Source organism: Mobula birostris, chromosome 10 (genome assembly GCF_030028105.1).
Source record: "Mobula birostris isolate sMobBir1 chromosome 10, sMobBir1.hap1, whole genome shotgun sequence".
NCBI classification, from domain to species: Eukaryota; Metazoa; Chordata; class Chondrichthyes; order Myliobatiformes; family Myliobatidae; genus Mobula; species Mobula birostris.
Window position 1 is genome coordinate 32,519,795 of NC_092379.1, and position 72,089 is coordinate 32,591,883.

General features: G+C 44.9%; 1 protein-coding gene across 1 annotated transcript; it reads left to right on the forward strand.

The window, feature by feature from the left end:
- Positions 1 to 8,919: 8,919 nt before the first annotated feature.
- On the forward strand, positions 8,920 to 54,616 carry LOC140203563 (serine/threonine-protein kinase MRCK beta). Its single transcript, XM_072269607.1, has 9 exons — positions 8,920 to 9,079; positions 30,768 to 30,859; positions 32,988 to 33,071; positions 33,804 to 33,899; positions 39,725 to 39,873; positions 44,949 to 45,042; positions 46,455 to 46,655; positions 52,427 to 52,675; positions 54,533 to 54,616. The coding sequence occupies exons 1-9, from the start codon at positions 8,920 to 8,922 to the stop codon at positions 54,614 to 54,616; spliced, it is 1,209 nt and encodes a 402-aa protein (XP_072125708.1).
- Positions 54,617 to 72,089: the final 17,473 nt, after the last annotated feature.

The window sequence follows — 72,089 nt, forward strand, 5'->3', positions numbered from 1 at the left end:
CAATGTATTTCAATATATGTTTAGATGTACATGTGACAGATAAAGCTCATCTTTATCTTCATAGCACAGAACACAGAACAGTAAACATAGAAGAGTGCAGCACAGATCTGTGCTGAGTGTGATGGGAGTGCCTGCACTTGATCTGGATCCCTCCATTCCCGGCATCTTCATGTGCCCATATAACCATATAACAATTACAGCACAGAAGCAGGCCACATCGGCCCTTCTAGTCCATGCCAAACTCTTACTGTCACCTAGTCCCACCGACCTGCACTCAGCCCATAACCGTCGATTTCTTTCCTGTCCATATAGCTGTCCAGTTTAACTTTAAATGACAACATCAACCCTGCCTCAACCACTTCTGCTGGAAGCTCGTTCCACACAGCTACCACTCTCTGAGTAAAGAAGTTCCCCCTCAAGTTACCCATAAACTTTTGCCCTTTAACTCTCAACTCATGTCCTCTTGTTTGAATCTCCCCCACTCTCAATGGAAAAAGCCTATCAACGTCAACTCTAACTATCCCTCTCATAATTTTAAATACCTCTGTCAAGTCTCACCTCAACCTTCTACGTTCCAAAGAATAAAGACCCAACTTGTTCAACCTATCTCTGTAACTTAGGTGATGAAACCCTGGTAACATTCTAGTAAATCTTCTCTGTACTCTCTCTATTTTGTTGACATCTTTCCTATAATTCGGTGATCAAAACTGTACACAATACTCCAAATTTGGCCTCACTAATGCCTTGTACAATTTCAACATTACATCCCAACTCCTATACTCAATGCTCTGATTTATAAAGGCCAGCATACCAAAAGCTTTCTTCACCACCCTATCCACATGAGATTCCACCTTCAGGGGATATGCACCATTATTCTCTGTTCCACTGCATTCTTCAATGCCCTACCATTTACCATGTATGTCCTATTTTGATTAGTCCTACCAAAATGTAGCACCTCACATTAATCAGCATTAAACTCCATCTGCCATCTTTCAGCCCACTGGTCTAAGTCTCTCTGCAAGCTTTGAAAACCCACTTCATTATCCATAATGCCACCTATCTTAGTATCATCTACATGTTTACTAATCTAATTTACCACCCCCTCATCCAGATCATTAATGTATATGGCAAATAACATTGGACCCAGTACTAGTGGTATCCCTGAGGCACACCACTAGTCACCGGCCTCCAATCTGACAAACAGTTATCCACCACTACTCTCTGGCATCGTCCATCCAGCCACTCCTGAATCCATTTTACTACTTCAATATTTATACCTAACGATTGAACCTTCTTAACCAACCTTCCGTGTGGGAGCTTGTCAAAGGCCTTACTGAAGTCCATATAGACAACATCCACCACTTTACCCTCATCAACATTCCTAGTAACCTCTTCAAAAAATTCAATAAGATTTGTCAAACATGACCTTCCCCACACAAATCCATGTTGACTGTTCCCAATCAGACCCCGTCTATCCAGATAATTATATATACCATCTCTAAGAATATCTTCCATCAATTTGCCCACCACTGACGTCAAGCTTACGTCAGTTGCTAGGTTTACTCTTAGACCCCTTTTTAAACAATGGAACAACATGAGCAATACGCCAATCCTCCGGCACCATCCTCATTTCTAATGACATTTGAAATATTTCTGTCAGAGCTCCTGCTATTTCCACACTAACTTCCCTCAAGGTTCTAGGGAATATCCTGTCAGGACCCGGAGACTCAGCCACTTCTATATTCCTTAAAAGCTCCAGTACTTCCTCTTCTTTAATCATCATAGTTTCCATAAATTCCCTACCTGTTTCCCTTGTCTTACACAATTCAATATCCTTCTCCTTAGTTAATACCGAAGAGAAGAAATTGTTCAGAATCTCCCTCATCTCTTTTGGCTCCACATATAGCTGTCCACTCTGATTCTCTAAGGGACCAATTTTATCCCTCACTGTCCTTTTGCTATTAATATAACGGCAGAAATCCTTGGGATTTATTTTCACCTTGCTTGCCAAAGCAACCTCATATCTTCTTTTAGCTTTTCTAATTTCTTTCTTAAGATTCTTTTTACATTCTTTATATTCCTCGAGCACGTCATTTACTCCATGCTGCCTATATTTATTGTAGATATCTCTCTTTTTCTGAACCAAGTTTCCAATATCCCTTGAAAACCATGGCTCTCTCAAACTTTTAACCTTTCCTTTCAACCTAACAGGAACATAAAGATTCTGTACTCTCAATATTTCACCTTTAAATGACCTCCATTTCTCTATTACATTCTTGCCATCTGAAAGCCTCAGTCATATCTGCTTCCACTCCAGTCTCCCAGCACTCTCTGTGTAAAAGCCTGACCCTGAACACCTCCTTTATACCTTCCCCTCACCTTAAATGCACCCCCTTTAGTATTTGACATTTCTACCCTAGGGAAAAGGTGTCACATGCAATTTTATAAACTTCTATCAGGTCTCTCCTCAGCTTCTAATGCGTTGGAGAAAAGAATGCAAATTTGTCCATCCTAAAGTTAAATTAAACAAGAGCAGTGAGATGGAATCACAGAGAGGTTTATGAGCGAGGAGAAGGAAGGAAAGCAAGATCATAATGAAAGGGGGAGGTAGAGGTAGGTATGGACTAGACAGGCAGATTAGCCTGTTTCTGTGCTATTCTGCTGTATGACACTGAGATAAAAAGAAGAAATATTTAAAAGTGGAGGATGGAGCTAAGTCAAACAGAGGAAGAATGAGAAATAGAAATAATGTACAGATTAGTGAGGGTATGGGCTAAAGAGATAGGAGGATTGCGAAGGCTTCCCCTGCTGTAAGCAGACTGAAGAACGAGAACATGAACAGGAGCGGCTTCACTTACCTCACACCATGTCCGCCTGCACGTTGTTGAGCTCTGTGCCTGTCTCCTGCCTCACCTGCGACACGCTGCCCGGGGGCTAGCACCCAGCGGGTATCTGGTGTAGACCAGCAGGGGCTCACTGTCCCTCAGCCACGAGGGACACACGACGTGGCTCAAAACAATCTCTCTTTAGATTAATGCCCTGAGGGGAATTAAAACACTTTGCAGTGAGACTCGTGGCAGATTAGCTGACGAGCAGCACCCTCAGCAGGTAAAATACACACAGTCTTGTCGATTCCTCTTCAATTTCACCCACCCTGTCTTCCGTACAATCCTTCCCCTCTTATCCAGATGCTCTGAACTGTCTCACTGTCCCCTGCCCTGCTCTTGCTAGCCCAGGTGTCTTGCTCTTCCTGTCAATATGTCTCTGCCACTTCCTCGTTCTATATCACATCAGTGAGGCTTCCTGTTGCTGCTGCTCCATTTCTCTGTCTTTGCTGTTCTCAGCTGTGTTCAAGAGTTGGTTACTCTCGGTCTCAATGTCTGACCGTCTGCCTGGGCCTGTCACTTTATCTACATAGACTTGTGCCTATACCCCAAGAGTTACCTTCCCCACTCTCTCACAATTTCTCTCACTCTTTCAGTCTGTCTGTCTCTGTCTGTCTCTCTCTCTCTCTCTCTCTCTTGCTCCTCCCCAGCTCTCTCTCACTGTCTGTTCCACTTTTGAAATCTCTCTTTACCTCGGTCTCTATTTCTATCGTCTTTCTTTGTTTGCTTTGATTGCTTCCGTGTGTCTATCACTTTGTATTTCCTGCTCTTTCTGTCTCTCTCAGTTTCTTTCTCTTCCTGTTTCTCTCTCCTTTACTTCTCTTGCTCTGTCTCACTTTACCCCTTCATCTTTAAAAATACTTTATCTTTATTTCTGTGCCTCCTTGCTCTCTTTATCTGTATATCCCTCTCACTCTCTGCCCCAGTTTCTACACTTCCTTGTCCTTGAGTATCTCTCTCTATCTGTGTGTTTCTCTTTCTCCGTATATACCCTTGTCTCTTGTTCCCTCATTCTTCATGCATGCCTCCTCTCTCTGTCCCTCCCTCTCTAGTTTTCTGTACTTCTCTCCCTTTCTATCTGCCTCATTCCCTTTCTCTCGCTCTATCTCTGCATCTCTCCCTCTTCCCCATTTCCTGAAGCTGAGAGACGTGCTTAATTTTGAAGCCGTGGATCTTTATTTCTGCCTCAATAGGATTAATGCCTCCTTCCATTATGTCAGCAGAACAGCCAACTGGAGCTGGCATTGTGGATAATCTTGAAATAAGTTAAGTCTTAGCTCCCGTAGCAAAGATGGGAAAAGGCAGACAAAGCAGTTTACGTCCATGAGACGACGGAGGCAAAATGCACTGTGCCTTGTCTGAAAGGAAGGCTGCTTTCACACATCATTTCCTGAGAGCTTGGCCAGGCTACGTCATTATTTCTTTGAACTGGAGAACAAGGGGACAAACTTACAGAAGTGCTTATGTGAGCAGTACGGTCACAGTCTTTTCCCTGGGGGAGACCCAAACTAGGAGGCATAGGCTTAGGTGAGAAGGGAAAGATTTAAAAGGGAACTGAGAAACAATTTTTCCACACAGGAAGTGGAGGGTATATGGAACAAGAGTTCATTGGTTGCATTTAATATCAGAGTGATGTATACAATACACGTACACCCTGATATTTTTGTTCTTTGCCGACATCCACAAAAACAGAAGCTGCTAGAGGAAGTGGTTGAGGCAGGTATCACTTAGCAAGCACTTAAATGATCTGAACAGATGGCATACAAGATTGAGCTTTCACTACAGATGTGACAATAATAAACCAGTTCACCAGCTTATTGACCTGTGAACCTGTGGGCTAACATTCCAAGGTCCCTTTCTTCTTCCTCACCACTCAATATCCTCCCGTTTGTCAGTTGTTCCAACTTTCAAAGGCTTTGCTTCGCAGTTTTCATTAGGTGGTGAATATTACTGATATTAATTGAAGAGTAAATATTGACCACAAGAAGAATTCCTTTACTATATTTCCAAAGGACACAAGACGTTCTTTGACATGTATTCTGGCCTTTTGCCTAACAGTTCCTCCTAAAGTTAATAAGTCAATGCCACAGTCAGGAAAGCTCACCAATGCCTCTACTTCCTCAGGAGGTTAATGAAATTCGATATGTCCCCATTGATCCTCACCAATTTCTATCAAAGCACCATAGAAAATATCCTACCTGAATGCTTCACAGCTTGGTACGGCAACAGTTCTGCTTGTGACCACAAGAAACTGCAGACAATTGTGGACACAGCTCAACCCATCAGCGAAACCAGCCTTCCTTCCATGGACCCTGTCTGTACTTCTCGCTGTCTCAGTAAATGAAAGAACCCACATCCTCTCCTCCATCCTGCCCCACAGGCAGAAAACAAAAGCCTGAGCAGGCTGAGGGACAGATCCTATCGTGCTGTTATCAGACTTTTGAGCAGACTCCTGGTGTGATAAGATGGACTGTTGGCCTCACAATCTACCTCGTTACGTATTACATTGTTTACCTGCACTGCACTTTTACACTCTACCATTGTTTTACCTTGTTCAACCTCAATCCACCGTGTAATGATCTGAGCTATATGGACAGTATATGAGATGAGCTTTTCACTGTATCTTGGTACCTGAGACCATAATAAACCGATACCAATACCTTTTGTAGTCCTTTAGTCCCTTATTGGGATCCCCCAATTGTCTGAAGCAGGTGTCCTACCAACTGACAACATCAGAGGAAGTTGGCACTGATTCTGATTACAGAACAGCTCAGATATTAAGGTGCCCTCTTTGGTAGTTTCACTCTCTTGGAGTTTAATATGCCAGGTATCTACAGAATACTGACTCCAGATACAGCTGCTGTCTCACAGTGTCAGAGACCTGGGTTCGATCCTGACCTTGGTACTGTGTGTGGAGTTTGTACGTTCTCCCTGTGACTGTACAAGTTCCCCCAGGTGCTCAGGTTTCCTCCCAAAAACAAGTGTGTGTTGGTGGGTTCATTGGCTGCTGTAAACTGTGTGGCTGAGGGGTGGGATCTGGGTCAAATTGCTGAGATTGAAGGGACGCTAAAATGGGGCAGTTGATGATCAGTACGGACTTGATGGGCTGAAGGGCCTGTTTCACTACTGTACGAATCCGGCCCATTCTGATTCTGATTCAGATTCAGATTCCACAGTCCCACAGTCCGAAGCCCACACTGGTTGGTAGGCTAGTTGGTCATTGTAAACTGTCCTGTTTACCTAGGGGTGCTGGGGATTGTTGGAGTGACACAGCTCGAAGGGCCACACTGTATCTCTGATTAAATAACAATTCACATTCAGATTCAGATTGATTTATCACATGTACATTGAAACATACAGTGAAATGCATAATTTCCCATTCACACACTGAAGGATGTGCTGAGGGCAGCCGGCAAGCGCCAGTCAGAAAGTTGAGGAACTATCTGGCTCCCAAACCAGAAAGAGTCACCCACAAGGACCATTAACAACACCAATCCCATTGGATTCTCACACATTCCCATCAACTTCTTGCTCCAATCCTCGAAGTTTCAACAATATAACACACATTAGGGGCAATTTAGAGCAGCCAGTTAATTTGAGATGAGGGAGGAAACCGGAACACCTCTGAAGAGGTCACAGGGAGAACGTGTGAACTCCACACAGACAGCTCTGGGACTAGGTCATTGGAGGTGTGAGGCAGCAGTTTTAACTTCTGCACCACCGACAGTGATCTTATCACCTTCGGGCTCTGGTCATCCTACTGACCAACCCCACCCCCCACGACTTCACTCATCATTGGGACCCATAGACTTCCCCCTCTCTGTAGTCTGTAGACTGCTTCGCAAATTGCTGTTTTGATGTATCTGATCCTCAGTGATCTACCTTCAAAGTTGTAAGTTTTAAGCTTATTTTTTATACTCAGAGATACAGCAGGTATCAGGCCCAATTACACTATGTGACCAATTTACCTGCTAACCTCTTAGTCTTTGGACAGTGAGAGGAGACCCACGTGTTCACGAGGAGAAGGTAAAAACTCCCACGGGAACTGAACCTGAGCCACTGGTGCTTGCAAGTTTTTTAACACCGTGTGGGTTTATGGAACATGCGGCCAGGGATTTAAGAGACATTTAAGAGACTCTTAGATAGACAGATGAAAGGAAAATGAAGGGCTAGTAGGGGGGAAGGGTTAGATGGATCTTAGAGTAGGTTGGCACAAACATCGTGGGCCAAAGGGATTGTACTGAAGGGCACAACGATGTGGGCTGAAGGGACTGTACTGTTCTATGTCTGCCTGTTCACCTCGGACAAGCTGCACTTTCTCTCTTACTGCAGTTTCTCTCCTGGTGACCACACCATACTGATGCCAGAACGTGAAGCAGATGAAGGGCTGCTGGCTCTGCACTCCTTTCCATTGTATCCAGTCAGGACAATATAACGAGAGTTTAATTGCTCTCTAAAGTCACCCAGGCTCAGACATGACCCCTCAAAGATCTGCTGCTGGGACCCATGAATGGCTCTCCCATCCAGGTCCAAGAGACAAGGAGAACTTCTGGCTGACTCTCTGTACTGGATGCTAAGAATTCAGGAATGTGAGAATGAACTTCATCTGGAACTCGAGGAGCAGCTCACCAGATATTCAAAAAGGGCCAGCAACCTCTCACATTGACACAGGGATCACGGAGTTTGAATGGACAGTGTAGAGGGAGCTTCACTCTGTATCTGACCCATACCGTCCCTGCCCTGGGAGTGTGTGGTGGGACAGTGCAGAGGGAGCTTCACCCTGGATCTAACCTGTGTTGTTCCTGCCCTTTTCCAAAGGAGGTTTAATCTGTGATTCAGCATCACCTTAACACAATGTTACAAAATTTCATAATCTTCACTATTCACAGTCAATAGCTTCCATTTACAACATGCTTACCTCTACCCTGAATGTACTTAATCCCCTGTGGCACCCACCAGTCCCAGAAGCCCCCCCCCCCCATTGTCTCAGTGGATACCTGGGCACAGGCGTAACCCTGGAAGAGGGGTAGACAGCTGGCTCGGAACCATGAATGGCCACTTTGCCTAGGCACCGGGGCAAAGTGACAGGGAGCCCCAGAGCCATCCACCCTTCTCCACACTGGGTGACCGGAGATTGTGAATGTGGGACAGAAGTGCAGCCAAACCTTGAGGAGCAGCCCCATCAGACACTCAAATGGAGGCTGCAACCTCCCCCGCTCCACGTATATATGATACGTCTCCTCCCGGCCGCAGAAATTGCAGGCGGCTGGGGATCTGGTAACTCAGCTTTGGAATCTGTTACACAGTACTGTTCTGTGCAGCACTCTCCACCCAGCCTGTTGTGCCTGCCCTGGGAGTGAGTGCAGGAGTGTTATATCCAACTGAAGGTGGTACGTCCTGCAGCCACTGGTGAGAGAATTGTGACTAGCTGAGAATCTGAAGCAATGTCCATTATATCTTTATTCACCACAGTGTGAAATGACCCAGAAGCTTCACGGCTCAGAATATGACAGTGCACAGTGATATTTTTTGCTTTAAGAGACATTCCCATGGATTGAGTGAGGAGCTTAAAACAGCTGAACAGTTGGTGGCCTTGCAGCAGAGGGCAAGGCAAGGGGAGTGACAGAGAGAGAGAGAGAAAGAGGGGCAAAGAGAGAAGGAGGCAGAAGGGAGAGATAGATAGAGAGATAGATTGATGACTGATAGGGAGTGATAGAGAGACAAGTAAAGAGAGAGAGAGTAAAAGAGAAGGGACAAAGAGAGAGACGAGAGTGAGAGAGGGAGGTGAGGGGGGGGGGGAGGGAGAGAGAGTGAGAGACCGATTGATACAGAGATAGAAAGAAAGGGAGATAGGAAGGTAGGGGTAAATAGACAGAAGGAGGGAGAGAAAGGAGATAGATAGAGACAGAGAGGGGGAGAGGGAGAGAGAAATCATTGCCAGACAAAGCAAAAGATGTTTGCCTGATTTTGAAACTTCGGAAAGCTGCAATCAGCTCTTTTGATTTCCTTTGCAAGCTGGTTGGGGAAGAAGAGAATGTTGGCAGAAGTCAGGCTGAGGGAACTGGAGATGCTGATTGTTACAGGAAGGTTACTCAACGTCGAGGGTCTCCTGGATGTCTTGGTCTGTGTGTTTGAAGAGCTGAGTGAGTCGGCGCTAAGGGACCAGAGGCATATCTCGGACTTCCTTGCTTGGGGTGAGTAGTTTCCAGGCTGCATGTCTCCACGTACACATCTATTGGAGAGGGGGGCAATGAGCTAGAGGGTCCAGGGGTGAAAACCCCACTCTTGAAGCTTCAGCCCAAAAGCTGAGGGCAGTATTAAAGCTGAGGGCATGTTTTGGATGAGATGTGAACTGTGACCCCATCTCTGTTTCTGGAATGGCATAAAGTTTCTAAACTTTGAAGAGGTGCATGAAGCTCTTCCCAGAGCTCTGAGTTAATAGTTAACTCCTAACCAATGCCTTAATCAGACTGCCGTTTGTGTGCAAGCTGGCTGCGGAGTTTTCTACTTAGAACATAAAACAGTGTAGACAGGATCAGGCACTTTGGCCAGCAATGTCCGGGCCAAATTAAACTGATCCCATCTGCCTGCATGTGATCCATATCTCTCCATTCTCTGCACATTCATGTTCCTGTCTAAGTGCCTCTCATGCACCAGTATCCTGTTGCAATAAATTTAATTTTGTATTTTTACTTCCTATTTTATTTTCCACGATGGTGAAGGAGGCAGATACGATAGAGGCATTTAAGAGACTCTTAGATAAACATATGAATATGCAGAGAATTGAGGTATATGGATGATGGTATTAGTTTAATTCCATGTCAGTAGCATAATTAGCTTGGCATGATATTGTGGTCCAATTCAGTTCCTGTGGTATACAGTTCAATGTTCTCCAAATTCCATTATTTTGATTGCAAGATTTGAAAGTAAAATTCCCAAAATCCAATATGCTCAGAATGTTGACAGTACTAGACAGGCAGATTTTCCAGATTATCGGTATTACACCTATCAATGTCCCAATCCACTTTTCGTTCAACATTTATCTTCGATATTATATTGTAGTGCAAAATAATTTTCATTGCATGGCGTGAGTTTAAAGGAAGCACAGGTAAAGTGAGATAAAAAAAGGAGTGTTAGAAATGCATATTAGATTCTATTATTGGGCAATTAATATTCGACATCTAACGTTCTGGACACAAGATTTGGATGAAATTCAATGTCCACAATGGGTGAACTTCAAGTCCGAGTCTGTACAGGGGTTCTCATTGGCTTTGCTTCCCTTTGCATCTATTAAACTGAACAAACAAATAACTAAACATACAATATGAATATGGTTTCAATTTTGTAAATTTTTTGGATTGAATAAATTTAGCCTATCAAGTCCTATTATATCCAATTTTTTCTTCCAACCATCCCGAACTGATCAAACTTTTCTTTTATGGAAAATGAAGGGAATAACATGTTTTCGTGATTTATTCATGGATAATTGTCTCATGTCTTTTGAACAGTTGTCTAATAAATATAATTTGCCTAGATCCCATCTTTTCAAATATTTACAGATTAGTAACTTTTTGAATGTTATTTTACCTACCTTTCTGATACCACATCAAACTGAAATTACAGAAAAAAATTTAGGTTTAAACCCCTATCAGAAGAGTTTAATAGCAATTATTTATGATTTAATTACGAAAATACATCTAGGTACATCTGATAAAATTAAGAATGAATGGGAAAGAGAACTTCAGGTATCTTTACCTATAGAGAAATGGGAGAAAATTCTCCAACTAGTTAACACCTCTTCAATGTGTGCTAGATACGCTTTGATACAATTTAAGGTGGTTCATAGGGCCCGTATGTCTAAGGATAAGTTAGCTCGTTTTCATGGTCATATAAATCCCGTCTGTGACAGATGTAATTCTGAGGTAGCTTCCTTGACACATATGTTCTGGTCTTGCCCTCTTTTGGAAAAATATTGGAAAGACATTTTTGATATTATTTCAGTAGTTTTGCATATTGACTTACAACCTCATCCTATTACTGCAATTTTTGGATTACCGGTGATGGACTGTAGTCATTTATCCCCTTCAGTTTGCCGTTTGATTGCATTTGTTACATTAATAGCCAGAAGGTCCATTTTATTTAAATGGAAAGATTCTAATCCCCCTACTACATTTCAATGGTTTTCCAAACCTATAACATGTTTAAACTTTGGAAGAAATTAGGAGTGGTACTATCGATCCTTCAGTTAAATTTGAGGAAACTTGGGAGCCATTTATTCAACGTTTTCATATGATGTAAGGTGACCTCTTCTGAATCCTTTTCAATACCTTCTTGTTTGTGTATAGAGGAGCGGAGTTAATGACGAGTAATGATTTTAACCGATGAAACATGGCAGCCCAGCCTTTGTTTTGTTTTAGTGTAGGGGGACTTTTCCTTTGTATAAAAATTTTTGCATCTTTTTCATGTTCAGTTATTAAGAGATTGGAAGGCTTAAATTACATATGTTACTCGGAGTCTGTGTCTGTATATGTTAACCATTATTAATGTAACCCTGATCTCTTTGTTTCATTATCATTGTTATGTTTATCAATTCGAAACTGAATAAAAAAGATGAGAAAGAAAGAAAGAAAGAAATGCATATTAGACCATAAGTCATAGGAGCAGAATGAGCCACAATGCTGATCAAGTCTGCTCTGCCACTTGATCACAGTCGATCCATTTCCATCTCAACCCCTTTCTCCTGCCTTCTCCCCAAAGAATCATGACTTATCAAGAATCTACCACCCAGTGACCTGGCCTGTAGCAATGAATTCCACAGATTCACCACCCTCTGCCTTCAGAAATTCTTTCTTACCTCTGTTCTAAATTAACATCCCCTTATTTTGAGGTTGTGTCCTTTGGTCCTAGACTCCCCCACTATAGGAAACATCCTCTCCACATCCAACAGGAATTCTGCAGATGCTGGAAATTCAAGCAACACACATAAAAGTTGCTGGTGAACGCAGCAGGCCAGGCAGCATCTCTAGGAAGAGGTGCAGTCGACGTTTCAGGCCGAGACCCTTCGTCAGGACTAACTGAAGGAAGAGTGAGTAAGGGATTTGAAAGTTGGAGGGGGAGGGGGAGGGGGAGATCCAAAATGATAGGAGAAGACAGGAGGGGGAGGGATGGAGCCAAGAGCTGGACAGGTGATAGGCAAAAGGGATACGAGAGGATCATGGGGCAGGAGGTCCGGGAAGAAAGACAAAGGGGGGGGGGACCCAGAGGAGGGGCAAGGGGTACATTCAGAGGGACAGAGGAAGAAAAAGGAGAGTGAGAGAAAGAATGTGTGTATAAAAATAAGTAACAGATGGGGTACGAGGGGGAGGTGGGGCATTAGTGGAAGTTAGAGAAGTCGATGTTCATGCCATCAGGTTGGAGGCTACCCTGCACACATGCAGAGCTCGTTGACTTTGTTTACTTTGCCTCCAACTTTCACCCTGCCCTCAAGTTTACCTGGTCCATTTCCGACACCTCCCTCCCCTTTCTAGATCTTTCTGTCTCTGTCTCTGGAGGCAGCTTATCCACTGATGTCTACTATAAGCCTACTGACTCTCACAGCTATCTGGACTATTCCTCTTCTCACCCTGTCTCCTGCAAAAATGCCATCCCCTTCTCGCAATTCCTCCGTCTCCGCCGCATCTGCTCTCAGGATGAGGCTTTTCATTCTAGGACGAGGGAGATGTCTTCCTTTTTTAAAGAAAGGGGCTTCCCTTCCTCCACTATCAACTCTGCTCTTAAACGCATCTCCCCCATTTCACATACATCTGCTCTCACTCCATCCTCCCGCCACCCCACGAGGAATAGGGTTCCCCTGGTCCTCACCTACCACTCCACCAGCCTCTGGGTCCAACATATTATTCTCCGTAACTTCCGCCACCTCCAACAGGATCCCACCACTAAGCACATCTTTCCCTCCCCCCCTCCCGCATTCCGCAGGGATCGCTCCCTACGCAACTCCCTTGTCCATTCGTCCCCCCCATCCCTCCCCACTGATCTCCCTCCTGGCACTTATCCGTGTAAGCGGAACAAGTGCTACACATGCCCTTACACTTCCTCCCTTACCACCATTCAGGGCCCCAAACAGTCCTTCCAGGTGAGGCAACACTTCACCTGTGAGTCGGCTGGGGTGATATACTGCGTCTGGTGCTCCCGATGTGGCCTTTTATATATTGGCGAGACCCGACGCAGACTGGGAGACCGCTTTGCTGAACATCTACGCTCTGTCCGCCAGAGAAAGCAGGATCTCCCAGTGGCCACACATTTTAATTCCACATCCCATTCCCATTCTGACATGTCTATCCACGGCCTCTTCTGCTGTAAAGATGAAGCCACACTCCAGTTGGAGGAACAACACCTTATATTCCGTCTGGGTAGCCTCCAACCTGATGGCATGAACATCGACTTCTCTAACTTCTGCTAATGCCCCACCTCCCCCTCGTACCCCATCTGTTACTTATTTTTATACACACATTCTTTCTCTCACTCTCCTTTTTCTCCCTCTGTCCCTCTGAATACACCCCTTGCCCATCCTCTGGGTCCCCCCCCCTTGTCTTTCTTCCCGGACCTCCTGTCCCATGATCCTCTTGTATCCCTTTTGCCTATCACCTGTCCAGCTCTTGGCTCCATCCCTCCCCCTCCTGTCTTCTCCTATCATTTTGGATCTCCCCCTCTCCTTCCAACTTTCAAATCCCTTACTCACTCTTCCTTCAGTTAGTCCTGACGAAGGGCCTCGGCCTGAAACGTCGACTGCACCTCTTCCTAGAGATGCTGCCTGGCCTGCTGCGTTCACCAGCAACTTTTATGTGTGTTGCTCTCCACATCCACTCTATCTGTGTCCTCTGGTCCTAAACTCCCCCACTATAGGGAACATCCTCTCCACATCCACTCTACCTGTGCCCTCTGGTCCTAGACTCCACCATTATAGGAAACATCCTCTCCACATCCACTCTATCGAGACCTTTCAACAATCAATAATAAGATCACTCCTCATTCTTCTAAATTCTAGCGAGTACAGGTCCACAGCCAGCGAACATTCCTAGAATAATTTTGTGAACCTTTTTTGAAACCTCTCCAATGTCAGCACATCATTTCAAAGATAAGAGGCCCAAAGCTACTCGCAATCCACCAAGGGAGGCCTCACCAGTGCCTTGTAAAGCCTCAGCATTACAGCCCTGCTATTATATTCTAGTCCTCTCGAAATGAATGCTAATGTTGCATTTGTCTTCCTCACCACCAGCTCATCCTTTAAGGAATCCTTCATGAGGATTCCCAAGTCCCTTTGCACTTTGGATGTTTGAATTCCCTCCCTGTTTAGAAAATAGTCTACACTTTTGTTCCTTCTACCCAAGTGCATGACCATACACCTCCTGTCACTGTGTTCCATCTGACACTTTTTCAGTCCTCCAGAACCCTGCCAGAACCTAGTGACTCTTGGAAGATCATTAATAATGAATCCACAATCTCAAACATCTGACGTACTGCTAATGTCCTCCACAGTGAAGACTAGCGCACAATATTTATTCAGTTCATCCGCTATTTCCTTCTTCCCCATTACTACCTCCCTAGCGTAATATTCTGGTGGTCCAATATCCACTCTCGCCTCTCTTTTACTCTTTATATATCTGAAAAATCTTTTGTGATATTATTGGCTAGCTTACCTTCATATTTAATCTTTATCTCCTTATGCATTTTTTGGCTGCTTTCTGTTGGTTTTTAGAATTGGCTTCCCAATTCTCTAACTGCCCAGTAATTTTTGCTGCATTATATGTCTTCTCGTTGGCCTTTATGTTGGCTTTGACTTCTCTTGTCAGCCACGGTTGTGCAATCCTGCCTTTAGAATACTTCTCATTTTTCGGGATTTATCTATCCTGTGCCTTCCAAATGACTCCCAGAAACACCAAATATTGCTGCTCTGCTGTCACCTTGGCTAGTGCCCCCTTCCATCAACTTCGGTCAGCTCATCTCTCATGCCTCTGTAATTCCCTTTACTCAATTGTAATACTGATACATCTGACTTTAGCCTCTTCCTCTTAAATTGCAGGCTAAATTTTATCATATTATGATCACTTTCTCCTATGGATTCCTTTACCTTAAGGTCCCTAATTAAAACTGGTTCATTACACAACTGCCAATCCAGAATTGCCATTACCCTAAGGGGCTCAACCACAAGCTGCTCTAAAAACCTACTTTATAGGCATTCTACAAATTCTCTCTCTTAGGTTCCAAAATCAGCACCAACCTAATTTTCTTATATTGAAATCTCCCAGGACTCTTGTGATGGGAGATTTGAATTTCCCCAATATTGATTGGCATCTCTCTAGAGCAAAGGGTTTTGATGGGGTGGAGTTTGTTTGGTGTGTTCAGGAAGGTTTCCTGACACAATATGTAGATAAGCCTACAGAGGAGAGGGTGTATTGGATATGGTATTGGGAAATGAACCTGGTTAGATGTCAGGTCTCTCAGTGGGAGAGCATTTTGGAGATAGTGATCATAATTCTATTTCCTTTATCACAGCATTGGAGAGGGATAGGAACAGACAAGTTAGGAAAGCGTTCAATTGGAGTAAGGGGAAATATGAGGCTGTCAGGCAGGAACTTGGAAGCATAAATTGGGAACAGATGTCCTCAGGGAAATGTACGGCAAAAATCGGGCAAATGTTCAGGGGATACATGCGTGACATTCTGCATAGGTACATTCCATTGAGACAGGGAAAGGACGGTAGGGTACAAGAACCGTGGTGTACAAAGGCTGTTGAAAATCTAGTTAAGAAGAAAAGAAAAGCTTACAAAAGGTTCAAAAAACTAGTTAATGATCGAGATCTAGAAAATTATGAGGCTAGCAGGAAGGAGCTTAAGGATGAAATTAGGAGAGCCAGAAGGGGCCATGAGAAGGCCTTGGCGAGCAGGATTAAGGAAAACCCCAAGGCATAGGAATAAGGAACCTTGGATCTCAATGGAAATTGCAACTCTGATAAAGAGGAAGAGGGAGTTGTATGACATGTATAGGAAGCAGGGAGTAAATAAGGTGCTTGAGGAGTATAAGAAGTGCAAGAAAATACTTAAGAAAGAAATCAGAAGGGCTAAAAGAAGACATGAGGTTGCCTTGGCAGTCAAAGTGAAGGATAATCCCAAGAGATTTCACAGGTATATTAAGAGCAAAAGGATTGAAAGGGATAAAATTGCTCCTCTTGAAGATCAGAGTGGTCGGCTATGTGCGGAACCAAAGGAAATGGGGGAGATCTTAAATAGGTTTTTTGCGTCTGTATTTACTAAAGAAACTGGCATGAAACCTATGGAATTAAGGGAAACAAGTAGTGAGATCATGGAAACTGTACAGATCGAAAAGGAGGAGGTCCTTGCTGTCTTGAGGAAAATTAAAGTGGATAAGTCCCCGGGACCTAACAGGGTGTTCCCTCGGATCTTGAAGGAGACTAGTGTTGAAATTGCAGGGGCCCTGGGAGAAATATTTAAAATGTCGCTGTCTACAGGTGAGGTGCAGGAGGATTGGAGAGTGGCTCATGTTGTTCCATTGTTTAAAAAAGGATCGAAAAGTAATCTGGGAAATTATAGGCTGGTAAATTTAACGTCGGTAGTAGGTAAGTTATTGGAGGGAGTACTAAGAGACAGAATCTACAAGCATTTGGATAGACAGGGACTTATTAGGGAGAGTCAACATGGCTTTGTGCGTGGTAGGTCATGTTTGACGAATCTATTGGAGTTTTTCGAGGCGGTTACCAGGAAAGTGGATGAAGGGAAGGCAGCGGATATTGTCTACATGGACTTCAGTAAGGCCTTTGACAAGGTCCCGCATGGGAGGTGGTAAATTGGATTAGACATTGGCTCAATGGAAGAAGCCAAAGAGTGGTAGTAGAGAATTGCTTCTCCGAGTGGAGGCCTGTGACTAGTGGTGTGCCACAGGGAACAGTGCTGGGTCCATTGTTATTTGTCATCTATATCAATGATCTGGATGATAATGTGGTAAATTGGATCAGCAAATTTGCTGATGATACAAAGGTTGGAGGTGCAGTGAGGAAGGTTTTCAGAGCCTGCAGAGGGACTTGGACCAGCTGGAAAAATGGGCTGAAAAATGGCAGATGGAGTTTAATACAGACAAGTATGAGGTATTGCACGTTGGAAGGACAAACCAAGGTAGAACATACAGGGTTAATGGTAAGGCACTGAGGAGTGCAGTGGAACAGAGGGATCTGGGAATACAGATACAAAATTCCCTAAAAGTGGCGTCACAGGTAGATAGGGTCATAAAGAGAGCTTTTGGTACATTGGCCTTTATTAATCAAAGTATTGAGTCTAAGAGCTGGAATGTTATGATGAGGTTGTATAAGGCATTGGTGAGGCCGAATCTGGAGTATTGTGTTCAGTTTTGGTCACCAAATTACAGGAAGGATATAAATAAGGTTGAAAGAGTGCAGTGAAGGTTTACAAAGATGTTGCTGGGACTTGAGAAACTCAGTTACAGAGAAAGGTTGAATAGGTTAGGACTTTATTCCCTGGAGCGTAGAAGAATGAGGGGAGATTTGATAGAGGTATATAAAATTATGATGGGTATAGATAGAGTGAATGCAAGCAGGCTTTTTCCACTGAGGCAAGGAGAGAAAAAAACCAGAGGACATGGGTTAAGGGTGAGGGGGGAAAAGTTTAAAGGGAACATTAGGGGGGGCTTCTTCACACAGAGAGTGGTGGGAGTATGGAATGAGCTGCCAGACGAGGTGGTAAATGCAGGTTCTTTTTTAACATTTAAGAATAAATTGGACAGATGCATGGATGAGAGGTGTATGGAGGGATATGGTCCGTGTGCAGGTCAGTGAGACTAGGCAGAAAATGGTTCGGCACAGCTAAGAAGGGCCAAGAGGCATGTTTCTGTGTTGTAGTTTCTATGGTTCTATGGTTCATTCTACAAGTATATGAAGAGCAGGAGGATAAGACATGAGAGAATAGGACCAATCAAGTGTGACAGTGGAAAAGCATGTATGAAACTGGAGGAGATAGTGGAGGTACTTAATGAATACTTTGCTTCAGTATTCACTACGGAAAAGGACCTTGGCAATTATAGGGATGATTTACAGCAGACTGAAAAGCTTGAGTATATAGACATTAAGAAAGAGGATGTGCTGGAGCTTTTGGAAAACATCAAGTTGGATAAATAAACAGGACCGGATGAGATATACCCCAGGCTTCTGTGGGAGGTAAGGGAGGAGATTGCTGAGCCTCTGGCAATGATCTTTGCATCATCGATAGGGACACAGGAGAGGTTCCAGAGGACTGGGTTGAAGATGTTCCCTTATTCAAGAAAGGGAGTACAGATAGCCCAGGAAATTATAGACCAGTGAAGCTTACTTCAGTGGTTGGTAAGTTGATGGAGAAGATCCTGAGATGCAGGATTTATGAACATTTGAAGAGGCATCATATGATTAGGAATAGTCAGCATGGCTTTCTGAAGGGCAGGTCGTACCTTATGAGCCTGAATGAATTTTTTGAGGATATGACTAAACACATTGATGAAGGTATTTCATGTATTTCAGCAAGGGATTTGATAAGGTACCCCATGCAAGGCTTATTGAGAAAGTAGGGAGGCATGGGATCCAAGGGCACCTTGCTTTGTGGATCCAGAATAGGCTTGTGTCATAAGGCGGTAGCTGGGAATGGACCCAAGTGCAAGACACAGACACTGAAGTACTAGGGACAGGACTAGGATACAGGGTGAGGTCAAGGGCATGGACACAAAAACCGGGAACCCGAAACAGGACTGGACAAGAGAGCTAGGAGCCCGGGCTTAGACTCCAAGCCAGAGACTGGACAAGGACCCAGTACCTGGGTCTTGCCTCAGGCTCGGACCCCAGAACTAGGCAAGGACGAGGCTTGGCTGGCAAGCAGGACAAGGCTGGAGTCTAGAGGCTTGAGGTGAGGCTTGGCAGGAAGCAGGAGACTTGAGGCAAGGCTTGGCAGGAGGCAGGAGGCTGGAGTCTTCAGGCTTGAGGCTCGAGGCTAGAGATGAGGCTTGGAAGGAGGCAGGAGGCTGGAGGCTACTCCTGGGCGGGGCGCGGATCACCACCCGACGGAGGAAAGGGACAGGAAGGGACAGAACCAACTGCAGGAAACGGTAAGACGGCCTGGCTTACCAGACGGAGCCAAGGGACAGGAAGGGAGCTAGGTACAGGGTGGCTCCAGGACAAGACTGCAGGCGAGGCAAGGTGAGAGTTATCAGCAAGACCAGGCAAGGCTTCAGGCAATGCAAGGTGAAACGAGAACTTCAGGCGAGGCGAGAGTTACCGGCAAAACAAGGCAAGGCTTCAGGCGAGGAAAGAGAAGACAGAGGAAGGCATACAAGGAGTAAGGACAAGAACAATCCAGCAGCCACACCCTGGCCTCTGGAGGTATTTATGCAGCTAGCCCCAACGAGAATCAGCTGCCTCATTAGCTCAACAAGAACAGAAACAGGGTAGACAGGAAAACCTGGATCAAGGGTTGATGGACCGGACCGTGAACCAGAATACGGACTTCATGGACCGGCCCATGACAGCTTGCCCACAGAAGGCAAAGAGAGGTTGTAGATGGGTCATATTCTGCATGGAGGTTGGTAACCAGTAATATGCATCAGGGATCTTTTCTGGGACCCCTTCTGTTCGTGATTATTATAAATGACCTGGATGAGGAAGTGGAAGGATGGGTTCGTAAATTTGCTGATGACACAAAGGTTGGGGGTGTTGTGGATAGTGTGGAGGGCTGTCAAAGGTTACAGCGGGACATTGATGTGATGCAAAACTAGGCTGAGAAGTGGCAGATGGAATTCAACCCAAATAAGTGTGAGGTGGTTCATTTTGGTAGGTCAAATATGATGGCAGAATATAGTATTAATGGTAAGACTCTTGGCAGTGTGGAGGATCAGAGGGATCTTGGGGTTCGAGTCCATAGAACACTCAAAGCTGCTGTGCAGGTTGACTCTGTGGTTAAGAAGGCATACGGTGCATTGGCCTTGATCAACCGTGGGATTGGTTTCAAGAGCCAAGAGGTAATGTTACAGCTATATAGGACCCGGGTCAGACCCCACTTGAAGTACTATGCTCAGTTCTGGTCACCTCACTACAGGAAGGATGTGGAAACTATAGAAAGGGTGCAGAGGAAATTTACAACAATATTGCCTGGATTGGGGAGCACGCCTTATGAGAATAGGTTGAGTTAACTTGGCCTTTTCTCCTTGGAGCGATAGAGGATGAGAGGTGACCTGATAGAGGTGTACAAGATGATGAGAGTTATTGAAAACGTCAGAGGCTTTTTCCCAGGGCTGAAATAGCTAACACGAGAGGGCACAGTTTTAAGATGCTTGGAAGTAGGTATAGAGGAGATGTCAGGGGTAAGTTTTTTACACAGAGAGTGGTGAGTGCGTGGAATGGGCTGCCAGCGATGGTGGTAGAGGCGGATACGACAGGGTCTTTTAAGAAACTCCTGGATAAGTACACGGAGCTTAGAAAAATAGAGGGCTATGGGTAACCCTAGGTAATTTCTAAAGTTAGTACATGTTCGGCACAGGATTGTGGGCCGAAGGTCCTGTATTGTGCTGTAGGTTTTCTATGTTTCTACGAATTTTGAATATTGTCCTTTTGACATGCATTTTCTATCTCCTGTTGTAGTTTATAGCCCAAATCCTGGCTACTGTTCAGAAGCCTGTATATAACTCCCATCAGGGTATTTTTACCCTTGCAGTTCCTCAAATCTACCCACAACAATTCAAAGTGCATTTTATTGTTGAAGTATTTAGTTGCTTTGGCTACCAGCAAGTATTTGCTCAAACCATCTTAAACATCTTTCAATTCAACATCTTTTGATCCTGTGTCACCTCTTTCTAATGATTTGATTTCATTTTTTACCAACAGAGCCACACCAGCCCCTCTGACTACTTGCCTGTCTTTTCAATACAATGTGTATCCTTGGATGTTAAGCTCCCAACTATAGTCTTCTTTCAGTCATTACTCAGTGATGCCCACAATGTCATACCTGCCAATTTCTAACTGCACTGCCTTATTCTGTATACTGTATGCATTCAAATAGAACACTTTCAATCCTGTATTGATCAATTTGTCCCTCTTTTACACTGCAACTCATCTCACTCTCTGCAAATTTGCCTAATTATCTGCCTGTCCTTCCTGACAATCTCACCACACGTTGTCTTTGCTTGTATACCAACTACCCCATCCTCAGCCCTACTGCTCAGTTTCCTAAATCCCTGCTGAATTAGTTTGAAGCCTCCCCAACAGTTCTAGCAAACTTGCCTGCGATGATATCAGCCCCGCTCGGGTTCAGCTTATACCTTCCCCAGAAGAGATTCCAATAAGCCATAAATCTGAAACCCTGACCCCTGCACTAGTTCTGCAGTCACACATTCATCTGCTAAATCATCTTATTTTTACCCTTACTGGTATGTGGCACAGGCAGCAATCCAGAGATTCCCTATACCTGGCATCTGGGGGCAACACACCTTCAGGGTGTTTCCATCACAGAATCTCGTGTCTACTCTAACTATGGAATCCCCTATAACTACTACAGTCCTCTTTTCCCCCTTCCCTTCTGAGACAGTGGACAGTGCCAGAGACCCAGTCACAGTGGTTCCCCCCCTCAGTGAGTCATCCCCCTCAACCAGCATCCAAAGTGCTATACTTATTATTGAGGGGAACTGCCACAGGGGTACTCTATACGGTCTGAGCCTCAGAGAGCCAGAAGCCAAACAATCAGGATTTCTGAAAAAAACTACTTAGTGAGTTATTGGACTTCTACAGTACTGTACATGATACACTCAGTGGCAACTTTATTATGTAACTCCTGTACCTAATAGAGTGGCCACTGAGTCTTCTGCTGCTGTAGCCCATCCACGTCGAGGTTTGATGTGTTGTGCATTCAGAGATGCTCTTCTGCACACCACTGTTGTAACGCGTGGTTATTTGAGTTACTGTCTCCTTCCTGTCAGCTTGAACCAGTCTGGTTGTCCTCCTTTGTCCTCTCTTACTTCTTGCACAGAGAACTGCCACTTACTGGGTTTTTTTGTTTCTCTGTAAACTCCAGAGACTGTTGTGCGTGAAATCCCCAGGAGAATAAGAGTTTCTGAAATACCAAACCACCCCATCTCTCTCCTACAAGCATTCCACAGTCAAGGCCACTCTGATCACATTTCATCCCCATTCTGATGTTTGGTCTGAACAGCAACTGAACCTCTTGACCTTGCCTGCATGCATTGATTTGCTCCCACATGATTGGCTGATTAGATATTTGCATTACAGTGTACAGTGTACCTAATAAAGTGGCCACTGTGCAGATTTTATGTCTCCATTCTCATTCTTTTTACATTACAAATGCCTGACATCAGTCTTCCTTGAGTAAAGATTCTGTCCTCTGAGGATAAAACTTGCCCTTCCCAATCTGACATGAGTCTTCTACTGCTATGATGGGGTGGGGCCATTCGCCAGTGGAGCAACACCTGATATTCCATTTGGGTCGCCTCCACTTGACAGCATAAACTTCAACTTCTCTAATTTCCAGTAATTTTTCCATTCCTCATCCTGGCTCCTCTATTATCCCTTATTTTGTCCTCTCCTCCCTCTTTCCCTCTCCAATTTCCCTCTCCCCTTTCCTATCAGATTCCTTCTTCTTCAGGCCTTTACCTTTTCCACATATTATCTCCCAACTCAATTCATCCCCCCTTCGCCATCCTCCTACCCTCCCCTACCTGATTTCATCTATCACTTGCCAACTTGTACTCCTTTTCGTCCTCCCACCTCCTTAAGCAGATTTCTTACCTTTCCAGGCCTGATGAAGGACCTTGGCTCGAAATGTTGACTCTTTATTCCTCTTCATGAATGCTGCCTGACCTGCCGAGTTCCTCCAGCATTTTGTTTGTGTTAATCTGTATTTCCAGCATCTAACATAAAACATAGAGCAGTACAGGTCTGAAATGGACTCTTTGATCCACTATGTTGAGCTGAACCAATTAAATTAGTAATCAAATGTCGAACTAAACTAATCTCTTCTGCCTACACAATGTCCATGTCCTCCCATTTCCTTCACATTCATGTGCTTATCTAACATCCCTTAAGAGTCCCAAATGTATCTGCCTTTAGCACGTCCCCAGGCACCCAACTTTCTCTAGAAAAAAAAATGTGGCCCTCACAATTCCCTTGAAATGACCGCCACCTCTCCCACATTAAATGCATGTCCTCTGGTATTAGACATTTCAACCTTGAGAAAAAGATACTCTGTCTATCTATGCCTCTTATAATCTTATGAACCTCAACCAGATCTCTCCACCTCTCCTCAGCCTCAACTGCTCCATGCAAAACAACCCAAGTCAGTCCAACCTCTCATTATAGTACATGCCCTCCAATCCAGGCAGTATCCTGGTAAACCTCTTCTGCACCCTCTCCAAAGCCTTGCCATTGTTCCTATCGTGAGGGAACCAGCACTGTATGCAATACTCCAGATGTGGCCTAACTAGAGTTTTATAAAGCTGCAACATAACTTCCTGACCTTTGAACTCAATGCCCCCACTATTAAAGGCAAGCATGCCATTGCCTTCTTAAATACCAGAAATGTCTGCAGAGTCTCTGTGCTTCTGAGGATATAATTTCTCATGTTCTACTTCATAATGTCCAGTGGTGACAGGACCCCAGTCTGTGGTCCTTCCACACAGATCCTTTGTGGACAGTCATCTCCAAGCTTCAGTCTAACCCTCAGCGCATCCTCCTGCAACCAGCTGACAGAATTTGCTTAGAGACACCTTCTTCCACTGGAAATCTATGGAGCGAAGTGAACAGACAGCATTTCACATTGAGACTCTTTGCCTTGAGTCCAGAGCATCAATTGTCTATTTCCCTCCATTGATGCTGCCTGACTTGTCGAGTTCCTCCAGCAGTTTGTGTGTTGCTCTAGATTCCAGCAAATGTAGTCTCTCACATAACCGCATATTGACCTTGTACAAAGAGGATTTGCCTAAATTTCTCCACTGCTTGTCACCATCACTCCTCTTTCATCTTCTAGAGTGGACGTGGAGTCTAGGGCCAGAGGGCACAGCCTCAGGATATAAGGATGTCCCTTTAGAACAGAGATGAGGAGGAGTTTTTTTTAGCCAGAGAGTGATGAACCTGTGGAAATCATTGCTCAGATGGTTGTGGAGACCAAGTCATTGGGTGCATTTAAAGTGGGGGTTGATACGTACTTAATTAAGGGAATTATTATGGGGAGAAGACAGCAAAATGGGATTGAGAGGGAAAATAGATCCATCATGATGGAATAGCAGAGAAAACTCAATGGACTGAATGGCGTAATTCTGCCCCTAGATCTTATGGTCTAACAAAAGCAGCAGCAACGACAGTAACAGCAGCAGCAATAACAAAGACAATGGTAATGTTTCTACAGGGGACTGGATCCACCTTGGTTCTGCTGTAGCCACTCTGTTCCATAGAGTCATAGAGTCCCCTAGACCTGGCAACATCCTTGCAAACTTTCTCTGCACTCTTTCAACCTTATTTACATCTTTCCTGTAGGTAGGTGACAAAAACTGCTCACAATACTTCAAATTAGGTCTCATCAATTCTTATACAACTTCAACATAACATCCCATCTCCTGCACTCAATACATTGATTTATGAAGGCCAAGGTGCCAAAAGCTTTCTTTATTACCCTGTCGACTTGTGAAGGCATTTTCAATGAATTATGTGACTGTATTCGCACAGCCTTTTGTTCTTCCACACTCCTCAGTGCCCTACTGTTCACTGCGTTAAACCTACTCTGCTTGATCCTACCTGGCACTTGTCTGCAGTAAATTCCATCTGCCATTTCTTTTCAGCCCGCTTTTCCAGCTGAGGCAGATCCCTCTGCAAGCCATGATAGCCTTACTCACTGTCTACTACACCCCAATCTTGGTGTCATCTGCAGAGTTGCTGTTTCAGTTAACCGCATTATCATCCAGTTTATCGATATTAATGACAAACAACAGAAGACCCAGCACTGATCCCTGCGGCACACCACTAGTCACAGGCCTCCAGTCAGAGAGACAACCCCCTGCTACCACTCTCTGGCTTCTCCCACAAAGCCAATGTCTAATCCATTTTACTGTCTCATCCTGAATGCCGAGTGACACAGTCTTCTTGACATGCCTCACATGCGGGACCTTGTCAAATGCCTTATAGTCCTTACTAAAGTCCTGATAGACAACATCTACTGCTTTGCTTTCATCCACATTCCTGCTAATTTCCTCGAAAAACTGTATAAGATTGGCTAAATATGACCTACCACACACACAAAGCCGTGCTGACTATCCTTAATCAGTCACTGTCTATCCAAATACTCGTATATCCGGTGCCTTAGAATACCTTCCAATAAATTTCCCACAATGGAGGTCAGATTCACCTGCCGATAATCTCTTGCTATATATTTAGAGTCTTTTTTTAAACAGCAGAGCAACATTGGCTATCCTCCAATCCTCTGGTATCTCTCCTGTCACTAAAGATCCTTTAAATATCTCTGCCTACACCCTGGCAATTTCTGGACTTGCCTCCCATAGGGTCTGAGGGAATATCTTGTCAGGCCCTGGGGAATTGTCCACCTTGATTTGTCTCAAGGTAGCAAACACCTCCTCCTCTGTAATCTATACAGGATCCATGAAGTTGATGCCACTTTGCCTCTCTTCTATAGACCCTGTATCCGTCTTCCGAGTAAATACAGATGCAAAGAATGCATTAAGATCTCCCCCACCTGCTTTGGCTCCAGACATGGATTTTCATTCTGATCATCCAGAGGATCAGTTTTGTCCAGAGCAATCCTTTTGCTCTAACACATCCACAAAATCCCTTAGGATTCTCCTTCACCTTGTCAGCTAGAGCAACTTCATGTGTTCTTTTAGCCTTCCTGATCTCTTTCATGTTCTCATGCATTGCTTGTGCTCCATAAGCATATACCTTCTATGCACCTGCTTTTTCCCTCAATATCTCTTGAAAGCCAAGGTTCCCTACATTTGTTATCTTTACCTTTTATATACACAAGCATTATACTCTCAAAATTTCATTTTTGGAGGCCTCCCACTTTCCAAGTACACCTTTGCCAGAGAACAGCCTGTCCCAATCAACACTTTGCAGATCGCTTCTGATGCCAACAAAATTGGCTTTTCTCCAATTTAGAACCTCAACTCGCAGACCAGACCTACTTCTTTGCATATTTACGCTGAACATAATGGCTTTGTGATCACTGGGTGAAAAATGTTCACCTACACAAACTTCTGTCACCTGCCCTGTCTCATTCCCAAACAGCAGGTCCAGTGTTGCATGCTCTGTCATTAGAACTTCTACGTAGCAATGAAGGAAACTTTCCTGAACAGATTTGACAAGCCCTATCCCATCTAGTCCTTTTACAGTATGGGATTCCTAATACTTCTGTTGGGAACCAGATCCATCTTTATTCTGCTATAGCCTCTCTGTTCCCTGGATATTAAATGACATATACATAGAAATGCTGGGAAGTCTTTCAGTAAAGAAGTTTCCCGCTTCTAATCCTCTGAAATATTTTATCTTTCACACTTAATCCATTACATCTAGTTCTAGTCTCACCCAACCTCAGTGGAAAAAGCCTGCTTGCATTTACCCTGTCTATACTCTCATGATTTTATACACCTCGATCAAATCTCCCCTCATTCTCCTGTGGAGGGAAGTGAACCATCAAGGATTTGGGTCAAGACCATTGATAGAGGGAAGATAGCCTGGTGGGGGCGGGTGATGGGTGGATCCAGGAGTGGAGTGATGATAGGGAGCTGGAGGAGGAGTGAGTGGGAATAGTGACAGAGGCTGGGAGGTGAGAGGCAGTGATAAAGGGCAGCAAATGATGAAATCTGACGGGAGAGAAAGGTGCAGTCTGGAACTGAATAAGGGAGGCCAGGAGGCTACTGGGGGAGGGGACCCAGTGAGAGGAGTGTATGTTGCTGGGCAGATGCACTGGGTGGAGAAGGGGAAAGAAAGAGGGTGATGTGGGGCTGCCTTATGTTTAGATCAAAGAAAGTGACCTGGGTAGATCAGAGTGAAAGAGAAAGAAACAGAGAGGGCGTGGAAATGGAAAATCCAATGTTCATGCTGTTAAGTTACAGACCACTCAGGGTGAAATGAGGCACTGTTCCTCTAGTTCAGGCAAAATGGCCGCAACAAGGCTTGTTTGTGCTGTGCCTTGTTTTAAATAGCTGTGCTTTTACAGAAATTCCGACGTGCTGGAGACAATGAAGTCAGGAGCTTTGAGAGGAATGGGGACAGTTATACACCAGTAATATTAGATTCATTGACGTGGGAGAGGCAGGCTGGAGAGCAGCCAGGGGAGTGAGCGAAATCTGGACTAGGGCCCAGTGTCAATAACAAAGGGTGACTGCACTCTGTTCACTGCAGCTGTGCTAGGCTGTCAATAGGAGTGACACGGCTCACAGGCAGCTCTCACTGTGTTGCACCTTCACTTGGGGCTGCAGTCAGCTTTCTGGAACTGTTTCCTCTTTCCCCTGTCACCACTTTCGCCAGGGACCATCTCCCCAGTCTCCATCTCTCCTAGGGACCATTCCCCAGTCTCCATCTCTGCCAGGGACCATTCCCCCAGTCTCTATCTCTGCCACGGACCATGCCCCCAGTCTCCATCTCTGCCACGGACCATGCCCCCAGTCTCTATGTCTGCCAGGGACCATAGCCACAGTCTCCATCTCTGCCAGGGACCATTCCCCCAGTCTCCATCTCTGCCAGGGACCATTTCCCCAGTCTCCATCTCTGCCAGGAGCCATTTCCCCAGTATCTCTGCCAGGGACCACAGCCACAGTCTCCATCTCTGCCAGGGACCATTCCCCCAGTCTCCATCTCTGCCAAGGACCATTCCCCCAGTCTCCATCTCTGCCAGGGACCATTCCCCCAGTCTCCGTCTCTGCCAGGGACCATTCCCCCAGTCTCCATCTCTGCCAGGGACCATTCCTCCAGTCTCCATCTCTGCCAGGGACCATTCCCCCAGTCTCCGTCTCTGCCAGGGACCATTCCCCCAGTCTCCATCTCTGCCAGGGACCATTCCCCCAGTCTCCATCTCTGCCAAAGACCATAGCCCCACTCTCCATCTCTGCCAGGGACCATCTCCCCAGTCTCCATCTCTCCTAGGGACCATTCCCCAGTCTTCATCTCTGCCAGGGACCATTCCCCCAGTCTCTATCTCTGCCACGGACCATGCCCCCAGTCTCCATCTCTGCCACGGACCATGCCCCCAGTCTCTATGTCTGCCAGGGACCATAGCCACAGTCTCCATTTCTGCCAGGGACCATTCCCCCAGTCTCCATCTCTGCCAGGGACCATTTCCCCAGTCTCCATCTCTGCCAGGAACCATTTCCCCAGTATCTCTGCCAGGGACCACAGCCACAGTCTCCATCTCTGCCAGGGACCATTCCCCCAGTCTCCATCTCTGCCAAGGACCATTCCCCCAGTCTCCATCTCTGCCAGGGACCATTCCCCCAGTCTCCGTCTCTGCCAGGGACCATTCCCCCAGTCTCCATCTCTGCCAGGGACCATTCCTCCAGTCTCCATCTCTGCCAGGGACCATTCCCCCAGTCTCCATCTCTGCCAGAGACCATTCCCCCAGTCTCCATCTCTGCCAGAGACCATTCCCCCAGTCTCCATCTCTGCCAAAGACCATAGCCCCAGTCTCCATCTCTGCCAGGGACCATTCCCCCAGTCTCTATCTCTGCCACGGACCATGCCCCCAGTCTCCATCTCTGCCACGGACCATGCCCCCAGTCTCTATGTCTGTCAGGGACCATAGCCACAGTCTCCATCTCTGCCAGGGACCATTCCCCCAATCTCCATCTCTGCCAGGGACCATTCCCCCAGTCTCCATCTCTACCAGGGACCGTTTCCCTAGTCCCCATCTCTGCCAGGAACCATTCCCCCAGTCTCCATCTCTGCCAGGGACCATTCCCGCAGTCTCCATCTCTGCCAAGAACCATAGCCCCAGTCTCCATCTCTGCCAGGGACCATAGCCCCAGTCTCCATCTCTGCCAGGGACCATTTCACCAGTCTCCATCTCTACCAGGGACCATTCCCCCAGTCCGCATCTCTGCCAGGGACCATTCTCCCAGTCTCCATCTCTGCCAGGGACCATTCCCCCAATCTCCATCTCTGCCAGGGACCATTCCCCCAATCTCTATCTCTGCCAGGACCAGTCCTCCAGTCTCCATCTCTGCCAGGGACCATAGCCCCAGTCTCCATCTCTGCTCAGAACAATTCTCCCAGTCTCCATCTCTGCCAGGGACCATTCCCCTAGTCTCCATCTCTGCCAGGGACCAGTCCCCCAGTCTCCATCTCTGCCAAGGACCAGTCCCCCAGTCTCCATCTCTACCAAGGACCATTCTCCCAGTCTCCATCTCTACCAGGGACCATTCCCTCAGTCTCCATCTCTGCCAGGGACCCAGGGACCAGTCCCCCAGTCTCCATCTCTACCAGGGACCATTCCCCCAGTCTGCATCTCTGCCAGGGACAATTCCTCCAGTCTCCATCTTGCCAGGGACCATAGCCCCAGTCTCCATCTCTGCCAAAGACCATTCCCCCAGTCTCCATCTCTGCCAAGGACCATAGCCCCAGTCTGCATCTCTGCCAGGGACCATTCCCCTTAGTCTCCATCTCTGCCAAGGACCAGTCCCCCAGTCTCCATCTCTGCCAAGGACCAGTCCCCCAGTTTCCATCTCTGTCAGGGACCATTCTCCTAGTCTCCATCTTGCCAGGGACCATAGCCCCAGTCTCCATCTCTGCCAGGGACCATTCCCCCAGTCTCCATCTCTGCCAAGGACCATTCCCCCAGTCTCCATCTCTGCCAGGGACCATTCCCTCAGTCTCCATCTCTGCCAGGGACCAGTCCCCCAGTCTCCATCTCTACCAGGGACCATTCCCCCAGTCTGCATCTCTGCCAGGGACAATTCCCCCAGTCTCCATCTTGCCAGGGACCATAGCCCCAGTCTCCATCTCTGCCAGGGACCATTCCCCCAGTCTCCATCTCTGCCAAGGACCATTCCCCCAGTCTCCATCTCTGCCAGGGACCATTCCCTCAGTCTCCATCTCTGCCAGGGACCAGTCCCCCAGTCTCCATCTCTACCAGGGACCATTCCCCCAGTCTGCATCTCTGCCAGGGACAATTCCCCCAGTCTCCATCTTGCCAGGGACCATAGCCCCAGTCTCCATCTCTGCCAGGAACCATTCCCCCAGTCTCCATCTCTGTCAGGGACCATTCCTCCAGTATCTGGCTCTACCAAGGACAATTCAAATGACATTTCCAGTAGACAGTGTAAAAGAGAACAAAATTGTTTTTACTTTGTAGCCAATTCAGCCCAAAAATAAACAAAAGATAAAGAACTCCATAGTAAGGAAGCAGCCTAAATAAAAATAAAAAAAAATAAAAAATAAAAAGATAGCTTATACCCATAGATTGTCTGTCCATAATGTGACGCTGGGCTGTAGATAAGGTGACCAATGGGAGATAATAAAGTAGTGGTGGAGTTAGTGGGCCTTATTGCTTGGGGAAGGTAACTGTTTTTGAGTCTGCTGGTCTCTCGAATCTCTGGTATTGGCCATTGCCATCCTGGAAAATTGTTGCTGTTTGTCTGCTCTGTCTATACCCCTTATGCAAGATTTTAATATGTTTTAATGTGTTTCTGACTGACCCCACCCTCTTCTCTTGCCTTCCATCCACCCCTTTCTCCCCTTTGGTGGGACAGCACCCAATCAGAGCAAGCTCTTGCTCTCTGCGCGAGACACAGACTACTGGCAGCTCACCTGCTTTCTTCCTCTTTCGGCAGCTGGCCCGATCGTGAAGGAGGTGAAGGATTTGCAGCTGCAAAGGAGTGACTTCGACATCCTGAAAGTCATCGGCAGAGGAGCCTTCAGCGAGGTAAGCCAGGGAGACGTGCTGGCAGGTTTTCTTCTGAAATGTCTAGGCTCCTCACCTGACAAAGATCTACAGACCATTCCCAGGTTACAAGCACCCAAGTTTATTTGATTGTAGAGATATAGCACGGAATAGGCCTTCCAGCTCTTTGAGCTACACTGCCAGCAACCCCCCATTTAACCCCAGCCTAATCACCGGACAATTTACATTGGCCAATTAACCTACTAACCAGTACGTCTTTGGACTGTGAGAGGAAACCAGAGGACCCTGTGAAGACCCCATGCATTCCACAGGGAGAATGCACAAATTCCTTATACATGACATTGAACTCCAACACCTTGAGTTGTAATTGGATCTCGTGAACCACTACACTACCATGACACCCCCTCATACTGATGAACAAACTCCCATAAATATTATTAAATTCAAACTAGATTTGGGGAAAAAAACTCATATAAACCTCCGACAGTAATCAGTCACCTTTGTATCTTAAGAACACAAGCTGTCAGTTTCACCATGAGAGGGCACATAAGATAGTTAGTTTGGAAACTGCTAAAGTAATCACTTCCATTGATACCCATACAACAATACTCAGCCTGTTGAAGCCAGTTGTTGAGAGTGGAACATCCCGGCTCAGTACTTTCATAACTAGGGAGGGGAAGACAATAAATAAATTGATATAGGTATTGATATTGGTTTATTATTGTCACAGAGTGGAAACTTGTCTTGAATACTGTTCCTACCGATCAAACCATTACAGCAACAGGCAATGGTGCCGGAGGAGCTTAGCAGATCAGACAGCATCTATGGAAGGAAACGGACAGTGGACATTTTGTGTCTAGAAAGGGTCTCAACCTGAAATATAGACTGTTTATTTCCTTCCACAGATGCTGCCTGACCTGCTGAGTTCCTCTAGCATTTTGTGTGTTGCTCCAGATTGCAGGTTCTACATTCTCTTGTGTCTTCAAATAAATGTTCACGTTAATTGGCCGTGATCAACTCTGAGGCGACCAGTACTTGAGGGACACTTTGGTGAGGGAAGAAGAGAGTGGGAATGATGTCAGAAGCTTGGAGGTGATAGGTGGAAATGACAAAGGGCTGCAGGTAAATTTGATAGGAGAGAACATCTGCCCGTTATCCACACACTCCTTCCATTGGTTCCGTTTCCCACATCAATTCATTTATTCCCTCCTCTCCTATCAGATTCTATCAGCTTCAACCCCTTGTCACTCCCAGCTATTATCTTCCAACTTCTGATGCTGTTCCCACTCTTCACCTTCCCCCATCAACCCTTTCCTCAACTGGATCCACCTCTTGCTGTACCCCTTGCCTTCATCTTTTTATTCTAGCTATCTCCCATCTTTCTTTCCAGTCCAGATGAGGTGTCTCAACCTGAAACTTTTACTATCCATTTTCCTCCATGGACGCTTTGTGATAGGCCTTCATAAATCAGGGCATTGAGTACTCGGGTTAGGATGCTGGTGAGGCCAAATTTGGAATGTTGTGTGCAGTTCTGGTCACCTGCCGGCAGGGAAGGTATCAATAAGATTGAAGGAGTGCAGAGAAAATTTTGATGGATGTTGCCAGGACTCGAGGGTCTGAGTTACAGGGATAGGTTGAATAGGTTAGGATTTTATTCCTGGGACTATAGGAGAATGAGGGGAGGTCTTACAGAGTTTTGCTAAATTATGTGGGTGAATGCATGCAAGCTTTTCCTTGGTTTTGGGTGAAAGGTGAAATATTGAAGGGGAATCTGAGGGTGGTGCCAGTGAAAGTGGTGGATACGGATTCAGCTGTAACATTTAAAAGAAGCTTGGATAGAGGAGTTTGCAGAACTCTGTTCCAAGTGTTGGTAGGTGCAACTAGGCATATAAACAATTCAGCATGAAGTAGATGGGCTGAAGGGCCTATTTCTGTGTTGTTGTGCTCTATGACTCTATACTGCCTGACCTCCTGAGTTCTTCCAGCATTTTGTGTGTGGGAGATAGCGAAGTGGCACTGAGGTAAAAGATTGATGAATGTTCGGATTTGAAGGGCCCTCATCTGGCAAATTGTCCAGCAGCGGGCATCTGGGGAGGTGTGCAGAGTGCTGATGTGGACCTATGCTCTCTTTCTCTCTCTCTCCCGACAGATTGCAGTGGTGAGGCTGAAGTTCACCGATTACGTGTACGCAATGAAGAGGATGAACAAGTGGGACATGCTAAGCAAAGAGGCGGTAGGAACCTTTGGGTTGTAGCATTGCCCATCCCAAATGGGTGACAGGGTCGTTGAGCAGTGAATGCATCATTTTACAGAACAGGGTCAATATTCTCTGTCTGCACGTTCTCCCCATGATCACATGGGTTTCCTCCAGGTGCTCCGGTTTCTTCCCACATTCCAAAAGTGTACCAATTGGTGGGTTATATTGAAGTAAAAAGAAATGGGTGCAGAGCAAAGTTCTCTCTACATTGTGCTGTCATTCCCTAACTTAAAGCCTTTAAGATGGGGGCTGTGATAAAATGAATAGCTGCTAACTGAAATGAGGAATACAAGAGATTCTGCAGGTGATGAAAATCCAAAGCAACACAGGCAAAGTGCTGAAGGAACTCAGCAGGTCAGGCAGCATCTATGAAAATTAATAAACAGTCGACGTTTTGGGCTGGAACCCCTTATCAGGACGAGATTGTTCTGATGAAGGGTCTTGGTCTGAAATGACGACAGTTTATTCTTCTCCGTAGTTGTTGCCTGTTCTGCTGAGTTCCTGCAGCAATCTGCATGTGCTCTGAACTGACGTGAGGAACAGCTTTTGAACCCAACCTGGGCTTTGGTCGATGAGAGAGCTAATTACCACAGAATGGCGAATGTTCGTTGAATTGGCTCCCTAGAAGAGACTGGAATAGGAATCAGAATCCGGAGCACCAGGGACCCAGTTTTTGGTTAAATCAGCTAATCGCCTACATGTTTTTAGACTGCCCGATTCCGTGAGGAACGCGAGATTCTGGTCAACGGGGACAGTCGATGGATTACCAAACTCCACTTTGCCTTCCAGGATGAGGATCACCTGGTAAGTCTGGGACCAAGGACTGGGCGGGGGGCCTGCAGGTCACCTGCTCTGGGATTAGAGGCCTGTCTGTGTGTGTGTGAGAGGGTGGGAAAGGGGCTTTGTTGCTGTTGCTTGTATGGTTCTGTGTTGTGTTGAACATTGTGCGCATGCTATTTTGGCCACAGAGTACTTGCAGGCAGACCCCAGTACATCCTTGGTTCTGATGAAGGGTCTTAACCCGGAACATTGACTGTTTATTCTTCTCTGTAGATGCTGCCGAACGTGAGTTCCTCCAGCAATTTGTGCGTGTTGTTTCTTTGGTTGTGCTGGTCGGAAACACAAATAACACATGTCACTGTACATGTAATAATGAACCTGAATCTGAAGAGTTTGTGACAAAGCAGTTTCTCCTGTCTGGAATTCCTTCACTCACTGCCATCACAGTGAGAATCCCACTCTCTGATCAACATCTTTAGTCAACACTGTTTCAGTATTTCAGCCAACAGCTAGGGTAGCTGACTACACTGCTACTTCTGTAGTGTCCCTACAACAGTGCAGATCTGCCTCACTACTACACTCTGAGTCAGAGCCTGTACTTTTGAGCTCGAGTCTTCAGAAGGGGACTGCAGCCCAGAATGGTTGAAAGGTAAACTCAGTAACAGATGTTCATACTCTTCCTTCAGGTGACGTTTGAGACCTGTGTTTTAAAGTTCAAAGTAAATTTACAACCATATACAGCCCTGAGACTCATTTCTTGTGGGCATACTTGATAAATCCATAATAGAATAATAACCTGATAGAATCAATGAAAGACCGGGCCGACTGGGCGTTCAACCATTGTGCAAAAGACAACAAACTGTGCAAATACAAAGAGAAAGAAATAATAACAGTAAATAAATAAGCAATACATACCGAGAACATGATATGAAGAGTCTTTGAAAGTGAGTCCATAAGTTGTGGGCACAGTTCAGCGATGGGGCAAGTGAAGTTGAGTGAAGTCCCCTCTGGTTCAAGAGCCTGATGGTTGAGGGGTAATAACTGTTCCTGAACCTGGTGGTGTGAGTTCTGAGGCTCCTGTACCTCATTCCTGATGGCAGCAAAGAGAAGAGACCATGAACTGGGTGGTGGGTGTCTCTGTAGATGGGTGCTGCTTTCCTGCGACAACACCTTGTGTAGGTCCTCAATGGTGGGAAGAGCTTTACCTGCGAGGAAGTGGGCTGTATCCACTACTTTTTGTAGGGTTTTCCATTCAAGGGCATTGGTATTTCCATACCAGGCTGTGATGTAGCCAGTCAATACACTGTCCACCACTCATCTTGTCGAAGTTGCTGAATCTTCACAAACTCTGAAGGAAGTAGAGATGCTGCTGCGCTTTGTTCATAATTGCACTTACATGTTTGTCCAGGACAGATCCTCTGAAATAATAACTTCAAGGAATTTAAAGTTGCTGACCCTCTCCAGCTTTGATCCCCTGCTGAGGATTGGCTCTGATTTCCTCCCCCTGAAGAGATAATAATAATAAAAAAGGACCAAGATTAGGCCATTTAGTCCTTTGAACCTATTCCACCACTTAGTAAGATCATGGTGATTTACCTCAGTGCCATGCTTCTTCACAAGCCCTTTGTCTGTCAATATCCAAAGATCAAAAGATCGATATAGCAACTGTCCTGCACAGGACTGCAGGAATCTGCAGAGAGTTGCGAACACATTACAGAACCCAGCCTCCCATCTGAGGACTCTGTCTGCACTTCCCCTCTGCTTCAGTAAAGTAGCCAATATATCCAAAGACCCACCTACCCCAGACCTTCTCTCTTCTCCTCTGTGTCATCAGGCAAACGATTCAAAAGCCTGAAAGCATGAACTACCATTCTCAAGGATAACTTTTACCCTGTTAGAAACCATAGAAACCATAGAAAAACTACAGCACAGAAACAGGCCTTTTGGCCCTTCTTGGCTGTGCCGAACCATTTTCTGCCTAGTCCCACTGACCTGCACACGGACCATATCCCTCCATACACCTCTCATCCATGTATCTGTCAAATTTATTCTTAAATGTTAAAAAAGAACCCGCATTTACCACCTCATCTGGCAGCTTATTCCATACTCCCACCACTCTCTGTGTGAAGAAGCCTCCCTGAATGTTCCCTTTAAACTTTCCCCCCTCACCCTTAACCCATGTCCTCTGTTTTTTCTCTCCCCTAACCTCAGTGGAAAAAGCCTGCTTGCATTCACTCTATCTACATCCATCATAATTTTATATACCTCTAACAAATCTTTCCTCATTCTTCTATGCTCCAGGGAATAAAGTCCTAACCTATTCAGCGTTTCTCTGTAACTCTCAAGTCCGGCAACATCCTGTTGCCATAAGATCACTGAATGGATTCCTAATATGATAAGATGAACTCTTGTCCTCCCAATTTACCTCATGACCTTGCACCCTACTGTCTATCTGCACTGCACTCCCTCTCTGTCTGTTACACTTTATTCGGCATTCTCTTATTGCTCTAACTTGTACTACCTCAATGATCCACTACAATCCATTGATCTGTATTTCAGTATATATGACAATAATAAACCAACTTGCCAATCATTTCTACAAGACTTTGTTGAGGCTGCATTTGGAATATTCTGTTCAGCTTTGGTCACCCTGCTATTGGAAAGATGCCATTATGCAGAAAGGTGTGCAAATGAGATTTTGAGTATATTACCAGGATAAGATGAAGAAAAGAAAGGCAGCAGGTTCTGATGAATTAGTAATAGAACAAATTATCGCCCTTGAAGATTATGGAATTGAAAAACTTACTGATCTAATCAATGACATTTATGAGACTGGAATAATACCAGAAGAGATGAAAAAATCAGTATTTATCACTCTTCTTAAGAAACCTGGAGCAATAGAATGTGAATTACATAGAACCATAAGTTTAGTGAGTCATATCACGAAGATACTTCTAAGAATTTTGATGACAAGAGCTAAAAGTAAGATACAAGCTGAAATAGGCAAAGAACAATGTGGTTGTGTGAAAGACAAAGGTACAAGAAACGCAATATTGATGTTAAGGGTACTATCAGAATGAGCTATTCAAGTGCAAAAAGATTTGTTTGTTTGTTTTATCAACTACACAAAAGCATTTGATAAAGTGAAGCACAATAAGTTATTTGAAATATTACAGAAAACTCTAGATCTAGATTTGAAAGACCTCCGCCTAATCAGAAATCTGTACTGGGAACAAACTGCCGCTGTAAGAATAGATGGAGAAGTGAGTCAGTTTATGAAAATCAAGAGAGGTGTTAGACAAGGGTGTGTTTTCTCCCCTGATTTATTTAATGTGCACAGTGAAACAATATTACAAAAAAATAAGAGACATCTTGGAAATCAAAGTTGGCAGTGAAAACATCAATAATTTCAGATATGCAGATGACACTGGGTTAATTGCAAGTACAGAGGAAGAACTACAAAACTTAATTGATATAGTTTTGAAGAAAGTGCAAAAATGGGTCTATTTATCAATCGCAAAAGACAGAATGTATGGTGATATGCAAAAAGAAGGAGATTCCTATCTGCTGGCTGAGAATAAACAGGAAAGACATAAAACAAGTACAGAACTTTTGCTACTTAGGAAGCTGGGTGACATCAGATGGAGGTGCGACATAGGCATCAAAAGAAGAATAGGGATGGCAAAAGACACCTTTACGAGAATGAAGAGTATACTGACCAATACTAAACTAGACATGACAACCCACCTCAGAGTACTGAAATGTTGTATTTATCTGGTTATGTTATATGGATCAGAATGTTGGACAATATCTAGAAACATGAGGAAATAAATTGAAGCAGCAGAGATATGGTTTTTGGGGAGAATGCAAAGAATATCATGGATGAAATGAATATCTAACGAGGATGTTATGAACAGAGCAAACAAAAAGAGAAATGATGTATGAGATCATGAAAAGGCAACGTAACTTCATTGGACATGTGATTAGGAAAGAGGAGTTAGAATGCATGGTAATTATGAGAAAGATTGAAGGGAAGAAAGCAAGAGGAAGACAAAGACAAATGATGATGGAGACAGCAGCCAGAGAACTGGAAATGAATACCAATGAATTGATTCACTTGACCCGAAACAGGAGTGTGTGGGCCATGGCAGTCAAAACTCAAACTGGGCATGGCACCTGATGATAATGATGACCAGGATTTGAAGGACTGCCTTATGGAGTGAGGTTGGGCAGGTGGGCACTTTAGTTACTGGCGTGCAGGAGAAGGTGGCCTCATGAGGAACATGGATAGAGTGAACACACATGGGTTTGCCAAGGGGTGGGGGTTCAAGAATTAACCGGTATAGTTTTATGTTGAGAGTGGGAAGATTTAATATGGACACAAAAAGCAAATTCTTCACCCAGAAAGTGATCAGTATCAGAGGGAGTAACTGAAGACAGGTACATCGATAGGAAAGGGTTAAAGGGCTATGGGCAAAACAAGGGCAAATGGGACACGAATTATAGGGAAAAATTAAATAGGTTAGGGCTTCATTCCCTGGGACAGGAGAATGAGGGGAGATTTGACAGAGGCATAAAAAATGATGAAGGGTAAAATGCAAGCAGGCTTTTTTCACTGAGGTTGGGTGAGAATAGAACTAAAAGTCTGGGGTTAAGGGTGAAAGAGGAAATATGAGGGGGAGCTCCTTCAGTCAGAGAGTGGAGCAAGTGTGGAAGGGCCTACAAAGGAAGTGATGGATGCAACATTTAAGAGAAGTTTGGATAAGTACATGAATGGGAGGGATGTGGAGGCCAATGGTCCAGATGCAGTTCAATGGGACAAGGCAGAAAAACAGACTAGATTGGCCAAAGAGCCTGCCTCTGAGCTATAGTGCTCAATAACTCAAGCATTGGTGGGCAAGGAGTAGTTGGGCTGAATGGCCTGTTTTCGTGCTGAATGAGTCTATTACAGTATCTATTACAGTATCTCTGCTTGGGATGCTCTCTGCCTCTACATGCTCTTTGGAAGAACATTCTGAAACTTCACCATCATCTGTGTGTTTGTCCTGGATGTCAGACCCCTTCCTATGGGATTGGTGGTTGGTAATTTGTTCATTATTGTCACATGTACTGAGATACAGTGGAAAGCTCCTGTCTGCGTGATCATCAGGGTGGTACACCAGGAAAAGGCAGATTTCAGAACATACTGTTATGGTTACAGAGAAAGCGCAGTGCAGGGAGATAAATAATGTGCAGGGGCCACAATGAGGTAGACCAGGAGATCAGGAGTTCAGAAAGAAGTCAGTTCAAGGGTTTGATAACAGTGGGACTAAAGCTGTTGGTATGTGTCCTCAAGCTGTTTTTTTTTATTTTCTGCCTGGTGGGAGGTGGAAGAAGAGAGAATGTCTGCTGTGGGAGGGGCTGTTTTCCAGAGGCAGCAGGAAGTGGTGATGGAGTCCATGATGGGGAGACAGGTTTCTCCTTCTTATGTCCATAACTGAATTGCAGTTTCTTGTGAACTTGGGCAGAGCAGTTGCCATACAAGGCTGTGATACAGGGGAAATGTCCACTCCACAGACAAAACCATGAGGAAGGATTTCTTTAGTCAGAAGTACTGAATCTCTGGAATTCATCGCCACAGATAACTATGGAGGCCATGCCATTGGGTACATTTAAATCAGAGGTTGTTGGGATGTCAAAGGTTACCGGGAGAAGGCAGGAGAATAGAGTTAAGAGGGATAATAAAACAACCATGATGGAATGATGGAGGAGACACAATGGGCTGAATGGCCTGATGATGCTCCTTCTGTATGTCTTCTGGTCAGACGGGCTTCGTTTTAAATTTCTGGATCTCCTCCTCACCTTTTCAGTATCTCATCATGGATTACTATGCGGGAGGAGATTTCTTGACACTACTGAGCCGGTTTGGTGATCGATTCCCGGAAGATATGGCACGGTTTTATCTCGCAGAACTTGTGCTAGCCATCAGCTCTGTACATGACCTTGGTTACATACACAGGTGAGGAATGCCCAGTTAGATTTCTATAGAATCACTCAAAGTACTAACTAGTCCAGACGCTGATTCACAGAGCCAGCCAGCAAAATGGCCACTCTGCCCATTGTCTCCATGCTGACCATCTCATTTGCAAACAAGAGGAGCAGATCCTCGTATGCCTGTTCAGAAATTTATCACAATAAACTGGAAGTTGATGGATTTAGGTGAAGGGGTATGATGGGTAATGTTGGTCCATATTTGGCTGGTGGGATACTGAGTCAAATTTGGAGTAGGAAAACACATTTGGAGTAGGATGCCTAAGCTGGTATCTCACCTCAGAAACAGGCACATGTCAGAGACACAAGAGACTGCAGATGCTTAGAGCAATGCAGGAGGAACTCAATGGGTCAGGCAGCATCTGTGGAGGGAAATGGACAGTTGATGATTTGATTTGAGACCCTACGTCTGGTATGAAAGAGGGGAGACAGTCAGTATAAAATGATGGCAGGAAGGACTAGCAATCACGAAGGAGGGCAGTGCAAGATGGTCTCACAGAACATCTGTCTGAGAGAGGAGGAAAGCTTCAAAGTGGGCACACCTTGAGGTAACGTTGCAGAGGAGTGAAAGAATGCAGATGGGAGAGGTTGCAGATGCTGGAGTCTGAAGCAATACACAAAAAAACTGCCGGGCATCAGGATGTGAGCAATGTTAGAGACTGTTACTCAATAGATAGAGAAGGATACAACCTAGAACATAAGAAGACTCACATTTATCCCTGTATACAGCAGAAATGCTACATCTGCCTTTTCACCTCTTCCCTCACCTTCGCTCAGAGCCTCAGGTGAGGAAACACTTCATTTGTGAATCCGCCGGGGTCATTTATTGTACCCAGTGCTTCTGATGCAGCCTCCTCTACACTGGTGAGACGTGACAGAAGTTGGGGAACTGCTTTGTCAAACACTTCCGTTCCATCCGCCAAAAGCTGTATTTCCCGGTGGCTAACCACTTTAATTCCTAACCCCATTCCCATTCCAGCATGTCTGTTGATGGCCTCCTCTTTTGCTGTGACGAGGCCACTCTCAGGGTGAAGGAACAACACTTCACATTTTATCTAAGTGGCCTCCAGTAGGGGGCATGAACATTGATTTCCCCTTCTGGTAATGTTTTTCTTCTTCTCCTATTCTGCACTCTGGATGCTTACCTCTTCTCACCTGCCTATCACCTCCCTCTGGTGCCCATCCATCTTCCCTTTCTCCTATTGTCCACTATCCTCTCCAATCAGATTCCTTCTTCTCCAGTCCTTTACCTTTCCCACCCACCTGGCTTCGCCTATCACCTTCTAACTAGTCCTCCTTCCCCTCTCCCTACTTTGTCATTCTGGCATCTTCCCCTTCCTTTCCAGTCTTAATGAAGGGCTTTGGCCTAAAATGTTGACTGTTTATTCATTTCCATTGGTGTTGCCTGACCTGCTGAGTTCCTTCAGCATTTCATGTGCACTACTCTGGATTTCCAGCATCTGCGGAATCTCTTGTGTTTATCAGAAGATTAGGCTCCTCAAACCTGCCCCTACTTGAGTGGTCAATGCCCCTTCTGTGCCACTTTCCCCAGAGACACCAATTCTTTAATATTTCAGAAATTTACCTGCTTCTATTTAAATATCCCAACCTCCATAGTCCCCTGATGGACAAAATTCTAGAGATTCACTACCCTCTTTAAGAAGTTGTTCTCCATTTAAAATGAGCACTCTCTAGTCTTGTAGCTATGTCCTTGAATTCAAGAATCTGCCACTGGTGGAAACATCTCAACATCATCTACCCTGTCACATCATCTCATCAAGGTCATCTCTGATTCTTTAAAGTGTAAAGAATATGCATTGATTTTTTTGGGGGGATAGGGTACCCCTCTCATCCCAGTACTTACCTCTCCACAGAACAAGGGATCTGCTCTGTGTCACAGATCCAGGTGGTCACCCAGCTTGGGGACCTTAATGATGAGGTACGTATCTGTCCTCACTAAGGTCACTGGGAGGCTGGATACTAAAGAGACATACCCAATCACTGACAAACCCACACAAAGTGCTGGAGGAACTCTGCAGGTCAGGTAGCATTGTTGAAGGAGAATAAATAGTTCACGTTTTGGGCAGAGACTCTTCATCAGGATTTGAAAGGGAGGGAACTGAAGCCAGAGTAAGAAGGTGGAGAGTAGAAGAGAAGTAAACGCTGGCAGGGGGTTGGAGAGAGAGAGGAAGGGCATATGAACTAAGAAGCTGGGAGATGATACATGGAAAAGGTAAAGGAACGGAGGTGATCCACTGTACAAAACATCATACAAAAAGAGCTGAAGGACCACAAGACATAAGAGCAGAATTAGGCCATTTGGCCCATCAAGTCTGCTGTGCCATTCAATCACGGCTGATCCTTTTTTATCCCCTCCTCAACCACATTCCCAGGCATTCTCCCTGTAAGCTTTGATGCTGTGGCCAAACAACAGCTTATCAATTTCCGCCTTAAATACACCCAACGACCTGGCCTCCACAAATGCCTGTGGTAACAAGTTCCACAAATTCACTACGCTCTGGCTAAAGAAATCTCTCTGCATCTCTGCTTTAAATGGACGCCACTCTATCCTGAGGCTGTGCCATTTTGTCCTAGACTCCTCCACCATGGGAAACATCCTTTCCACATCTACTCTTTCTTGGTCTTACACCATTCAAAAGGTTTCAGTGAGATCCCCCCCATTCCTTCTCATTTCCAGCAAGTACAGACCTAGAGCCATCAAACCTTCCTCATATGATAACCCTTTCATTCCCGGAATCATCCTTGTGAACCTCCTCTGAACCTTCTCTAATGCCAACACATCTTTCCTTAAATAAGGAGCCCAAAACTGTTCACAATGCTTAAGTTGAAACCTCACCAGTGCCTTATAAATCCTCAGCATCACGTCCCTGCTCTTGTATTCTAGACTCCTTGAAATGAATGCTAACATTGCATTTGTCTTCCTCACCACTGACTCAACCTGCAAGTTAACCTTTAGGGTGGTTTGCACAAGACTGCCAAGTCCCTTTGCATCTCAGATTTTTGAATTTTCTCCCCATTTAGAAAATAGCCTGCACATTTATTTTTACAACCAAAGTGCATGACCATGCATTTTCCAACATTATATTTCATTTGTCACTTTCTTGCCCATTCTCCTAATCTGTCTAAGTACTTCTGCATCCTACCTGTATCCTCAATGCTACCTGCTCCTCCACCAATCTTCATATCATCTGCAAACTTGGTAACAAAGCCATCTATTTCATCATCTAAATCATTTATATACAGCATAAAAAGAAGTCGATCCCTTCGGAACACCACTAGTCACTGGCAGCTAACCAGCAAAGTATCCTTTTATTCCCACTTGCTGCCTCCTACCAATCAGCCAATAATCTAACCATTTTAGTAACTCCTGTAATACCAGGGGCTCTTAACTTGGGAAGCAGCCTCATGTGTGGCACCTTGTCAAAGGCCTTCTGAAAGTCCAAATATACATCCCCTTTATCTATCCTACTCTGTAATCTCCTCAAAGGAATTCCAACAGGTTCATCAGGCAGGATTTTTCCTTAAGAAAACCATGTCAACTTTGTCCTATCTTGTCCTGTGTCACCAAGTATTCCATCACTTCATCTTTAACAATTGACTCCAACATCTTCTCAACCACTGAGGTCAGGCTAACTGGTCTATAATTTCCTTTCTGCTGCTATCCCTCCTTTCCTAAAGAGTGGAATGACTTTTGCATTCCTCTGGAACCATGCCAGCATCCAATGATTCTTGAAAATCATTACTATTGCCTCCACAATCTCTACTGTTACCTCTTTCAGAACCCTAGGGTGCAGTTCATCCAGTCCAGGTGGCTTATGTACCTTTAGGTCTTTCAGCACCTTCTCCCTTGTAATAGTAACTGCACTCAGTTCTCTTCCTTCACACCCTTCAACACCTGATATACTGCTAGTGTCTTCCACAGTGAAGACTGATACAAAATACTCATTTAGTTCATCTGCCATCTCCTTGTCCCCCATTATTATTTCTCTGGCCTCATGTTCTAGCGGTCCTATGTCCACTCTCATATCTCTTTTATTTTTCCTATACTTGAAAAAGCTTTTACCATCCACTTTCATATTGTTTGCCAGCTTGGTTTCATATTTCACCTTTTCCCTCCTAATGATTCTTCAGTTGCTCTCTGTGGCTTTTTAAAAGCTTTCTAATCCTTTATCTTCCCAATAATTTTTGCTTTGTTGTATGCCCTCTGTTTTGCTTTTACATGAGCTTTGACTTCCCTTGTCAGCCACGGTTGTACTAAGTTGCTATTTGAGTATTTCTTCATTTTTGGAATACATCAATCCTGCACCTTCCTCATTTTTCCCAGAAACTCACTCCATTGCTGCTCTGTTGTCATCCCTGCCAGCATCTCCTTCTAATTTACTTTGGCCAACTCCTCTCTCATGACACTGTAATTTCCTTCACTCCACTGAAATACTGCTATGTCAGACTTTACTTTCTCCCTATCAGATTTCAAGTTGAACTCAGTCATAACGTGATCACTGGTTCCCAAGGGTTCCTTAGGGAAGAAAGGAAGACTGGAAAAGGGTGAAAGAGAATGAGAGAGAGGGCAGAGAGGGAGAAAGAGGTGAGAGAAGGGGAGAGGGAGGGAAAGCAGAGTGGGGGGGAGTGGAGGAATGGACAGGGGGAAGGAGCAGGTGGGAAGAGGGAAGAGTGGGGGGAGACGGAGAGAGGGGGACTGAGAGAGGGGGAGAAGGGGGAGAGAAAGTGAGATGAGATTGAGAATTTTGTTCTTCTCTCTGCATTGGGCAGGACAAGTGATTGTTGCCCTCACCAGCCTGAGATAGATCTTACTTCCTATTGGCCCAGTTTTGAGAAGTAACTCTTTGGATTCATCCCATAATTAGAAGGCCTCCAGACTTGGAGAGGGTTAACCCAGAGGTGTAAGTGGGCAAAGCATGGTTAACTGGCAGCTCCATGGTCTGTGCTCCATCTTTTCAATGCATCATGAAAGCAGTCTGCTTGCATTAAGAAGTGTGACTGATTGTTGGTTCCTTTTCCTAGAGATGTGAAGCCTGATAATGTTCTGCTGGATGTGAATGGCCACATCAGGCTGGCCGATTTTGGCTCCTGCCTGCGAATGAACAAGGATGGCTATGTGAGTATGGTTCATGTGGCCATTAACCTGGGGTCAACAGGGTTGGACTGGGCCAACTATTTCCAAAGCACATCAGTTAAGCGGGTCCTGAGCAGAGATGGCAGCTTGCAGGTGCCTGGAGGCTATAATATGAGCCTTTGGAGCTAGGAGGTCAAAGAATTGCCTCTATCATTGCCCGATGTTCTTCCTTGACCAGCTCTGATCCCAAGCTGCCAAGCATGGTCACATGACCTTTCAATCTCCAACCTTCACACTCTTCCCATTGGTTACACAATGTGCCCATCATCACTGGTCATCCATCCTCACACTTCTTCCATTGAACAACTGCCATGTCGATCATTGCTGGTCTCCCGCACTTACATTCCTTCTGTCCAATAGATGTGCACCACATTTGAGTTCCTCCCCTTCTCACTCATCTCATTGGACATCTGACATGTCCATAATCCATCAGCACTGGTTTCCTTATTCCTATATGCCTCCAATTGACCAATGACTTTCTACCTGTAAAAAAAAATTATCTCCCTCTTTACCTCTAATATTAAAAATAAATCATGGGCTGATATTTAAAAACAACAGTAAAGTACTTTGTATGACCATTTGCTGTACTCTTGCTGGCAGCAGGACAAGTTATTTCCTCTAAAATACTAACCTATCTTGGCAGCACAATAGTGGAGCCTCAGCCTTAGTGCACCAGAGACCTGGATTCAATCCTGACCTTGGGCATTGTCTGTGTGGACTTTGCATTCTTCCCTGTGGCCATGTGGGTTTCACCCTGGGTGCTCTGGTTTCTTCCCGAAATGTCCGTTTAAAGATTAGCTTTACTTGTCACATGTGTATTGAAGCATACAGTCAAATGCATCATTTGCTTCAAATTAATAAGGTTGCTTTGGGGCTTGCCCACAAGTGTCGCCATGCTTTTGGTGCCAACATAAAAATCCCACAACTTACTAACCCTAACTTTGTAATGTGGGAGGAAACTTGAACCCCCGGAGGAATCCCACAAGGTTACGGGGAGAACATGCAAACTCCTTGCAGACAGCAGTGGGAATCGAACCCCAATCCTACAGCTCGTGCTGTAAAGCATTGTACTAACCACAACACCACCAGGCTGCCCCTCAGCAAGGATGGTACTGGGCAGCCCGCAAATGTCGCCATGCGGCCAGCACCGACATAGCATGCCCGCAACTCACTAGCCCTAACCATAAGTCATTTTGGATGTTAGTAGGTTAACTGGTGACGGTACATTGGTGCAGTGTAGAATCTGGGGAGAGTCAATGGAAACGTGGGGAGAAAAACCGTGCATTGACGTAGGATTTGTGTGAATGGTGGTTGGGTATTGGCACAAACTCTGTGGGCTGAAGGGCCTGTTTTTATGCTCTACCTCTCTGTGACTTTCCACTATTTTCCTCCAGGTGCAATCGGCGGTGGCAGTCGGAACCCCGGACTATATCTCCCCGGAGGTGTTGCAGGCTCTGGAAGATTCCTCGGCAATGTACGGTGCCCACAGTGACTGGTGGTCCTTCGGAGTCTGTGCTTACGAGATGCTTTTCGGTCAGACCCCCTTCTACGATGATACTCTGGCGGGTACTTACAGGAAAATCCTCAATCACAGGGTAAGTGATGAGACTCAGAGACAACAACACAGGTCAGTGAATCCCTTCTGCCCGGTGGAATCACCAATGCCCATGAACAGAAAAACCTACAGAAAGAGGTGGACACACGAGAAAAGCCCTTCACACCATCAAGCAGACTTACAAGGAGCTGTGCCACAAGAAAGCAGCATCCATCATCAGGGACCCCCACCATCCAGACCATGCTCTCTTCTCATTACTACCATCAGCAGGAGGTACAGAGCCCTAGGTCCCACAGCACCAGGCACAGAAACAGTTATTACCCTCCAATCATCAGGCTTCTGGACCGGAGAGGATAATTTCACTCCCCACAATCTGAACTGATCCCACAATGTACAGACTCATGTTCAAGGCCTCCACAACTCATGTTCTCAGTATCATTTACCTGGGTTTTTTTCTTTGCACAATGTCTTCTTTTGCACATTAGTTGTTTGTCAGTCTTTGTTTATCATAAATTCGATAATATTTTTACCTTCCTGAAAATGACGACATATAAATATTTTGACTTTGTGGGAGAGTGAGGATCAGCTGGAGAAGGGTAGGTTTGTATAATTTCAGGTAGGTGAGGAGACTTGTTGAAATATCTAAGATCCAAGGAGTCTTGATAGTGTGGGTGTTGAGAGGATACTCCTTCTTGCAGGAGATCTGGAGTGAGGGGTCACTATTTAGGAATAAAGCATCACTCTTTTAAAACAGAAGGTGTAAGTTTTTTTCAGAAGGTGGTTGGAAGTAGACTCTTTCAAAATTTGTTAGCAATGGGGAGATAAGCAAAAGAGAAAGGTCATCAAGTGTTAGTAGGAATGCCAAGGTTATGACCCAAACAGGTCGATGTTGTCATCGGTACAGGCACTCGTGTGCACAGTGCAGAGAAAAATATACTTGCAGCAGCCTCACAAGAAAAATGGAAATTATACACAATGTTTTTTTCAAGAAAGAACATAATTAGGAAAAAAGAAGTCCATTTTAGTGCAAAGTGGTCAAAGTGTTGCTAAAAGGGTTTTGCTTGAGGGTACAAGAAATGAATGGTTGAAGGGAAGTAGCTGTTCTTGAACCTGGTGGTGTGGGACTTCAGTCTTCTGTATCTCCTGCGTAGAGTGAGTTAGCTCGCAGAGGGCTCCATTGGGTGGTTACAGAAAGTCCACGGGTTACAAAAGGATTTTGTTCCTGAGAACTGTTCATAACCTCAAGTCGGAAATGAACAAAGCACAAATTAAATTTTTTGTTGAAGTATGTACAGTATATGTTACCACACACAGTAGTGTAGTGGTTAGCACAATGCCTTACAGCACTGGTTGTAAGATCAGGGTTCAGTTCCCACCACTGTCCGTTAAGACCTGGTATGTTTTCTCCATGACTGTGTGGGTTTCCTCTGGGTGCTCCAGTTTCCTCCCACGTTCCAAAGGTGTACTGTGGGCTCTGGCCTTGCTATGATGACTCCAGAAGCGTGGTGACACTTGATGACTGTCCCAGCACATCTTTGATGTCAACATTGCATTTCACTGTGTGTCTTGATGTTTCAATATACCTGTGATAAATAAAGCTAACCTTTAATCTTTAAATCTTTAAATAATACCCTGAGATTCATTTTCCTGCAGGCCTTTACAGGGAAAAAGAAAAACAATAAACTGTTATAAAATATTCTATGTAAATAGACAAAGACAGATAAACAACCAATGTGCAAAAAATAAAGTACACAAATGAAACCAGTATCAGAATTGGGTTTAGTAAATCTGGGTATGTCACGAAAGGTGTTGTTATGTGGCAGCAGTACAATTCCTTACAATGCAATAAAAAACGTAAATTACAGTAAGTATATAAATATATCTTTTAAAAAGTTAAATTAGTAGTGGGAAAGAAAATGAAATGAAAAGATAGTGGGGAAGTGCTCATGGGTTTGTTGTCTGTTCGGAAATCCGATTGTCAGTGTCTTCAGGCTCCTGTACCTCCTCCCTGACGGTAAGAATGAGAAGAGGGCACGTCCTGGCTGATGGGGTCTGTAATGATGGATGTCATTTGAGGCATTGCTCCTTGAAAATGTCCTGGATGCTGGGGAGGCTGGTGCCTACGATGGAGCTGACTGAGTTCACAACTTTCTGCAGCTTCTCTCGATCCTGTGCAGTGATTTCCACCTCCCCCGCTCCATACCAGATAATGATGCAGCCAGTTAGAATGCTCTCCAAGGTATATCTGTAGAAATTTCAGTGCTTCTTTGGTGACAAACCAAATCTCCTCTAACTCTTTATGAGATATAGCCACTGTCATGCCCTCTAAATAATACTGAGGACACAAGTTGCAAAGAACCCTTGAAAATGGTATCTGTGGGTTGTAGAATCAGTTCAGTGTTGAGGTGAGTGAAGTTATCCACAGCAGTTCAGGAGCCTGATAGCTGTAGGGTAATAACTGTTCCTGAACCTGATGATGTGGGACTTCAGGGCTGCTGTACCTCCTGCCCAACGGCAGTAACAAGAAGAGAGTATGGCCTTGCTGGCGGGACTCTGTTCAATGCTCCTAGTCCACCTTGCCCCTGATTGTGGTGACTTGGGGTTTGGGAGACAAGGCAGAAGTGCCCTGGTCCTATCCGGCTGACGATGCCTACAGCCCACTGTGTGTCTTGAAATAACCCTGACACACTGTGTGCCGTGAAATTAGCTGTTTTGTGGCAGCAGTACAGTGCAAGACAATAAAATAACTACGATATAGCCTGAGGAAAAATACACATGCAGGACAACAAATACTTTTTCGGGTCTTAAATTCCTTTATCTGTTTTAGATGTGTTATTGCAGAAAGAGGGCATCAAAATAAAAATGACAAAATAAATAAAAACAGTGCCCACTATTACAATTTCAGTTTAACTGCAGACCACACCCTTGTTACGTATGCAGTGTGAAAATAACTAAAACAAAATTTCCAAAACCAATACTGTACTGGCAATTCTAAAATAAACAATACAAACAACATTAGAATCCCACCAACCCTGTACATAACATCAAAAATATGGATAAATACTTCTCTTAGATACACTCGCATTTGGCACACACGTGCTTAACTTCCAAACACATCCAGGCTAGACCTTGAAGTGAGTTCTCCTTGCTCACGCCACATGAACAGAGACTAACACATTCACATTCACCTACGGTCATGAAACAACAAAGAAAGACAAAAATAAACTTTTACAATATATTGCCTTGCAGTTAAATTACTAAAAAGACTAACTTTGTTGGCTGATTAAGGAACTTTGCAATCACGCTATTCCAGCATCTATCAATTTTACTCACAAAAATCTAAAGCATCCATGTAAAACATGTTAAATTACTGATTTTTGAGATTTACAAACAAGCATAAATGAATTTACATAAATATTATCAAATATTATTCACCTTTCCTCACCAAACCTGGGAGCATTCGACGTCCTTTCTAGAATATGACAACTCTTTGTTCTACTCCACACTCGCAAAATGACATCACCATTTTCTTTTAAAGGCACAGGCAGCTATCTTAGCATTACCAAGGTGAATACATAAGTGCACTTTAACAATAAAAAACGATATTCAAAGGTCACCTGGTTACAACAAGTTACGATAAGTAAATAAGTAGAGCATGTCTTATGAGGATAGGTTGAGTGAGCGAGGGGTTTTCTTATTGGAGTGATGGAGGATGAGAGGTGACTTGATTGAGGTGTCCAAAAGAGGATAACAGGATGGATAGGCAGAGACTTTTTCCCAGGGTGGAGATAGCTAAAACCCGGAGACATAATTTTAAGATGATTGGAGGAAAGTATAGGGGTGATGTCAGAGCTAATTTTTTTCACACAAAGCGATGGGTGTGTGGAACGCCCTGTCAGGGCTAGCAGTAGACTCAGATACATTAGGTACATTTAAGAAACAGTTAGGTAGGCACATGGATGATAGTAAAATAGAGGGCTACATAGGAGGGAAGGATAGGATTGATCTTAGATTAGGTTAAGAGGTTAGTGCTGTATCATGGGCTGAAGGGGCTGTACTGTATTAGATCTTCTTTGCAAAGGGAAAGACAGCAAGTTAGTGTTCATGGGCCATTCACAAATCTGATGACTGAGGGGAAGAAGCTGTTCCTAAAACACTCAGTGAGATTCTTCGGGCCTCCCCTGATGGTAGTAATGAGAAGACGGCATGTCACAGATGGTGAGAATCCTCGGTGATGGATGTCATTCGTGGGGAGTGTCACACCCGTGATGATTGACCCGCGATGGACTGACTGGGTCTAAAACCTTCTGCAGCTTCTTGTGATCCTGTGCATTGGAGTCAGTCAGAAAGCTTTCCATGGTATACCCGTAGAAATTTGCGAGTGCCTTTGTTGATATACCCGATTTGCTCAAACTCCTAAAGAAGTATAGCCACGGGTGTGCCTCCTTGTGATTGCATCAATGTGTTGGGCCCAGGATAGGTTCTGTGAGATGTTGATGCCTAGGAAAATGAATCAGCTCATCCTTTCCTTTGCTGATCCCTTGATGAGTTCTCCCAACTTCCCCTTCCTCAAGTCCACAATCAATTCCCTGGTCTTGCTGGCATAGAGTGCAATTTGAAGTTGCGACACCACACCACTCAGGCCGACCTACCACACTCCTGTACGCCTCCTTGCCGCCACCTGAGATTCGGCCAACAGTGATATCATCAACACAGTTATCGATGGAGTTTGAGCTGTGTCTAGCCACAGCCATAAGTGTAGAGCGAGAAGAGCAGTAGGCTAAGCACGCATTCTTGAGATGCACCAGCATTGATTGTCAATGAGGAGCCAATGTTATTTCACACAGTTTAGAGCAATATAAATCCTGACCTGTGCTTTCCAGTTTCTCCCATTCGAGTGCCACACATTGATGTCATCCCATATGCAAAATACAAGAGGGAAATTATGTCAGCATTCGCAACAGGAAATACCCAGTCCAAGAGCCTGTTAGGTGCTACTAGGAAAAGAGAGTGGATTTCCAAAGGCATTTGTATGGGCTACTTTGGCAGAATGGAATTTGTCCAGACCTGTTTAAGGGATTTAGTCCCTTCCCATTGGCTGTATGAAGACAGTGAGCCAGGCAGATGGATATGTAGATATCCAGTGATGGCAGTCACAAGAGACTGTGAATGCTGAAATCTGAAAGAAAAACTAAGAATGGACCGTCAACCTTTCGAGACATTTCATTTGGTTTAAAAAGCAGAGGGGAGGTAACTAGTATAAAGGGTTAAGGGGTGGGGAAGGGGCAGTCAATGTTTCAACACATTTCATCTGGATTAAAGAGCAGAGGGGAGATAACCTGTATAAGGGGGTAAAGGGAGGGGAGGGGGAGGGGAAGGTGCTAGATGGATCCAGGTGATGAGGGGGGCTAGACAGATGGAGTAGCAATGTGTGGGAATAATGGTAGAGACTGGGAGGGGATAAGTGGATCCCAGTGACGATGGGTGACAGGCAGATGAGGGAGGGGAGAGTGGAGATAACGACAGAGTTGGGAAAGTGAGAAGTGGAGGTAACAGGGGCTGCAGATGGAGGTATCTGACAGGAGAGGAAGGTTGAACATGGAACCATTTTGGGGAGGGGTGGGAAATGGGAGCCAATGGTGGGAGTGTGAAGGCTAAGCATGCAAATGATTCCGAAAGACCCCAGATTGACGCGTGGGGGATCCATTCTGGTCTCAGTCCTCATCAATCATTGGGGATTGGTGGCTAGTTCTCAGGCCTGATTCTGTGAACTTTCTGGTTTTGCTCCTCCCCTTCCCCCTTTCCCCTCAGGAGACCTTTCACTTCCCGGATTCAGAGTGGGACGTGACTGACCAGGCGAGGAGCTTCATCGAGAGATTGGTTTGCAGCAGGGAGGAGAGGCTGGGGCAAAATGGAGTGGAGGACTTTAAGCAACACCCCTTCTTCTGTGGCATTGCGTGGGATCTCTTGGGTCAGTGTGAGCCTCCCTTCCTCCCTGACGTTACCAGTCCCACCGACACCTCAAACTTCGATGTGGAGGAGGGAGCCTTCAGCGTTGCAGTGCGTATTCCAAATGACAGAAATATTCTTCAGCTTTTTAATTTCAGTGTGGGGTGGGGCAGTTACTGCACAACAGACCTACAGTGTGCTCTATTTACTCTGTCTTTAAGCAAAATGAGTTGTGTGTTCAAATCCCCATCCCCACAATCCCCACGCAGGGACGGATACTCAACCAGCAAGGTTGAAATTCCCGGGAGTTGTTACACTGTCTCTTTACAGAAACCCAGAGACCCAGGTTTCCCTGCTTTAGAAAATACTCCAGGTGCTATTTTTACCCAAATGAAGGAGTCCTCCCCCTGCCTCTCGAGTCCTGAATCAATTAGTCTGTCCCTCTGCCTGCCATTGAGCCCCCACCAGAAACACAAGTCCATTTTCTGTTGCTACTGAGCGGGAATGCACTGTTAGAGTTGCAGGACAAAAATGAGAATGGAAAGTAAAAGTAAGGTGGGAGGTAAGCAGGTAGACCCCTTCCTTTCCAGTCCTTGTGAAGGTACAGAACCCAAAATGATTTATTCCTCTCAGTAGATGCCACCTGAATTGCAGAGTTCTCCCCCCACTTGGTCTGTGTTGCTCAAGACTTCCAGCATCTGAACAATCTCTTGTGTTTAAGTTTTGCATTTCCAAAGCACCTTGATCAACCTCAGAGGGAGCTACAGCTGGTGCAGACACTGTCCCAAAGTACACTATTGCTGGTACAGACACTGTCCCAGGGGGAGCTACAGCTGGTACAGACACTGTCCCAGGGGGAGCTACAGCTGGTGCAGACACTGTCCCAAAGTACACTATTGCTGGTACAGACACTGTCCCAGAGGGAGCTACAGCTGGTGCAGACACTGTCCCAAAGTACACTATTGCTGGTACAGACACTGTCCCAGAGGGAGCAACAGCTGAAGTGTTGTAAAAAAAAACATGGTGGCCTATATCACACTGCAACAGTTGCCAGGTAAAGTTTCATTCCCCAGTGTTATTGGCTGATGACCTCAGAACATTGGTGAGATATATCCTGGCCTGAATGGATGGACAGAGGGTTGCTTTCATAATCAGTCTAACGAGAACAACCCTACAGTGCTTCTGCTGTTCCGCTCGGTAGCAACAAGGAACTGGACTTGCGTTTCTGGTGGGGCTCAACGTCCTGCAGAGGGGCAGACTAATTCATCTAAATAATTATCTATTTATTTAGACAGACAGACAGCAGAGTAACAGGCTCTTCCCACCCTCTCCACCCAATTACATCCACGTGACCAATTAACCCCTACATCGTTGGAGTGTTGGAGGAAACCAGAGTTCCCAGAGGAAACCCACACAGCCATGGGGAGAACATAACAGCTTCTTACAGACAGCAGTGGGAATTGAACCCTGGTGTTGTGAAAGCACTATGCTGAACACTATGTGCCATTCAGAGTTTATACTCTAGTTTAACTTCCTTCCCCCATCTCTCCATTTCCTTCTAATCCCCTCTAATTTGTGTGTTGACCTAAACTCAATTGAAATCCACCTCTATCTTCTGTTGCTCAGCTGTTTCCTATGAGCAGAGTTCCAAGGTCTGCACCCTCTCTGAGTGGGGAAGAACCTCTGGAACTCTGGACTTGCTGAGTAGTGATGCCTAGCGACAGCTCCCTCTCCTCTGGCATGACCGTGATTTACTTTCGGGGTTCTGCTGTAGCATGAGAACAAGTGGCAAATCTGAAAGGAGAGACTAAACAACCAACAGACCTAACCACTGCTACCACTGTCCAGAATATCGGCACCCTGGATTGGCTTCCACAGCCATCAATAGGCAACCCCTTGGGAGAACATCACACTCCACTCGAGTGGTCGCACTACTAAAGCTACTACTCTCTTGGTTCATTCCCTTAGGAGACTGGGCGTCCCGTTTCCCACAGCGTTCTTCCTGGGATCCACCTTCCGTTTGTGGGATTCACCTTCTCCAGCATCAGGTAAGGACACTCGGCAAGGTTTGTGCTTCATGTGTGATTAGGAGTTATCTGGGAGGCTCTCGGAACCTGGAGCTGAAGGAGCACTGAACTTCCCTCAGGAAGGTCAAAACCAAGTTTATTGTCATAGACAGGGTATAAATGCTATGAAAATTAGCTTTTTGCCTCAGCAAACATGACAAATGTAGAGTCATAGAGCACTACAGCACAGGGTCAGGCCCTCCAGCCCATCTAGTCCATGCTGACCTGGCCTTCTGCCCGTCAACCTGCACCCTCTATGACCTTCCCATACAAACTACACTTGGATGTTGCAATCAAACCCAAATCTAACATTTCTGCTGGCAGCTCATTCAACGCTCACACCACCCTCAGATTAAATCAGTTCCCATTCAGATTCCCCTGAAGTATTTCACTTTTCACCCTAAACTTATGACCTCTGGTTCTCAACTCACCCAACCTGAGAGGAAAAAGCCTGCATGCATTCTCTCTATCTAAGTTACTCGCCATTTTGTATACGCTTATCAAATCTTCCCTTATTCGCCTGCGCTCCAGTGAATAAAGTTTAACCTATTCTACCTTTGCTTATAACTCATGTCCTTAAGTCCTGGAAGCAGCCTTGTAGATTTTCTCTGCATTCTTTAGAGATTATTGATATCCTTCCTGCAAGAAACACAAGGTTGTGATTGTCGGTGATTTTAACTTTCCATGTATTGACTGGGATTCCCATTATTGTAAAAGGACTAGATAGGATAGAATTTGCCAATTACATTCAGGAACATTTCCTTAATCAATAGATAGAAGTGCCAGTGAGAGAGTGTACAATACTCCATTTCCTGTTAGGGAATGAGAAAGGGCAGGTGACATCACATTGTGTAGGGGAACACTTTGTATCTAGTGATCATAATGCCATTAGTTTCAAGGTAGTAATGGAAAAGGTTATGTCTGGTCCTTGGACTGAGATTCTAGATTGGAGAAAGGCCAATTTTGATGATATCAGGAAGGATCTGGCAAGTATGGATTGGGACAGGCTGTTTTCTGGCAAAGGTGTACTTGGTAAGTGGCAGGCTTTCAAAAATGAAATTTTGAGAGTACAAAGCTTGTATGTGCCTGTCAGAATAATGGGTTTAGAGAACCTTGGTTTTTGAGTGATTTTGAGGCAAAAAAAAGAGGTGCATAGCAGGTATAGGCAGGTAGGAATAAATGGTGCTTATGGACTATAAGAAATACAGGGGAACACTTCAGAAAGAAATCAGCAGGGGTAAAAGAAGGCACAAGGTTGCTGTAGCAGACAAGGTGAAGAAGAATCCTAAGGGCTTCTACAGATATGTTCAGAGCAAAAGGATTGCAAGGGACAAACTTGGTCCTCTGGAAGATTGAAATGGTAATCTAAGTTTGGATCCAAAAGAGATGAAGGAAATCTTAAATGGATTTTTTTGCATCGGTATTTACTCAGGAGACAGACCAGAATCTATAGAAGTGAGGCAAAACAGCGGTGAGGTCATGGACCCTCTGCAGATTGCAGAAGAGAAGGTGTTTGCTCTCCTGAGGCAAATCATGGTGGACAAATCCCCAAGGCTTAACAAGGTGATCCCTTGGACACTGTGGGAGACAAGTGCAGAAATTGCAGGGGCCCCAGCAAAGATATTTAAATCATCCTTAGCGACAGGTGAGGTACCAGTGGATTGGAGGATAGCTAATGTTCTGCTGTTTAAGAAAGGCCCTAAGAGTAAACCTGGAATTTACAGGCTGGTGAGCCTGACATCAGTAGTGGGAAAGTTATTGGAAGGTATTCTAAGGGTCCGGATTTATGAGTATTGGGGTAGTCAGCATGGCTTTGTGTGTGGTAGGTCAGTGGGATGAATTGCAGTGTAAAATGGGGACAAAATTGAAATGGTGATAAATACAGGACAGAAGTTATTATGTATGAATGCATATAGTACACAAAATAAGGTAGATAGGAATTTAACATCAAAGGATATACTTTGTATCGAAAGGACAGGCAGGAAGGCATAGGTGGTGGTGTGGCTCAGTTGGTAAGAGATGGAATTACATCTTTAGAAAGAGGTGACATAGAGCCAGGGAATCTTTGTGAGTGGAATTAAGAAACTGCAAGGGTAAAACAAATCATTATGGGAATCATATATGGGCCTCCAAATAGTAGCCAAGATGTGGGGTTGAGGTTGCAAAGGGAGCTGGAAAGGGCATGTAATAAGGGTAATGTCACAATGGTAATGGGGACTTCAATATGCAAGGGAATTGGGAAAATCACATTGGTGTCAGATCGCAAAAGAGGAAATTTATTAAATGTCTACGAGATGGCTTTTTAGTGCAGCTTGTGCTTGAGCCTACTTGAGGGAAGGCTATCTTAGATTGGGCGTTGTGCAATAACCTAGATCTTATTAGGGAGCTTAATGTAAAGGAACCCTGAGGAGACAGTGATCATAATATGATTTTCATACTTCAATTTGAGAGGGAGAAGCATAAATCACATGTATCAGTATCACAACGGAATAAAGAGGCATAAAAAAGTAACTTGCCCAAGTGGATTGGAGGAAGATGATGGCAGAGCAGAGATAGCTGAAGTTTCTGGGAATAGTTCACAGGTGCAGGATAGATATGTCCCACAGAAGAAGTTCTCAAATGGTAGGGATGGCAACTGTGGCTGACAAGGGAAGTTAAGGACAGGGCATATAAGGTAGCAAAAATGAGTGAGAAGTTAGATGATTGGGAAGCTTTCAAAATCCAACAAAAGGCAACAAAAAAAGGTATAAGAAGGGAAAAGTTGAAATATGAGGGCAAACTGGCCAATAATATAAAGTAGGATACTAAAAGTTTTTTCAGTTATATGAAAAGTAAAAGAGTGGTGAGAGTTGATATTGGACACTGGAAAAAGATGCTGGTGAGGTAGTAATGGGGGACAAAGAAATGGCAGATGAATTTAGTGAGTACTTTGCATCAATATTCACTGTGGAAGACACTAGCAGTGTGCCAGAGGTCTGTGAGTGTCAGGGAATAGGAGTGAGTGCTTTTGCTATTACAAAGGAAAAAGTGCTAGGCAAACTGAAAGATCACCTGGATAAGTCACCTGGAAAAGATGGACTACATCCCAGAGTCCTGAGGAAGGTTGTCCACCATCTACAAGGCTCAGGTCAGGAGTGTAATGGAATACTCGCCACTCGCCTGGCAGTGCAGTTCCATCAACATTCAAGAAGCTTGACACCATCCAGTACAAGGCAGCCCACTTGATTGGTACCCCTTCCACAAGGCAAGGAGGAAGGCAAAAGAAAGGAAATTATAGGCCAGTTAGCCTAACCTCAGTGGTTGGGAAAGTGCTGGAGTCCATTATTAAGGATAAGGTTTTAGGATACTTGGAGACCAGTGATAAAATAATTCAAAGTCACCATGGTTTCTGTCAAAGGAAATCTTGCCTGAGTTAGAGTTCTTTGAGGAAGTAACAAGCAGGGTGGACAAAGGAGAGGCAGTGGATGTCACTTACTTGGATTTCCAGAGGACATTTGATAAGGTTGAGGCTGTTTAACAATATAAAATCCAACGGTACTGTAGGAAATTTTCTGGCATGGATAGAAGAATGGCTGCCAAGCAGGAGGCAGCATATGGGAATAAAAGGGGCTCTTACTGGTCGGCTGCCAGTGACTAGTGGTGTTCTTCAGGGGTCAGTATTGGGACCGTTGCTTTTCACAGTGTTTCTCAATGATTTAGATAATGGAATTGATGGCTTCGTAGCAAAGTTTGCAGATGATGCGAAGAAAGGTGGAGGGGTAGGTCATGCTGAGGAAGAAATACAATTACAGCAGGACTTAGGCAAATTGGAAGAATGGGCAAAAAATGGAACAGAGATGGAATACAGTGTTGGGAAATGTATGATAATGCATTTTGGTAAAAGGAACAATAGTGCAGACTATTATCTAAATGGGGAGAAGGTTCAAATATCAGAGGTGCAGAGGGACTTAGGCGCCCTCGTGCAAGACACCCAGAAGGTTAATTTACAAGTTGAGTCTATGGTAACGAAGGAAAATACAATGGTGGTATTTATTTCAAGGGAAAAAGAATATTAAATCAAGGAGATAATGCTGAGGCTTTAGAAGACACTAGTCAGGCCAGCAATTGCCAGTATTATCAACAATTTTAGGCCCCATATCTCAGAAAGGATGTGTTGTCTTTGGCGAGAGTCCAGAGGAGGCACACAAGGATTATTCTGTGAACAAAGGGGTTAATATATGAGGCGCATTTGGCAGCTTTGGGCCTGTACTCATTGGAACTTAGAAGAAAGACAGGAGTGGGGGATCTCATTGAAACCTACTGAATGTTGAAAGGACTAGATAGGGTGGATGTGGAGAGGATGTTCCCTTTGGTGGGGGTATCCAGTACTGGAGAGCACAGCCTCAAAACTGAAGGATGATCTTTTAGAACAAAGGTAAGGAGGAATTTTTTTTAAACCAGAGAGTAATGAATCTGTGGAATGCTCTGCCACAGACTGTAGTGGAGGCCCAGTTTAAGTATATTTAAGGCGGAAGTTGATAGCTTCCTGACTGATCAGGGTATCAAAGGATACGGCAAGGAGGCAGATGTATGGGGTTGGGTAGGATCCGGGATCAGCCATGATGGAATGGCGGAGCAGACTCAATGGGCTGAATGGCCTAATTCTGCCCCTATGTCTTATGGTTCTATGATCTTGTTGCGCAGTTGGAGATTGGCAGGTATGATGTTGTAGGTAACATTAGTCATGGCTGAAAGGAAATTGTACTGGGAGTTTTATACCCATGGATACACAATCAAATGAAAGAACAGGCAGGTTGGCAGGGGAGGAGGTTGGCTCTGCTGGCACGAAATGAAATCAAATCTTTAGAGGTGACATAGGATTAGAAGATGTAGAATCCTTGTGAGTAGAGTTAAGAAACTGCAAAGGTAAGAAGACCCCGATGGGAGTTATATGCAGGCCTCCAAACAGTAGCCAGGATGTGGACTACAAATTACAGTGGGAGATATAAAATGTTTGTCAAAAAGGCAATGTTACTGAGTCATAGGGGATTTCAATATGTAGATTGGGGATATCAAGTTGATGCTGGATTCCAAGAGACAGGACTTGTGGAATGTCTCTAAGATGGTTTTTAGGAGTAGCTTCTGGTTGAGCCCTCTAGCAGATCAGCAAATCTGCATTTTGTGTTGTGTAATGAACCAGATATGATTAGAGAGCTTAAGCGAATGGAAGGAACTTTTAGGAGAAAGAGACGATGATATGATAGAATTCACCCTGCAATTTGAGAGGGGGAAGCTGAAGTCAGATGTATTAGTGTTACAGTGGAGTAATAGGAATTACAGAGGCATGAGAGAGGAGCTGGCCAAAATTGATTGGCAGGGGATACTAGCAGGGATGATGGCAGAGCTGCAATAGCTGAAGTTTCTAGGTGCAAGTCAGAAAGCACCAGGATAAATACATCTCAAAGAGGAGAAAATATTCTGAAGGTAGTATGATGCAACAGCAGCTGACAAGAAATCAAAACCAACATAAAAGCCATGGAGAGGGCATATATTAGAGCAAAAATTTGTGGGGAGTTAGAGGATTAGGAAATTTTTAAAAACCAATAGAAGGCAACTTATAAAAAGAACCATGGGTGAAGGGAGATGAAATATGAAGGTAAGCTAGCCAATAATATCAAAAATGATACCTAAAGTTTTTTCAGATATCATCATCATCATCATCATCAGGTGCCATGCCCAGTTTCAGCTTTGACTGCCATGGCCCACACACTCCTGTTTCGGGTCAAATGGATCAATTCATTGGTATTCATTTCCAGTTCTCTGGCTGCTGTCTCCATCATCATTTGTCTTTGTCTTCCTCTTGCTTTCTTCCCTTCAATCTTTCCCATAATTACCGTGCATTCTAACTCCTCTTTCCTAATCACATGTCCAATGAAGTTACGTTACCAGATATATAAAAAGTAAAAGAGAGGCGAGAGTAGATATTGGACCACTGGAAAATGACACTGGAGAGGTAGTAGCGAGGGAGAAGGAACTGGAAGATGAACTGAATAAGTATTTTGCATCATTCTTCACTGTGAAAGAATACCAGAAGTTTGAGAATGTCAGGGGAGGGAAATTGTGTGAAAGTGCCATTACTAGGAAGAAGGTGACTGGGAAACTGAAAGGTCTGAGGGTAGGTAAGTCACCTGGACTAGATGGTCTGCACTCCAGGGTTCTGAAAGTGGTGGATGAAGAGATGGTGGAGGCATTAGTAATGATCTTTCAAGAATCAATGGATTCTGGCATCATTCTGGAGTACTGGAAAATTGCCAATGTCACTCCACTCTTCAAGAAGGGGAGGAGGCAGAAGAAAGGAAATTATAGGCTAGCTAGCCTGACCTCAGTGGTTGGGGAGATGTTGGAGTTGATTGTTAGGGATGAAGTTTTGGGTACTTGGAGGAACTTGAAAAACTAGGCCAAAGTCAGCATGATTTCCTTAAGGGAAAATCTTGCTGACAAACCTGTTGGAATTTTTTGAAGAATAAATAAACAAAAAAGATAGACAAAGATAGAATAAATGAAAACAGGCTTTTTCAACTGAGGTTGGGTGAGACTAGAGGTCATGGGAAAAAGTTGAAAGGTGAAAGGTTTAAGGCGAACATGAGGTGGAACTTCTTCACTCAGAGGGTAATGAGAGTGTGGAATGAGCTGCCAGTGTGAATGGTAGCTGTGATTTTGATTTCAACATTTAAGAGAAGTTTGGATAGGTACATGGATGGGAGGGGTATGGAGGACTATGGTGCAGGTTCAGGTCGATGGAATTAAGCAGTTTAAATGGTCTGCCACAGACAAGATGGACAGATGGACCTGTTTCTGTGCTGTAGAAACAGGTCCATCTGTGCTTCCAGAGTTTTTTATGACTCTGACCAGAACCGCGCATGTTTAGCCTCGCAAATGTCTTAAACAACTTCAACATAAATTAACATAAATTAGCAGAAATTATGCATAACTTTCACAGCAAAATAAGAGCTATAATGACACGTCCGAGCTGAGAGGGAGATAAACAAATATAGTCGAAGAGACAAGAGATTCTGCAGATGGTGAAAATCTTGAGCAATATACACAAAAAGCTGGAGGAACTCAGCAGGTCAGGCAGCATCTATGGAGTGGAATGAACAGTCAATATTTCATACTGTCTAGTGTAGGACTGAGATCCAAGATAGAGTTAAATTGGATCTCACAATCACCACCGCTAACTGACCACACTGGACAATTCGTCTTGCCTCCATGGATGCTGGTCACCTACTGAATTCCCCAGTTGCTGTCGGTTCCAGTATCTGCAGTCTCTTGATCCATGTGATGAAAGAGTTTCCTAAATGATTCTGATGTACCTGCCTCTACCACCACCCCTGACAGGGAGATCCACTCACCCTCCACTCTCTGTGTAAAAAATCTACCTCAGACCTTGCCCCTACACTCTCCTCCAATCACCTTAAGGTTATGCCCCTTTGTGTGAGCCATTTCTGCCCCGGGAAAACTTCACTCTATCTATGCCTCTTCACCTCTATCAAGTCACTGCTCATCCTCCTTTGATACAAACAGAAAAGGCCTAGCTCGTTCAACCTATCTTCATTAGACACAGTCTCTAGACCAGGTGGCATCCTGGTAAATCTCCTCTGACCCTCTATCAAACGATTGTTGCCAGTGCTTCCATTTATGAAGGGCAAGGTAATTCGAGCTACTGGCAAGGTAATTCAAACTTTTGGTCTGATGTTAATCCATGATAAAATTAAGGATTGAGTGTAGTCAGTGAGATAGTGTAAATGCAGTATCTGCAGCCGCTTGTGTCAGCACTGCTGATTCCATGTTCTTCCATCTTTTGGGGTGCCCGGCTGTCTGACCAGCTCACCTTCTCACCAGCCCATAGAACATACAGCAGTACAGCATGGTGCAAGCCACTCGGCCCACCATGCTGTGCTGACCTTGTAACCTACTATTGTGTACAGTTCTGGTCACCAAATTATAGGAAAGATGACAATAAAATTCAGAGAGTACAGAGGAGATTTACTAAAATGTTGCCTGGGTTTCATCTCCAAAGTTACAGAGAAAGGTTGAACAAGTTGGGTCTTTATTCTTTGGAGCGTAGAAGGTTGAGGGGGGCTTGATAGAGGTGTTTAAAATTATGAGGGGATTGATAGAGTTGACGTGGATAGGCTTTTTCCATTGAGAGTGGGGGAAATTCAAACAAGAGGACATGAGTTGAGAGTTAAAGGGCAAAAGTTTAGGGGTAACATGAGGAGGAACTTCTTTACTCAGAGAGTGGTAGCTGTGTGGAACGAGCTTCCAGCAGAAGTGTTTGAGGCAGGTTCGATGTTGTCATTTAAAGTTAAATTGGACAGCTATATGGACAGGAAAGGAACGGAGGGTTATGGGCTGAGTGCAGGTCGATGGGACTAGGTGAGAGTAAGAGTTCGGCATGGACTAGAAGGGCCGAGATAGCCTGTTTCCGTGCTGTACTGGTTATGTGGTTATATGGTTAATAGGTTACTATAAGATCAAACTAACCTTCCCTCCTGCAGAGTCCTCCTTTTTCCTATTACTCATGTGCCTACCTCAGATTTTCTTAAGTGCCCTTAATGTATCTGCCACTACCACCCCCGGCTGCACATTCCATGCACTCCCCACTCTCAGTGTGAAAAAAAACTCCTTACTCTGACCTCCCCCATACTCTCTACCACTCAGCTTAAAATGATGACCCCTTGTCTTAGCCATTTCTGCCCTGGGACAAAGTCTCTGGCTGTCCACCCTATCTATACCTCTTATCAATTTATACACCTCTATCAGGTCACCTCTCAACCTCCTTCACTTCAGAGAGAAAATTCCTCACTTGCTCAACCTCTCCTCATAAGACATGCTCTCTAGTCCAGCACAACTTTGTTTTGAAGGATGCTCCCTTGACATTGAGGGATGTATGACTCTATAGAACAAGGAAAGCCTGGAGACCAGGGGAGAGGCTGGCAGGACCAAGGCTCTTACTCATCGGTCAGTGCAGATCAGAGATTTTAACTGGATGCATCACCATCTGGCATGGAGTTGCCGATGAGAAAAAACATCAGAAAGAGCAGCAGAGGATTCTACCTTCGTCATTGGCACTAGCTTTCCCACCATGGAGGTCATCTCCAAAAGCCAGTGCCTCAAGAAGGCTGCATCCTTCACCAACCATGAGATGCCCTCTACTCACTGCTACCATCAGGAAAGCAGTACAGGGGCCAGAAGATCCCCACGCAGTTTAAGGAGCAGCTTCTTCCCTCCACCACCCGGTTTCTGAATGGTCCGTGAACTCATCAACATCACCTCTCTTTTGCTCTACTTTTGCACGATTGATTTATTTTTTAAATGTACCTGTCATAATTCATAGTCACTTTTATTTATTGTTCTGTGCTGCTGCTGCCACAAAATAACAAATTTCACAACATATGTCAGTGATAATTCTGATTCTGACTCTGAGTAATCAGATCTTCCCCCCACCTCCAGGCAGAAGGACACAGCGGAGATTGTGAAGGGGCTGCAGGGGCCGGAAGTGAAACTGATCACAGGTGGGAATGAGGAGCCGGACTCAAACGCAGAGGTAAGGAGATGTGAGCATTTGAAGCAGGAGCAGGGATGGGCCATTCGGCTCATTGTGCCTGTTCCAGAATGGATAAGATAATGAAAGAAGTCAGTGAGTGGAATTACTCTGAGAGCAGGTGCAGGCGCCATGTTATGAGGAGGTCCAAAGTGCCAGAAGTGATAGTAGAGGCAGATTGATTAGGGACATTTAAGGGACTGTTGGAGAAGCATATGAATAACAGAAAAACGAAGGGTTATGTAGGAGGGAAGGGTTAGATTAATCTTGGGGAGGGAGGGAACATTGACTCAAACCATGAGAGGCCTGCGTCAGGCATTTTCATGCCTTACAAGGTGCAGATTGGAAGTCTGTGTGGGGCGCCACTCCTCACACAGACACTAGAGCAATGTGTGGTTAAGTGCCTTGCTGAAGGACACAAACATGCTGCCACAGCTGAGGATCAAACTAGCGTTACAGTAGGTTAAAAGATCAACACACCATTCTGGGCTGCAGGGCCTGTACTGTTCTATATTCTACTTCTGCCAAACCCTTGAAGCATTTTTATGTTAGAATAATGCCATTATTTTCCAGAGCCAGACTCCAAACCTGGATCAAGCTGGGTTACAGAGGTGGCAGTCAGCACCAGAGGTGGGTGTTCCGCGGGTTGTCAACATTGAAGAGGAGCTTCTGAAAGCAAAGCTTGTTAACATGGCCACTGAAAGGTGAGGAACACTCACTCTGGCAAAATGGTTGCCTGTCTATTACATAAACTCCATGAGTTCTGACATTGTTTATACATAGTCAAGCTCTTACAATAGTCCCTTCCTTCACATACCCATTTTAAAACATTAATTTGTCTGTGCTCTCCAGCTGTGGTAAATCCATATGGTAGATCCACATGTGCACCCTGTTACCGAAAATTCATCATATTGCAACACATATGGTAATTACCCGTAGAATCGAAGAGTAAGGATCCACAGTATGGCTTCTCACTGGTTACAGCACATGCAGCTAGTCTAATTGACAACCAGTTCTTTGCTTCACATTCATAATATTAACTGGAAGTGCAATGACTGTCTTATAGAACATAGCTCAGCTCAGTCTGGCTGGTGGCGCAGTGACATCAGTGCCGGACTCTGGAGTGAAGGTTCCTGAGTTTGAATCCAGTCGGGCCGCTCCCGGGCACACTTTCCATCCGTGCCGGGTTGAGTGTCCAGCTCGCAACTCGTAAAAAAAACTGCGCTGTGAGAAGGACGTGGGGGACCACTCACAGAATCTTTCCTCCAAGACAACCACTTGAAAATGTGGTCGCCGAGGCTCTGGCAGAGTATGGCACACAAACAAAAACCCACAAACAGAGTCTTTGGCTGACTATGTTGTGTTGACATTTAACCTAATCTAAGATCAATCTCGCCCTTCCCTCCTACTTAGCCCCCCCATTTTACTTCATCCATGTGCCTATCTAAGAGTTTCTTAAATACCCCTATCTGTACCACCACCCCAGTCAGCACATTCCATGCACTCTCCACTCTGTGTGGAAAGATAAACTTCACCTCTGGCATCTCTCCTATAATTTTCTCCAATCACCTTCAAATTATGCTGCCTCATCTTAGCCATTTATACCCTGGGAAAAAGTCTCTGGATGTCCACTCAATCTATGCTTCTGACAAGACCATAAGACATAGGAGCAGAATTAGGCCATTTGGCCCATCAAGTCTGCTCCACCATTCAATCATGGCTGATGCATTTTTGCACCCCCCGCCCCTTGGCCTCACTCCCCAGCCTATTCTCCGTAACCTTTGATGCCATGGCCAGTCATGAACCTATCAATCTCTGCCTTAAATACACCCAATGAACTGGCCTTCACAGTTGCCCATGGTAGCAAATTGCATAAATTCACCACCCTCCGCATCTCTGTTTTAAATGGACGCCATCTTGTCCTAGACTCCCCCACCATAGGAAGCATCCCTTCCACATCTACTCTGTCTAGGCTTTCAAAATTTGAAAGGTTTCAATGAGATCCCCCTTATCCTTCTGAATTCCAGTGAGTACAGACTCAGAGCTATCAAGGGTTCCTCGTATAATAACACTTTAATTCCCGGAATCAGCCATGTGGACTCCTCTGAACCCTCTCCAATGCCAGCACATCTTTTCTTAGTTGAAGAGCCCAAAACTGTTCACAATACTCAAGGTGAGGCCTCACCAGTGCCTTATAAAGCCTCAGCATCACATCCCTGCTCTTATATTCGAGACCTCTTGAAATGAATGCTAACATTGCAATTGCCTTCCTCACCACCGACTCTACGTGCAAGTTAACCATACAAGCACTCCCAAGTCAATTTACATCTCAAAATTTTGGATTTTCTTTCTGTTCAGAAAATAGTTCACACGTTTATTTCTACTACCAAAGTGCATTGCCATACATTTTCCAACACTGTATTTCATTTACCACTTTCTTGCCCATTCTCCTAATCTGCCTAATTCCTTACTAATCATCTTATACACCTCTATCAAGTCAGCTCGCATCCTCCTTCACTCCAGAGAGTAAAACCCAAGCTTGCTCAACCTATCCTTGGAAGTACAGATGGCGCCCTTAGCCCATTAAATACAGGAAATTATTTCATTAATTCTGAAAAATCCTCTCCCTCCTCTGCTCGAGGACATGCAATAACTTCTTGCCATCTGGTGATACTAATTTTGTTGTTTAAATTTTACAACACAATTTGGCTAATCAGGTTAATTCCAGCTTTCAGTGTCCCTATCAGTCCCATTACTCCACATTATGTTTCCACCAACTACTCCCTATCGGTCCCATTACCCCAACTACACACTTTCAGTCCCATTACCCAAACTACACCCTATCAGTCCCATTACCCAAACTACAACCCTATCAGTCCCATTACCTCAACTAAACCCCATCAGTCCCATTATCCCAACTGCACCCTCTCGGTCCCATTACCTCAACTACACCCTATCGGTCCCACTACTCAAACTACACCCTATCGGTCCCATTACCCCAACTACACCCTATCAGTCCCATTACCCCAACTACACCCTATCAGTCCCATTACGCCAACTACACCCTATCAGTCCCATTACCTCAGCTACACACTATCGGTCCCATTATCCCAACTACACCCTATCAGTCCCATTATACCAACTGCACCCTATCAGTCCCATTACCCCAACTACACCCTATCGGTCCCATTACTCCAACTACACCCTATCAGTCCCATTACGCCAACTACACCCTATCAGTACCATTACCTAAACTACACCCTATCAGTCCCATTATCCCAACTACACCCTATCAGTCCCATTACACCAACTGCACCCTATCGGTCCCATTACCCCAACTACACCCTATCAGTCCCATTACCTCGACTACACCCTATCGGTCCCATTAGACCAACTACACACTTTCGGTCCCATTACACCAACTGCATCCTATCAGTCCCATTACCCCAACTACACCCTATCAGTCCCATTACCTCGACTACACCCTATCGGTGCCATTAGACCAACTACACACTTTCGGTCCCATTACACCAACTGCATCCTATCAGTCCCATTACCCCAACTACACCCTATCAGTCCCATTACGCCAACTACACCCTATCAGTCCCATTACCTCAACTACACCCTATCAGTCCCATTACGCCAACTACACCCTATCAATCCCAATACCGCAACTACACCCTATCAGTCCCATTACGCCAACTACACCCTATCAGTCCCATTACCTCAACTACACCCTATCAGTCCCATTACCTCAACTACACCCTATCGGTCCCATTATCCCAATTACACCCTATCGGTCCCATTACCCCAACTGCACCCTATCAGTCCCATTACCCCAACTACACCCTATCAGTCCCATTACCCCAACTATACACTATCGGTCCCATTACCCCAACTACACCCTATCAGTCCCATTACGCCAACTACACCCTATCAGTCCCATTACCCCAACTACACCCTATCAGTCCCATTACGCCAACTATACCCTATCAGTCCCATTACCCCAACTACACCCTATCAGTCCCATTACCCCAACTACACCCTATCAGTCCCATTACCCCAACTACACCCTATCAGTCCCATTACCCCAACTATACACTATCAATCCCAATACCGCAACTACACCCTATCAGTCCCATTACGCCAACTACACCCTATCAGTCCCATTACCCCAACTAGACCCTTTCAGTCCCGTTACCACAACTACACCCTTTCAGTCCCATTATGACATCTACACCCTTTCAGTCCCATCACCCCAATTACTCCATATCACTCCCATTAGACCATAAGACCATAAGACTTACGAGCAGAAGTAGGCCAGTTGGCCCATCGACACTGCTCCGATATTCAATCATGGGCTGATCCACTTCATCCAGTCATCCCCACTCCTCTGCAATCACCCGATACACTTTGCTGCAATGGCTAATCAAGAGCCTATTTATCTCTGCCTTAAGTATACCCAATGACTTCACCTTCCGAGCCGCTCGTGGAAAAAAATTGCACAGATTTACCACCCTCTGATTAAAGTAATTTCTCAGCACCTCAGTTCTAAAAGGACGTCCTTCAATCCTGAAGTTGTTCCCTCCTGCCCTAGAATCCCTTACAATGGGAAATAATTTTGCCATATCTAATTTGTTCAGGCCTTTTAACATTCAGATTGTTTCAATAAGATCTCCCCTCATTCTCCTGAACTCCAGTGAATACAGTCCAAGAGCTGCCAGATGTTCTTCTTACGGTAACCCTCTCATTCCTGGAATCATTCTCGTGAAGCTTCTCTGAACTCTGTCCAATATCAATATATCCTTTCTCAAAAAAGGAGCCCAGTACTGCACACAATACTCCAAGTGTGGTCTCACGAGTGCCTTATAGAGCCTCAACATCACATCCGGGCTCTTATATTCTATACCTCCAGAAATGAATACCAACATTGCATTCGCCTTCTTCAAAACCGACTCAACCTGCAAGTTAACCTTTAGGGTATCTCGCACAAGGACTCCCAAGTCTCTTTGTACCTCTGCATTTTGAATTCTCTCCCCATCTAAATAACAGTCTGGCCGCTTATTTCTTCCACTAAAGTGCATGACCATACACTTTCCAACATTGTATTTCATTTGCCACTTCTTGGCCCATTCCCCCAAAATAAAAGTCTCTCTGTAGGCTCTCTGTTTCCTCAACACTACCCGCTCCTCCTCCTGTCTTTGTATCATTGGCAAATTTAGCCACAATTCCCTTAATACCATAGTCCAAATCATTGACATATGTCGTAAAAAGTAACGGTCCCAACACCGAGCCCTGTGGAACTCCACTGGTAACCAGCAGCCAGCCAGAATGCAATCTCTTTATTCCCACTCTCTGTTTTCTGCCGATCAGCCAATGCTCCACCCACGCTAGTAACTTCCCTATAATTCCATGGGCTCTTATCTTGCTAAGCAGCCTCATGTGCGGCACCTTGTCAAAGGCCTTCTGAAAATCCAAGTACACCACGTCTACTGCATCTCCTTTGCCTACCCTTGCTTGTAATTTCCTCAAAGGATTGCAGTAGGTTTGTCAGGCAGGATCTTCCTTTCTGGAAACCATGCTGGCTTTGGCCTATCTTGTCATGTGCCTTCAGGTACGCAGTAATCTCATCCCTACAATCGATTCCAACAACTTCCCAAACACTGATGTCAGGCTAACAGGTCTATGGTTTCCTTTCTGCTGCCTCCCACCCTTCTTAAGTAGCGGACTAACATCTGCAATGTTCAGTTATTCGGTACAATGCCAGAATCTATCGATTCTTAAAAGATCATTGTTAACGCCTCTGCAATCTCACCACAGAAACCGAGGGTGCGTTCCAACAGGTCCAGGAGATTTATCCACCCTCACACCATTCAGCTTTCTGAGCACCTTCTCAGTCATAATTTTCACTGCACAAACCTCACTTCCCTGACACTCTTGAATGTTTGGTATACTGCAGATGTCTTCCACTGTGAAGACTGATGCAAAATATGCATGTAATTCCTCTGCCATCACTGCATCTCTCATTTCAATTTCTCCAGCATCATTTTGTATTGGTCCTGTATCTACCCTCGACTCTCTTTTATCCTTTATATACTTAAAAAAAGCTTTTAGTATCTTCTTTGATACTAGTCGCCAGCTTCCTCTCAAAATGACCTTCTTAGTTTCTTTCTGCAAGTTTTTAAAAGCTCCCCAATCCTCTATGTACACCACGTCTACTGCATCTCCTTTGCCTACCCTTGCTTGTAATTTCCTCAAAGGATTGCAGTAGGTTTGTCAGGCAGGATCTTCCTTTCTGGAAACCATGCTGGCTTTGGCCTATCTTGTCATGTGCCTTCAGGTACGCAGTAATCTCATCCCTACAATCGATTCCAACAACTTCCCAAACACTGATGTCAGGCTAACAGGTCTATGGTTTCCTTTCTGCTGCCTCCCACCCTTCTTAAGTAGCGGACTAACATCTGCAATGTTCAGTTATTCGGTACAATGCCAGAATCTATCGAATCTTAAAAGATCATTGTTAACGCCTCTGCAATCTCACCACAGAAACCGAGGGTGCGTTCCAACAGGTCCAGGAGATTTATCCACCCTCACACCATTCAGCTTTCTGAGCACCTTCTCAGTCATAATTTTCACTGCACAAACCTCACTTCCCTGACACTCTTGAATGTTTGGTATACTGCAGATGTCTTCCACTGTGAAGACTGATGCAAAATATGCATGTAATTCCTCTGCCATCACTGCATCTCTCATTTCAATTTCTCCAGCATCATTTTGTATTGGTCCTGTATCTACCCTTGACTCTCTTTTATCCTTTATATACTTAAAAAAAAGCTTTTAGTATCTTCGTTGATACTAGTCGCCAGCTTCCTCTCAAAATGACCTTCTTAGTTTCTTTCTGCAAGTTTTTAAAAGCTCCCCAATCCTCTATCTTCCCACTAGCTCTGGGTTCATTGTATGCCCTCTCTTCTGCTTTTCCTTTGTCTCTGACTTCACTTGTCAGCTACGGTAGTGTCCTTCTTCCCTTTAAAAGATTCTTCTTGTTTGGAATATATCTGCCTTACAATTCCCTCATTTTTCGCAGAAACTCCAGCCATTGCTGCTTTGCTGTCCTTCCTGAAAATGTCCCTTTCCAGTCAAGTTCGGCCAGTTCCCCTCTCATGCTAACGTAATTTCCTTTATTCCACTGAAATACAGACACATTGGATATTATTTTTCCCTCTCAAATATCAATGTGAACTTGATCATATTGTGATTACCCCTACTACACCCTAGCAGTCCCATTACCCCAACTACACCTAATCAGTCCCATTACCCCAACTACACCCTATCCGTCCCATTATCCCAACTACACCCTATCAGTCCCATTACCCCAACTACACCCTATCAGTCCCATTAACCCAACTACACCCTATCACTCCTATTACCTCAACTACACCCCATCAGTCCCATTATCCCAACTGCACCCTATCGGTCCCATTACCTCAACTACACCCTATCAGTCCCATTACCCCAACTGCACCCTATCTGTCCCATTACCCCAACTACACCCTATCGGTCCCATAACCCCAAGTACACACTTTCGGTCCCATTACCCCAACTACACCATATCAGTCCCATTACCCCAACTACACCCCATCAGTCCCATTATCCCAACTACACCCTATCACTCCTATTACCTCAACTACACCCCATCAGTCCCATTATCCCAACTGCACCCTATCGGTCCCATTACCTCAACTACACCCTATCAGTCCCATTACCTCAACTACACCCTATCAGTCCCATTATCCCAACTACACCCTATCAGTCCCATTACCCCAACTGCACCCTATCTGTCCCATTACCCCAACTACACCCTATCGGTGCCATT

What these genes read in the sequence shown, in the direction of transcription:
- LOC140203563 (XM_072269607.1), top strand. Translation starts at nt 8,920, where the DNA reads ATGTTGGCAGAAGTCAGGCTGAGGGAACTGGAGATGCTGATTGTTACA. An exon ending in ACATGCTAAGCAAAGAGGCG is followed by an intron (nt 33,072 to 33,803) that starts GTAGGAACCTTT and finishes ACATGTTTTTAG; the next exon opens with ACTGCCCGATTCCGTGAGGA. An exon ending in GGAAAATCCTCAATCACAGG is followed by an intron (nt 46,656 to 52,426) that starts GTAAGTGATGAG and finishes CTTTCCCCTCAG; the next exon opens with GAGACCTTTCACTTCCCGGA.